This window comes from Papio anubis, chromosome 6 (genome assembly GCF_008728515.1).
Source record: "Papio anubis isolate 15944 chromosome 6, Panubis1.0, whole genome shotgun sequence".
Lineage (NCBI taxonomy): Eukaryota > Metazoa > Chordata > Mammalia > Primates > Cercopithecidae > Papio > Papio anubis.
This window is the reverse complement of record NC_044981.1, coordinates 161,252,832-161,324,920: the sequence shown is the minus strand read 5'-3', so window position 1 is coordinate 161,324,920 and position 72,089 is coordinate 161,252,832. Positions and strand designations below refer to the sequence as shown.

The following is a 72,089-nucleotide window of genomic DNA, read 5'->3' as shown; positions in this document are numbered from 1 at the left end:
ATGTCACTGTAACAGATTTGATAAAAATCATTTGTTTATTAGGGATGTAAAGTCATTTTCCAGTATCGTAGCTTCTGATGATCTATGGCAAGGTAAACAATTAAAATAAGGAAAATGAAGATGAAGATAAACAAAGGCCAAAGAGATGGGACCTTAAGCATTTCACTACTGAACTGGGCCTGTAGCATTAGATTGATGAGTAGCGTCATGGAAAGAATAACAAAATAAGAGTGCTTTTCACACAAAACTACAGAAAATTGGTAACAATTCATTGGGTGCAAGAATTCAAACAGGGAGCCTCTTTGACACATCTTTACTACCATAGATAACATTAGAAATATATCATGATACCATCACACTCCTCTGAGAATGAGAGCTGTGATGAGAGAAACATATCTTGAGTATGATAACATACACACCAGCGTTTTCACACTATTAGGAAATCCTACAAAAATCAGATTTATCCTTTTATGCCATATTTTAAGTACATGCCACATGGAGGGAGAGGACAGTGTTAGACATTGATGGTATAGGGATAGAAAAGTTCTAATTCCTGTACCTGAAGCAAATCAGGCCAGACCACCAGATACTTTTCGGTCCTGAGGAGTAGACTGTCAAACACAATAATTAAAGCATATTATGGTAAGTATTATGATTTAACTTATAAATAATATGCTAAAGAAAAGAGAGAAGAGAAATGCCTTTTGCTGTTTGGGGAAAGAAGAATGTGAGGTGTATGCCCACACACACTGGACCAAATAGTTTTTTTATTAGGCGACAACATTTAAACATCAAGAAATATAAATGGTTGCTGGGCGCAGTGGCTCATGCCTGTTATGTGAGAACCTAGTCAGGGTTCTCTAGAGGGACAGGACTATTAGGATACATGGATATATGAAGGGGAATTTATTAAGCGGAATTGACTCATGCTATCATAAGGTGAAATTCCACAATAGGCCGTCTGCAAGCTGAGGAGCAAGGAAGCCAGTACGAGTCTCAAAACCTCAAAAGTAGGGAAGCTGACAGTGCAGCCTTCTGTCTGTGGCTGAAGGCCCAAGAGCCCAAGATGCCCTGACAAATCACTGGTGTAAGTCCAAGAGTCCAGAAGCTAAAGAACTTGGAGTCTGATGTTCCAGGTCAGGGAGCAGCCAACACGGGAGAAAGATGAAGGCCGGAAGACTCAGCCAGCCTGCTCATTCCACTTTCTTCTGTTTGCTTTTTCTAACCACACTGGCAGCCAAGGGGATGGTGCCCACCCAGATTAAGGGTGGGTCTGCCTTTCTCAGTCCGCTGACTCAAGTGTTAATCTCCTTTGACAACACCCTCACAGACATACCCAGAAACAATACTTTACATCCTTTCAACCGAATCAAGTTAACACTCAATATTAACCATCACAGGAGGCTTTCTGCAGAAGAAAATGTAAAAGTTGAGTCTTGACTGTCCACAAAGAGTTGGCAATTTGCAAGAAGTTGAGGGGAATTTGTTGAGAAGAATTCCTGGAAGAGAGAGTAGCTTATTGGTTATTAAGTTAGTGTGAGAGGTCTAATGTGTTTCAGGTACCACTTTTGAAATATTTTAGCCTCAGGACACTTTATGGTCTTAAAAGTTACTTAGAACACCAAGAAATTTCTGTTTTTGAGGATGAGATTTATTAATAAATACTGTATTCAAAATTTAAAAATAAATGTAAAATTTATATTTATTAATATATTTTAAAATAGCAATAATAACTGTTGACATCAGCTTATTTTATGAAAAAATGACTATTTTATTAAAAGAAAGTAGCAGTTAGAGAAGTGGCATTGTTTTCCATTTGAATTCTATTAATATCTGTCCTAATAGAAGACAGATGAATTCTCATCTTCTTCTGCATTTCTTCCATTGAAATATGTAGTTTTAGTTGAAATTTATAAGGAAAATTTGGTCTCACACAGATATATATCTGAAAGAGGGAGAAGTATATGTAGCTTGCCTAGAAAATTGTGGCTATTCTTCTTTAATATTACACCAAAACTCAGCAAATCATAGTTTCTCAAAGTTGAATTGCAAGGTAGAATATATAGCAATATCCGCAAGCTTTTCATTGATTGTTCTTATTTTGGTCTATCCTGTAACTTTCAATGGATCTTTACCTATGCATAATTTTGGTCATTTGGAAGATACTGGTTTAGTGAGGTCTATAGATCTTTAAAACATGGTATATTTTATTGTAGAATATTTTTTACAATCACATTTGTTAAATATCACCACAGGTCTTATCAAATCTCTGAAATATTAAGAAGTATTTAAGCTGATGTGGATTGGTAGTTCTTTTCCAAAATACTAAATTAAACTTGAAGGCTCAATTTTTATCATTGGCAGTAAATACTATCAGTTATTTTCCTTTGATAAGAACCTTTAAATTTATTAAACAAAATGGCAGTTAGTCAAATATTAATACCTGCAGTAAGCGACTGGGTCATCCTGTTAAGTATTCGTGAAAAAGCAGGTAGTTCAATTTGCCTCTCAAACTGTTCTGTAAGGGCTTTACCTTGTGACAAATGCTTTAGGCATACTTCTTATTTCGTTTTTTCAGTATTACAAGATGGGATGCAAGGATTGATATTTAATAAATTGATACATTTTGCCTCTCTATCAAAGACATTTAGCATTTTCTTGAATCGTGGGTTGTGGCCATGGAGAATTCATTGGTGTTACCGACTTGATTCTTGCTTCTAAGAGATGGGCAAATTCACTGCAACTGCTTCCGAGGGCAAATGGCACCATAGTGTTAATAAAGGTGATGATTTATCATTACTATAAAATTAGTCTTGATGCACAGCACCCTTGTGCATAGATGGAGTTTCTATGGGCAGCCTCCATGGTTCCACAGTTGAGTCCTTAGGATCTGTGAACATGCTGAGATTTCACTTCCTGGATTGTGTTATGTGGACAGTATAAAGAGTAGATGACCTGGATGTGGCCAATCTCATCACAGGAGCTGTGGACAGGAGACGAGAGCAGATCTCAGAGAGTTTGAAACGTGAGACCTTCACCCACTGTTGCTGACTTTGGAGATGGAGGAGGTCATAGCCAAAGAAGACAGGCAGCAACTAGAAGATGCTAGAACTAACTAGAAGTGGTAAACAGCCCTGGACCAACACACTGCACGGAAATGGGACTGTGGTCCTATGACTGCATGAAACTGAATTCTGCAAACAACATGAATGAGGCTACACATGGCTTTCCCCTGGAATATCCAGTAGGCAGACCTGCCAACACATTGATGGTGGCCTTGGGAGACCCGGGACAGGGACTCTTCACATTTTACCTGGACTCCTGACCCATGGAAACTGTGAGACCATAAATGTGTGCTGTGTTAAGCCGAAAAAGTTTGCAGTAATTTGTTTGACATGAATAGAAGATTTAGAAACAGAAATAAATACACCATAAAAGGGTCTCTGGGACTCTCAAGGGCCCATAGTCTATATTTTGAGAACTGCTGGCTTAAGACATCATTTGGTAGACAAGTAGGGAGGACTCATCTGGGACCTGTGCTACCTTTACATCTTACACTTTCTTACATTCTATTTTGGCACAGATATCTTTTGCATGCTGAATTCAGGCTTTTCTAGGCCAACTGAATCAAGTTTCAGCATTGTAAGATGAAAACTTGGGCACCCATGGCTACATTTGACCTATAGATGACAGTGTGGACCACACACACTGGACCAAATAGTTTTTTAAATTAGGTGACAACATTTAAACATCAAGATATATAAATGGTCGCTGGGCGCAGTGGCTCACGCCTGTTATCCCTGCACTTTGGGAAGCCAAGGCAGGAGGATTGCTTGAGCCCAGGAGTTTGGGACCAGCCTGGTCAACACAGGGAAACCTTTTTCTAAAAAAAAAAAAAAAAAAAAAAAAAAAAAAATTAGCTGGGCACAGTGGCATGTGCCTGTGGTCCAAGCTACTTGGGGGGCTGAGGTGGGAGGATTGTTTGAGCTTGGGAATTTGAGACTGAGTAAGCTGTGATCACTCCACCACACTCCAACCTGGGTTACAGAGCAAGACCCCATCTCAAAAGGAAAAAAAAAAAAAAAAGGAAATATAAATGGTACACATACACAATAAAAACTATTCATTGTAAGAATAAATGAAATTGTGTCTTTTGCAGCAACATGGATGGAACTGGAGGCCATTATCTTAAGTGAGACAAGTCAAATACAGAAAGACAAATATCACATTTTCTCACTCCTAAAAGGGAGCTAAAAAAGGTGTACACATGGACACAGAGAGTTGAATCATAGACAATGGAGACTCAGAAAAGTGAGGGGGTAAGAGGGGGTGGATGATGAGAAATTACTTAAATACTTAGTTATTCCACCGAACGCCCTGATTTACACATCACACAATCTATGCATGGAACAAAACTGTAATTGTATCCAATAAGTTTATGCAAATAAAACAATCCAGACTGCTTTAAAATCTAGGCTTTTCTAAAAACTCACAATGTACACCAAGGTGAGCCCTGATTCTGTCAGGATGACATTCAGTTGAAGCCCACCTAGTCGTCTAAGAATGTGCCTTCCAACGAATCTGAGGCTGCACACCTGCTCAGGTGCTCTGCGTTCATCTTCTCTTTCACCTGCGGCGTCTTTCACATCACCTTCCTGATGCCTGTATCCAGTAGCTCCCAGTTAGCCTGGGAGATGGACTGAGTCAGGGGCCAGGTGATTTCCCTTCGGGGAGTCCCTTCTCTCTTTCTTTTCCCGTCTATATCCCTGGGGCTATATTGCTCCTTGGCTATAACTATAGACTGTTTGCTAGAAGGCGGGACTCCTGCTTCACTTAGTGAAGCTTAGTTTGCCCAGAGAAGGGGCAAGAGAAACAGAAACAGAAGCAGTCCAGATGAGAGAGAAGGTGCTTGAACTTTGATCGCTGCAGATTTTCTTGGCATTTAAATGCTGATGAAGCAGGTATGCTTTGGGAAAGATGCTTGCAAGGTTCCTAACTGGAAATTTTTAAGTTTGTTTTCTTAACTTTTTCTTTGCTGATTGTTAGATCCCGGGGTCCAGGTCCAGTCCATGCTGTGGTCTGAAGGGAGTGGGTGGATGGGCAGAAAGAACACTGAGGAGGGGAGAGGGAGGCTGTATGCAGGTGAATATGGTTTTACTCAGCATCAGCTCTCATCAACAGCTTTCTCACCCTAGCTCTTTAATGTGTACCCTGTCTTGGCTGCTTGAGCCAGCGGCATCTACACACAGCTGTGTGGCCGGCTCTCCCCTGCCTTCAGGGTCAGCAGCTTAACTCTTTCTCTCTCTGGGCATGAGTGCAAGCCGTGCATTGCTGTGCCATGCTGACCCATGCCCTGGCTCCCCTCTGTCCGTCTGCAAGACAGACAGCTCTGATTCTCTTTCTCTGGGTGCCAGTATGCCTGCCATGTCAAGCCATGTTGAGCCGAGCCAAGCCCCGTGCATGTCATCAGCAGGGCAATTATACCCTCTACAGACAATAGTGGCTCCAAGCCAAGCATGAACTTACACAAGGAGGTTATATAACAAGTGGAGGCGTGCTCTGGCACACCAAACTCTCTGAGTCATGCAGGCCTGGATATTCACTTTGGCCTATTCCTTGACCAGAGCACACCCATGTACCTTACAGTAATAGAAACCCCCTTTCAATGTGCATGTCTATTGTGAGACTTTGGGATATTTCTAAGCATGAGGAATGTGATAACTGTGAGGGGCTCTTAGCTGCCCTTGTATCTGAGTGTCACTCGCAAACACAGGGAGCTTAGAGTGGTTTTAGCTTTCACCAGGCACACTACACTTGTGGTCAGGTAACACCCTGCTGCTCTTTTCAAGGGGCAACTTAGAAAGTCTTTTTTTGTTGTTCGTTTGTTTTATTCTGAGATAGAGTCTCGCTCTGTCACCCAGGCTGGAGTGCAGTGGCGTGACCTCGGCTCACTGCAACCTCCGCCTCCTGGGTTCACGCCATTCTCCTGCCTCAGCCTCCCGTGTAGCTGGGACTACAGGTGCCCACCACCACACCCAGCTAATTTTTTGTATTTTTAGTAGAGATAGGGTTTCACCTTGTTAGCTGGAATGGTCTCCATCTCCTGACCTCGTGATCCGCCTGCCTTGGCCTCTCAACGTGCTGGGATTACAGGCATGAGCCACCGCGCCTGGCCGATATAAAGTCAGTTTTGAATAGACTTGTCAAACCAGATAATTTTTTAAAGCTTTTTGGATTACATTATAAACAGAAAGGCACACAAATCGTAACTAAACAGTTAATGATTATCCCTAAATCAACACACTCATGAACCTCAATTCAGTTCCTTGCAATTTTTACCTAACGAGGTGTCTGATGTGATAGCCATCCTTAAAATCTTTTCTTCTGAATATACTCTTATTGATTTGAGTTTGTAATTATATCCATCATGCTGGGGACAAAAAAAAAAAAAGGATCTGCAGTAGATCAGAAAACAATTGTTCTTTTTCTGTCCCCACTGAGCTTTGAAACCCACTCTGTGGGACGAGTTTTTCTCCTGTGTGTGAACGAAGTAGAACACAGATGCAATACATTTTCAGTTCCCTCTTTAGTGATAGACAGTTTTCCAATCATTTTTATCCATCCACAAATAGCCTCAGTTCCATCATTAAAATGTTTAATTCAAGTGAAAAAAGAAAACTTCCCAAATTCATTGGCGATGAACTCCGTTGGTTTAAGCTTGCTAGAAGACAGGGATCCTGTTGTTACGGAAGGGATTTTGTGCTCTAATTTTCCCCACCCCATTTAAGAACTTTGTTTTCTGATTCCTGTAGAGTTAGGAGTGTAGAAGAGAAAGAAGTAGAGAATGGGCAGGAAACTGATCCTCTCCTAAAAACTCCCTGGACATGGTTATCCCCCGAAGGTGCCTCTGTCTAGGTCTGACACGTAATCTACTGACTCATCCTCTTTACTCATTTGTGAGTCTTGCAGGGACCCTGCTGCCCACAGATGAGGAGCTTTTGCCTTCAGCGTTCTTGACCCCAACCATTTGTGCCTTAGCCTTTTGTGGTCCATGCATCAGTTGAGGTCATCTTTCCATTCCAAATATTTTACCCGGAGAAGATCTAGGGGAAATCCAAGTTCTCTCTCACATCCACTACCTAATGACACTGTCAGATAGATGAGGTTCCAGGGGATGCATATTGATCTCTGCAAAGGGGTCCTGGCAACCTCTGTTCATAAATGTTTACAGGAGGCACTCCTTGCTGAGGGGCACTGCAGAGGAAACAGAGGGGATGTTTTCTTTAAATAAATCATCCTTCTAATTGCTTATTCCTACCCTCGTGTATCCTTAATGTAGTGAGGGCTAAGAATGTACAAAACGGGTTTCTGGGACCCCTTTGGAAGTTTAACTTGGTGAATATCACACCTAATTTTGGAATACGGACAGAGTAGGTGCCTATTAACATGCAGTTTCACTGGAGGTGAGTCAGAGAAGCATCCTATTATTGTTTTGTGATACAGTCTATGAAAATCTTTTGGAAATCTTGCTGTCCATATAAATGTGCTGTCCTCTTCAGCTTGTTTTTGACGCAGGAGAGGTCCTGCTCCTTGTGAAGTGGGGCTACCCCATAGGTCGTGTGCCCAGAGCAGCAGCTCAAAGACAGTTCTGCAGTCATATTTACATCCACTTTCAATCACGTGCAATTTAATCTGCCCTTTAATGGGCAGATTAGACAGAAATCTATAGAAAAGGGTGGCAACTTCTGGTCATCAAGTCATTGCCATGAAAAGAGGTGGTAAAATCTGGATGTCGCCACGGCGATGGTAAACTGACGTGGCACACGGATGGGAGTGTCTTGTGGAAAGCCGCTTTTTCTCTGTCCCTGTTTTAGCTAGTCCTCAATTTGGTTTGATGTCTGAGCGCCACCTCTGGAGTCAAGACCCACCTCCTGTGCCGAGTCCTGCCTTCTACCTCAGTTTCGCCCATAGATTTGTGTGCATGTCTCTGATGTCATTAACAGTTTAATTAGCAGTTGGAAGAAACTGGCATGATTGGGGTAAACTGCACATAGTAGGTAAAGATGACTGCTTCTGAGTTGGCAGAATGTGATCTATCAACATTGCTCATGTATGAGCGAAACTACAGTGCTAGCTAACCTCACTATTCCATCGACATCTATGTTATGTTCAAAATTATGTATTATGATTTTTTCCAAATATTTTGTATAAATCCACAGAAATTAATTGTATTTTTAAAAGAAGTTAATTCAAAAGAACATACAAGAAACCCAACAAAAAATTGACAGTAAAAGGAAGACTATTTTAAACTTGAGATTTCTTGGCATGAGCTTCTGAGATGCTAGAAATTGATAAACTAAGTTTGAAGATCATTAGAAAATTATCAGTGTGAGTAAAAGGCAAATTAAAAACTGGGGAGAATATTTATGACATGAGAGGAAAATGATTACTGCTTTTATGATTTCAATATCTTCATGAAATCAGTGAGCAAAAGACAATGACTCCATTAAAACTGAACAAATATATAAAGAGCAATTCATAAATTACCACGATAAAGTCCAAAATTGTCAATAATCTAAGCAAGGCAAATATAAAAAATTAGAAGCCATTTTTCATCTTTCAAACTGGCAATGGTAAACACTAATACACAGAGTTGGCAAAAATTCAAGATATTCTCATGTAAAGCTGATAGAAGAGAAAAAAGGGTTATAGATCTCCATATGGAAAAAGTAAATAAAAATACTTAAAATATGCATATGCTTTGACCCATTAATCTCATACATAGAAATTTAAATCAAGGGAATATTAAGGGATGGGTGCCAAGATTAGCTACAAGAAGGTAGAGCATTGTGTCAATAGTGAAAACTTTGAAAACAAAATCAAACATAAAACACTAGGTCAGTGGCTGAATAAATTTGTATTTCTTTATAGTGGCATACCTTCTAACCACTAAGTTACATAGAGCAAATTAAATGAAAAATAACTATTCTTTCAGAATTTGTATTTACTGAACCTCTGCTTTGTGTGTGGGACTCTTCTAGCTACTGAGGATAAAGTAGTGAGCAAGACAGTTAAAATCCCTATTCTCACGGAGCTTACCTACTAGTGAATGCAAGATAATTTCCAAAAAGTGCTTTGATAAAAATAATGCAGATTAATGTGATAGAATAAACCAGAGTATGAAATAGTATATATAGCATGAACCCATTTTTTATTTTTAATTTCTGTGGGTACCTAGTATGTATGTATGGGGTACAGGAGAAGTTTTGATACAGGCATGCCATATGTAGCCATCACATCATGGAAGATGGGGTCTCCATCCCTTCAAGCATTTATCGTTTGTGTTACAAACAATCCAATTACACTCTCTTAGTTATTTTAAAATATGCAATTAAATTATTATTAATTCTAGTCACCCTTTGTGCTATCAAATACTAGGCCTTATTCATTCATTCTTTTTTTTTTTTTTTTAAGATGGAGTCTCGCTCTGTCATTCAGGCTGGAGAGTGGTGGCGCAATTTCAGCTCACTGAAACCTCTACCCACGGGGTTCAAGTGATTCTCTCACCTCAGCTTCCCGAGTAGCTGGGATTGCAGGCATTTGTCACTATGCCCAGCTAATTTTTGTATTTTTAGTAGAGACAAGGTTTCACTACGTTGGCCAGGCTGGTCTCAAACTCCTGACCTCAGGTGATCCAGCTGCCTCGTCCTCTCAAAGTGCTGGGACTACGGGCATGAGCCACCGCTCACGGCTTATTCATTCTATTTTTTCATACACTTTAAATAGCCTCACCTCCCTCTCACCCTCGACTACGACTCTTCCTAGCCTCTCGTAACCATCCTTCGACTCTATCTCCATGGGTTTGTTTTAATGCTTAGATCCCACAAATAAATGTGAACAATCAATGTTTGTTTTTCTGTGCCTGGCTTATTTCACTTAACATAAAGAGCACAGGTCCTCCAGTTCCACCCATGTTGTTGCAAATGCCTGAATCTTGTTTTTTTGTGTTTTTTTTGGCTGAATAGTACTTTATTATGTATACAGACCACCTTTTCTTTATCCATTCATCTGTTGTTGGACACTTAGATTGGTTTCAAATCTTGGCTATTGTGAACAGAGCTGTAACAAACATAGGAGTGGCAGTTATCTCTTCAATATATTGATTTCCTTTCTTTTGGGTATATACCCAGCAGTGGGATTGTTAGATCATATGGTAGATCTCTTTTTAGTTTTTTGAGGAATCTCCAAACTCTTTTCTGTAGTTGTTTTACTAATTTACATTCCCACCAACAGTGTATGAGGATTCACTTCTCTTCATAGCCTCATCAGCATTTGTTATTGCCTGTCTTTTGGATACAAGCCATTTTAACTGCGGTGAGATGATATTTCACCGTAGTTTTGATTTGCGTTTGTGTGATGATCAACGATATGTGCACATTTTCATATGCCTACTAGCCTCACAGAATCCCTTTGAAGTATTCTTTCCTCCTCCATTTTTTGAAACAGTTTGAGTAGTATTGATATTATTTCTTTAACTGTTTAGGAGAATTCAGCAGTGAAGCCATTAGGTCCCAGGCTTTTCTTTACTGGGAAAATTTTTATTTCAGCTTCAATTTCTTTACTTGTTATTGGTCTGTTCAGGCTTTGGATTTCTTCCTGGTTCGATCTTGGCAGGTTGTATGTGTCTAGGAATGTATCCATTTCTTCTAGATTTTCCGATATATTAGTATATAGTTGCTCATAGTGGCTGCTATCTTTTGAATATCTGCAGTATCAGTTGTAATGTCTTCTTTTTCATCTCTGATTTTGTGCATTTGAATCTTCTCTCTTTTTCTCTTAGTCTAGCTAAAGGCTTGTCAATTTTGTTTAACTTTCCAAAAAAATTTAAAAAAGCAACTTTTTGTTTCACTGATCTTTTGTATTATTTTCTTTATTTCAATTTCATTTATTTCTGCTTTGTTCTTTATTATTTCTTTTTCTACCAATTTTGGGTTTGGTTTGCTTTTGCTTTTCCAGTTCTTGAAGATGCATTGTGAGGCTGTTTGTTTAAAGTTTTTCTTCATTTTTGATGTAGGCACTTACAGCTTTAAACTTACCCCTTATTTTGTTTTTGTTGTATCCCATAGGTTTTGGTCTATGTTTCCATTATTATTTGTTTCAACAACCTTTTCAATGTTCTTCTTAATTTATTCATTGATCCAATGGTCATTCAGGGAGCCTATTATTTAATTTCCATGTGTTTGTGTAGTTTTCAAAATTCCTGTTATTAATTTCAAGTTTTATTCCATTGTCATCAGAGAAGACGCTTGATATTATTTCAATTTTTAAAAATATTTTAAGACTTGTTTTGTGATCTAATATATGATCTATTCTTGAGAATGAACCATGTGCTGAGAAAAAGAAAGTGTATTCTGCAGCCATTGAGTGAAATATTCTGTAAATGTTTATTAGACTCATGTGGTTTATAGTACAGATTAAGTCTGATGTTTCTTTGTTGATTTTCTGTTTGGAAGATTGGTGCAGTGCTAAAAGCAGTGTGTTGAAATGTACAACTATTATTGTATTGGGATCTCTCTCTTGTTTTAGCTCTAATAATATTTGCTTTATATATCTGGGTGCTCCAGTGTTGGATGCATATGTTTAAAATTATTGTATTCTCCTGCCGAATTGATCCCTTTATCATTATATAGTACCTTCTTTGTCACATCTTATATTCATAATTTTTTTCTTGAAAGCCACTTTGTCTGATGTTAGTAAAACTCCTGGTCTTTTTGGGTTTCCATTGGCAAGGAATATCTTTTTCCATCCCTTTATTTTCAGTCTATGTGTGTCTTTATAGGTGGAGTGTGTTTCTTACAGGCAACAGATCAACGGTCTTTTTCTTTTTTTTTTTTTTTAATTCATTCAGCCACTCTATGCCTTTTCATTGGAGACGTTAGTCTATTTACATTCAGTGTTGTTATTGATAAGTAAGGACATGCTCCTTCCATTTTGTTGTTTTTGGTTGTTTTGTGGTCTTCATTTCCTTTCCTTTCCTTCCTCTCCTCCATTAGTGAAGGTGATTTTTCTCTGGTGATAAGATTTAATTTCTTGCTTTTTATTTTTTGTGTATCCATTGTATGTTTCTTATTTGGAGGTTACCCCTGAGACTTGCAAATACTATCTTATAACCCATTATTTTAAGCTGATAACAACTTAATACTGTTTGCCTAACACATAAGCAAAAAGAAAACTAGTAAAGACTCATCACCATAACTTCGTTTCCCTTCTTTTTTAACATTTTTGTCACTATTTATATCTTATTGTACTGTGTATGTCTTGAAAAGTGTTGTCGTTATTATTTTTGTTTGGTTCATGGTTTAGTCTTTCTACTTAGGATGAGAGTAGTTTACACACTACAGTTACAGTGTTATAATGATCTGTGCTGTTCTGTTTACTATTAGCAGTGAGTTTTCTACCTTCTGGCGATTACTTATTGACCATGAACAATCCTTTTCTTTCTGATTGAAGTACTCCTTTTAGCATTTCTTGAGGTATGAAAGCCCCAGCTTTTCTTTATCTGGGACAGTCTTTATTTCTCCTTCATGTTAAAGAATAATTTAACCAGATACACTATCCTAGAGTAAAAGTGTGTGTGGTTTTTTCCTTCAACACTTTAATTATGTCATGCCACTCTCTCCTGGCCTGTAAAGTTTCCACTGAAAATTCTGCTGCTACCAGATGTATTGCAGCTGCACTGTATTTTATTTGTTTCTTTTCTTTTGCTGCATTTAGGATCCTTTCTTTCTCCTTGGTCTATGGGAGTCTGATTATTAAATACCTTGAGGTAATCTTCTCGGGTTAAATCCGCTTGGTGTTCTATAACCTTCTTGTACTTGGATATTACTATTATTCTCTAGGTTTGGGAAGTTCTCTGTTATTACCCCTTTGAATACACTTTCTACCCTCATCTCTTTAGCTCTTCTTTAGGGTCAATATCTCTTAGATTTGCCCTTTTAAGGCTACTCTCTATATCTTGTAGGCAGGCTTTATTGTTTTTTATTCTTTTTTCTTTTGTCTCCTCTGACTGTATATTTTCAAATAGCCTATCTTCAAGCTCAGTAATTCTTCTGCTTGATTAATTCTGCGACTAAAAGACTCTGATGCATTCTTCAGTATGCCAGTTGCAATTTTCAACTCCATAATTTCTCCTGTATTTTAAATTGTTTCAATCTCTTTGTTAAATGTATCTGATAGAATTCTGAATTCCTTCTCTATGTTATCTTGAATTTCATTGGGTTGCCTCAACACAGTTATTTTGAATTATCTGTCTGAAAGGTAACATATCTCTGTTTCCCCAGGATTGGTACCTGGTGCCTTATTTAGTTCATTTGGTGTGGTTATGTTTCCCTGGATGGCGTTGATGCTAATAGATATTCTTTAGTGTCTGGGCATTGAAGAATTAGGGATTTCTTTTAGTCTTTGCAGTCTGGGCTTACTTGTCCTTCTTGGGAAAACTTTCCAGAAATTCTAAGGGACTTGACTGTTGTGATCTAAGCTGTATCTGCTTTAGGGGGAAACCCAAATCCAGAAGTGCTGTGGTTCCAGCAGACTTGTAGAGGTACTTCCTTGATGGTCTTGGACAAGATCCAAAATAATTTTCTGGATTACCAGACAGAAACTTTTGTTCTCTTCCTTTACTTTCTCCCAAACAAGCAGAATCTCTCTCTTTACTCTGAACCATCTGGACCTAGGGGTGGAGTGACATAAGCACCTGTGTGGCCATCACCCCTAGGACTGAGTTGAGTCAGACCTGAAACCAGCACAGCACTGGGTCTTGCCCAAAGCCAGCTCTAATGACTGCCTAACTACTGCCTATGGTTGCTGAAAACCCTGGTGCTCTAAAATCAGCAGATGACAAATCTAATCAGGCCTATGTCCTTCCGTTTGGTACAGCAAGTTATCCCAGGCCGTAGGGGCATACAGAGGTGCCAACCGGGAGCCAGGAGCTAGAGCCAAATACCTTTGAAGTCTACCTCGTGTTCTATTGTACTGCAGCTGAGCTGGCAGTCAAACCACAAAGCACAATCCTTCCCACTCGTTCCTCCCCTTGCCAAAGGCAGAAGAGCCTCACCCTATGGCCACCACCACCTCAGGCCCATTAGAAGTACAGCCAATCAGGTGGGTGCGGTGGCTCAGCCTGTAATCCCAGCACTTTGGGAGGCCGAGGTGGGCAGATCACGAGGTCAGGAGATCGAGACCATCCTGGCTAACACGGTGAAACCCCGTCTCTGCTAAAAATACAAAAAAATTAGCCAGATGTGGTGGCAGGTGCCTATAGTCCCAGCTACTCAGGAGGCTGAGGCAAGAGAATTGCTTGAACCTGGGAGGCAGAGGTTGCAGTGAGCTGAGATCATGCCACTGCACTCCAGCCTGGAGACAAAGCGAGACTCCATCTAAAAAAAAAAAAAAGTACAGCCAAACCACTGTCGATGTTCCCTTTAGGCCCATGGGTTCTTCAGTTAGCTTGTATTGAATGCTGCCTGGCCTGGGGCTCCCCCTGGCTCCTCTCTAGGCCAGAGTGGGTCCAGAAATGCCATCCAAGAGTCAAGTTCTGGAACTGGGGACCTTAAAAGCCTGCTTGCTGCCCTACCCACCTGTGACCAAGACGGTACTTAAGGTACAAGACAAAGTCCCCTTTAATTTTTCCTCTGCTTTTCTTAAGTAGAAGGAGTCTCGCTCTGTAGCCACCACAGTTGTGAATGTCCTCAGTTTCACCTGAGGTCAGCGAGTTTCAGCATCTCACCTAAGGCCCTCAACATAATACTTGGGTGTCACTGCTGTTATTCACGGTCCAAGGGCTCATCGGTTAGCAGGTGATGGATCCTTCCTGAGCTGAGTCCTTTCCTTCAGGACAGTGAGTTCCTTCCTTTGGTTCTCTTCTGGCCCAGGGTATGTCTACAAATGTTCGAGAGCTAGGGCCTGGAACAGGGGCCTCACAACTCTGACTTGTACTTTATCATGCTGTGGCTCAGCTGGTACCCGCAATGCAAGACAAACTCATACCCACTCTTTGTATCCTCTCGTGAAGAAGGAAAGAAGGGTCTGTTTTGGAGCTGTGAATTGTGCAGCCTGGGGTTAGGGGAGGGGTGATGCCAGCACTCCCTTAGCCACCCCAGTTGGTATCTCAGTAGGTCATGCACTCTCCCAGTCCATTGTCTCAGCCCAGTTCAGCCCTAGGACTTGCTTAGGTGTTGCAGTCCTTGTGGTCTAGATTGCTTTTCAAGTTTATTTGAGGCCCCATTGCATCTTAGCCCATGGTGGTGAGGCTTATAGATTTTTGCATCATCATTCTCTCATTAATTAATTTTTGTGGAAATCCCCCCTGTCATGCTATTCCCAATGAATTAGTCTCTCTTTCTCTCTCTCTTTCTTCATTTTTGTACAATATATATAGTACTTCATATATATATATAAATAGATTATATTTGTATATGTGTTCATTTTGTTTATTCTTTTTCTAATCCAAATAATTTTGCAAAATACCTCTTTGTGTTCTAGTACTTTAATTTCTATGGGCTAAATTGAAGAGTGAGGTTTTATTGTTAGAATATATGTATGTATATTATTTTTTATAATTTGATAGATGTTGTCAGATTATTTTCTAAACAAAAGTAGTATCATTTCTCACTTTCAACAGAAATATTTGAAAGTATTCTTTACCACACACACCCTATTGGAAATAGTTTTGTAGCTTATATATTTTCAGCCTGACTGGTATTAAGTTATATATTATTGTATATTTATTTATGTTTGTCTGAATACTAGTGAATTTGATCTTTTCATACGTTTCATGGCCTTTACATTTGCACTTCTACTGATCATTATGTTCCAGTTGCTCTTGTATTATTTGTTTCCTTCTTGCAAATCTGTAGCTGTCATTTTATATTATAGCTAATAACACATTATCATCTTTATAATAAATTTTTCCAGCTCACATGTTTTTCTACTGGCATTTTTCACAGTAACTTTTGCTATATAAAAGTTTAAATTTTTCTGTAATTCAATATGCCAATTTTCCTTTTAAAAATGCCTGGGCTTCAAGCCTTGGTTAAAAAGAGAATCTCTCCGACCCTTATTTTTAGTCCCCTAGGTTTTCTGTAAGCCTTAACTTTTCTGTAGGCATTTAATTTTTTAACGTTCAGCACCTTTAATTTATCTAAAATATGTTTTAGAATATGGTTTAAGATATATGTGAGTGAATGTAGAGTCCCTATATTTGTCTTCTGTATAGACAGTCAGCTGTGGCAATACCATTCATTAAACAATCTATTGATTTTTGATTGAATTATGCTAATGCCTGTGTCTACATACTGACATCCGCATGTGTTTCACTGATTGATTTCTCTAATTTCATGTTTCAGTAGCAGTCAACTAGCTTATTGTGTTTTACAAACACCCCAAAATGTCCTTGTTTTAAACCAACAAATGTTGATTTGCTGCTCATTCTGCACGTGTGATGCACCTAATTTGAGATCCATGGTGAAGCAGTCTCTATTTACATGCATCCTTCCACTATCACACATTAAAGAGAAGGGACACATGGTGAAGCACTCACTTGTGTTTCTGCCTAGAGACACACTCAGTATTTATGTTCATATTTAATTGACTAAAGCAAGTCACATGGTCATATCACTTTAAGAAGAATGGGAAAATATCAGAAGAAGTAGAATAATTATTAACAACCATAACGTTTACTCTTCTACACAAATACCATACTGATTTGATTAGTATTTTAATAATGTGAATTGGTCTGTTTTATCAGTTTGAAAATTCCTTTGTCTTTTTCTCTTTAAACATTGCATCTATCACCTTTTCTATCTTTAGTCTTTTACTGGTGGAATAGACTATGTCTGACTTTCTAATTTTTTCTTCATTTTTAAAATTATTTTCCATTTCAGCCTCTTTGCCCTCTATACTACAAAGAGGACAAAATAAGTTATTTTGATGTATTTTTCTATCCAATAATTTATTTTCCTGTTATGTCTATTTATATATATTTATATATATTTATATATATATTTATATATATTTATATATATTTATATATATATATATATATATATATTTATATATTTTTATATATTTATTTATATATTTATATATATAAATATATATAAAGGTTTTACTTCATTTGTAGCATTTTTCATTTGCAGAAGTTCTGATTAGTGTTTTTGCAGGTTTGCTAAGACATTTTTAATAGGTCCCTATTTTCTGAAGTTCTTTTATTTACATTTATTCAATCAGAGTAAGATAATTGCTGGTATGGTTTGGCTCTGTGTCCCCACCCAAATCTCATCTCAAATTGTAATCATCATGTGTCAAGGTGGGAGGTGATTAGGTCATAGAGTGGACTTGTCCATATTGCTGTCATGATAGTGAGTGAATTCTCATGAGATCTGATGATTTTAAAAATGTTTGGCAGTCCCCACATTGCCCGTTTTTTCTCCCACCACTGGGTAAGACTTGCCTTGCTTCCCCTTTGCCTTCCACCATGATTGTAAGTTTCCTGAGGCCTCTCCAACCATACAGAACTGTGAGTCAATTAAAAGGGAAGCAGACCATAAAAGTTTGAAAAAATTTGCAGCCTAACCATATGGCGGGGGGGGGGGGGGGGGGGGGGGCGGAAAAGACATTTTCTGGGGGAGGAATTCAAGCCCAAAGAACTTTGCATAAATAACAAGGAGTCAAATGTTAATAGTTAAGACAATGAGTCGAATGTCTCCAGGGCATGTCAAAGTCCTTAGTGACAGCACCTTCCATCACAGACCTGGTGGCCTAGGAGAGAAAAATGGTTTTGTGGGCTGGGCCAAGGACCCTACTACTCTGTGCAGCTTCATGACATGGTGACCTGCGTCCCAGCTGCTCCAGCTCCTGCTGTGTCTAAAAGGGGCTGTGATGGTTAATATTAACTGTCAACTTCATCGGATTGAGGGATGCAAAGTATTGTTCCTCGGTGTGTCTGTGAGGGTGTTGGCAAAGGAAATTAACATTTGGGTCAGTGGACTGGGAGAGGCAGACCCACCCTCAATGTAGATGGGCATCATCCAATCAACTGTCAGCATAACTAGAATAAAACAGGCAGAAGGTGAGAGAGGTCAACTTCTTGAGTTTTCTGGCTTTCAATTATCTCCTGTGCTGGATACTTCCTGCCTCGAACATCAGACTCCAACTTTTCAGCTTTTGGACTCTTGGACTTACACCAATGGTTTGCTAGGGGTCCTTAGGCCTTTGGCCACAGACTGAAGGCTACACTGTCAGTTTCCCTACTTTTGAGGTTTTGAGACTTGGACTGGCTTCCTTGCTCCTCAGCTTGCAGACAGCCTATTGTGGGACTTCACCTTGTGATCCTGTGAGTCAATTCTCTTTAATAAACTCCCTTTCATATATATATATCTATCCTATTAGTGGTGGAAACATACCCTCCCCACCCATGCTGCCATCAGCCTTTTCACCTTAGTCTGATAAGATAAACCATGCACTGCCTGAGGCAACAGTGATGGCCTCCTCTGAGGCAGTTGTCAGGTGATTCTGCTCAGGACTCACCCTCAACACACCTATTTGCTTATAGACTAGACTCGAATCCTGGCAGGTTCCTAAAGGTGAGGTTCAGAGTGTGACTCATGAGGAGGTGTGCTACACTCCAAAAGAACTTCTTGAGTTTTCTAATTTATATAAACAGAAATCTCGAGAACAGGCATAGGAATGGATATTAAGGGTGTGGGATAACGATGGAAGGAACATAAAGTTGGATCAGACTGGAGATTAGGCATAGGAATGGATATTAAGGGTGTGGGATAATGATGTAAGGAACATAAAGTTGGATCAGACTGGAGAACAGGCATAGAAATGGATATTAAGGGTGCGGGATAATGATAGAAGGAACATAAAGTTGGATCAAACTGAATTTATTGATATGGGCCCACTTAGCAGGGACTCTGCATTTAATGTTGCAGCTTGGGGAGTTAAAAAAAAGTTCTCATAGTTTATTAGCTTGGTTAGCTGAAATATGAATAAAAAAAAGGCCCACTGTGAGTGAGCTAGGAATGTCTAATCTCCCTTGGTTTAATGTAGAGGAAAGGACCCAAAGGTTAGGGAGACTGGGATGGTGATGTAAATTAGTCACTTTAGACCTACTCATCCCAACTGGGAGGTTCCAGAAGACATACCCGTTATCATACCCTTGTGAAATTGATTTGTGATGGGATCGCTTGAGTTTTTGAAGAGCTCTGTGATTGCTTTTCTCTGTATGGCAGATCTTACAGTGGGAACCACAGTTACTCAATTAGAAAATTTAAATGCAATGGGAATAATTGGATCCCGAGCTGGCAGGGGCCAACTGGTGGCACTGAATCATCAAAGGCAATGTGGGCGTACTTACTGTAATGAACAGCAGAGATAAAGCAGCAATCAGAATAGTCTGACTCATGCAGAGCTCTGGCATCGGTTAATCAATCATGGTGTACCTAGAGGTGAAATAGATAGGAAGCCTACTGCATTCTTACTTAATTCATATAAGCAGAAAACTTCCAGGTCAAGTAACAAAAGATTAATTTAAATTATAAAAGTAGAGAATCATGATCCTTCAATCAATTTCCAAACTTGAACCAGTTTACAGACCCAGAACCACTTGAATAAAGGCGAAGCTGGGTCTCCTTGAGGAAGGACCCCACTACACATACCGACAATTTATACTGTTTGTCTTTCTCCCATCCTTCACCAAGGAGACTTCTGGCCTTTTACTACGGTAACTGTGCACTGTGGAAAGGGGTATGAAGAAAACTTTCAGGGACTACTGGACACTGGCTCTGAGCTGATGTTGATTCCAGGGGAACCAAAACATGACTGTGGTTCTCCAGTTCAGTTAGTGTACGGGCTTAGGGAGTAAAGTAATTAATGGAGTTTTAGCACAGGTTCAACTTTCACTGGGTCCAGTGAGTCCCCAGTTTCATCCTGTGGTCATTTCTCCAGGGCCAGAATGCATAATTGGCGTAGACATACTTAGCAGCTGGCAGAATCCCCACATTGACTCCCTTACTGGTAGGACGAGGGCTACTATGGCAGGAAAGGCCAAATAGAAGCCATTAGAGCTGCCTCTACCTAGAAAAATAGTAAATCAAACAAAATCACATCTCTGAAGGTGTTGCAAAGATTAGTACCACCACCAAGGACTTGACAGATGCAGAAGTGGTGATTCCCACCATATCCCCATTCAATTCTTCTATTTTGCCTGCAAAGAGGACAGATGGATCTTGGGAAATGACAGTGGATTATCATAAGTTTAACTAAATGGTGACTCCAATTGCAGCTACTGTATCGGATGTAGTTTTATTGCTTGAACAAATTTACATATCTCCTGGTACCTAGTATGCAGCCATTAATTTGGCAAATGCCTTTTTCTCATTCCTGTCTATAATGCCCACCAGAGGCAAGGCCACAATATACCTTTACTGTCCTACCTCCGGGGTATACCAACTCTCTGGCTCTGTGTTATAATCTTGTTTGCAGGGATCTTGATCGCTTTTCACTTCCAAAATGTATCACATTGGTCCATTATAATGATGACATTATGCCAATTTGACCCAGTGAGCTAGATGTAGCAAATGCACTGGACTCACTGGTGAGATATTTGCATGCCAAGGAATGGGAAATAAATCCAAATAAACTTTAGAGACATTCTACCTCAGTGAAATTTCTAGGGGTCCAGTGGTGTGGGGCCTGTTGAGATATTCCTTCTAAGGGGAAGGATAAGTTGTTGCATTTGGCCCCTCCTACAACTAAGAAAGTCATACAACACCTAGTGGGCCCATTTGGATTTTGAAGGCAACACATTCCTCATTTGGATGTGTGACTCTGGCCTATTTGTTGAAAGACCTGAAAGGCTGTCAGTTTTGTATGGGTCCAGAACAGGAGAAGGCTCTGTGCAGGCTGCTCTGTCACTTGGGCCATATGACCCAGCAAATCTGATGGTACATCCCTCAGGCAGACAGGGATGCTGTTTGGAGACCTTGGCAGGTGCTTATAGGTGATTCACAGCTGAAACCTCTAGGATTTTGGAGCAAGGCCCTGCCATCTTCTGTATATAACTACTCTCCTTTAGAGAGACCACCCTTGACCTGTTACTGAGCTGTGGTAGAAACTGAACGCTTGACTATGGGTCATCAAGTCGCTATGTGACCTGAACTGCTTATCATAAACTGGTTGCTTTCTGAACCATGTAGCCACAAAGTTGAGCATGCATAGCAGCATTCCATCATCAGAAGTGATCTGGGCTCAAGCAGGTCCTGAAGGCACAAGCAAGTTACATGAGGAAGTGGCTCAAATATCCATGGTTGCCACTCATTCCACCCTGCCTTCTCTCTTCTCTCCCCAGCCTGCACTGCTGGCCTCATGGGGAGTTCCCTATGATCAGTTGACAGAGGAATAGAAGGTTTACAGAAGGAATAGAAGGCCTGGTTTACAGATGGTTCTGCATAATATGCCGGTACCACCCAAAAGTGGACAGCTGTAGCACTACAGCCCCTCTCTAGGACATCTCTGAAGGACAGTGGTGAAGGGAAATCTCAGTGGGCACAACTTCGGGCAGTGCACCTGGTTGTGCACTTTGCTTGAAAAGAGAAATGGCCAGATGTGCGATTATACCCTGATCCATGAGCTGTAGTCAATGTTTTGGCTGGATCGTCAGGGACTTGTAAGAAGCATAATTGGAAAATTGGTGACAAAGAAATTTGGGGAAGAGGTAGGTGGATGGACCTTTCTGAGTGGTTAAAAAACTGAAGATAATTGTATCTCATCTGGATACTCATCAATGGGTGACCTGAGCAGTGGAGGATCAAGTGGTGACTCACTCTGTGGACACCACTCAGCTTCTTTCCCCAGCCACTCCTGTCATCGCCCAGTGGGCACATGAACAAAATGGTCATGGTGGCAGGGATAGAGGCTATGTATGGGCTTAAGAACATGGAGTTTCACTTACCAAGGCAGACCTGGCTATGGCCTCTGCTGAGTGCTTCATTTGCCAGCAGCAGAGACCAACAGTGAGCCCTTGATATGGTACCATTTCTTGGGGTGCTCACTCAGCTACTTGGTGGTTGGTTGATTATTTGACCTCCTCCATCATGGAAAGGGCAGCAGTTTGTCTTCACTGAAATAGACATTTACTCTGGATATGGGTTTCCTTATCCTGCATGTAATGCTTCCGTCAAGACTACCATTCATGGACTCACAGAATGCCTTATCTATCATCATGGTATTCCACACAGCATTGCCTCTGACCAGGACACTCACTTCATGGCTAAAGAAGTGCAGCAGTGGGCTCATGCTAATGGAATTCAATGGTCTTATCATGTTCCCCATCTTCCTGAAGCAGCTAGATTGATAGACTGGTGAAATGGTCTTTTAAAGTCACAATTACAATGCCAACTAGGTAACAATACTTTGCATGGCTGGAGCAAAGGTCTCCAGGAGATTGTGTATGCTCTGAATCAGCATCCTATGTATGGTGCTCTTTCTCCCATAGCCAGGATTCATGGGTCCAGGAATCAAGGAGTGGAAGTGGAAGTGCCACTACTTACCATCACCCCTCATGACCTACTAGCAAAATTTTTGCTTCCTGTTTCCACGACTTTATGTTCTGTTTGCCTACAGGTCTTAGTTCCAGAGAGAGGAATGCTGCCACCAGGAGATACAACAATGATTCCATTAAACCAAAAGTTACAATTGCCACCTGGCCACTTTGGGCTCCTCCTACCCCCAAGGGTAGGAGGAATAACTAAAAACTGACCACATGAGCAGTTGCAGAAGTTAAGACTGTAATTGTCATGAATACAATTTTTATTTTGTTAAAAATAGTTTGTGCATGTATACACTTGTACTAAGAAAATATCTTACAGTGTTGGTTGGGGTGATTGACCCAGACTATCAAGATGAAATTGATCTACTATTCCACACTGGAGTAAAGAAGAGTGTGTATAAAATACAGGAGATTCCATAGGGCATCTCTTAGTATTACCATGCCCTGTGATTAAGGTCAATGGGAAACTAAAATGGCCCAACCCAGGCAGGACTACAAATGGCCCAGACTCTTCTGGGTTTGGGTCACTCCACCAGGAGAAAAAAAGCATGACCCCTGAGGTGTTTGCAGAAGGCAAAGGGAATACAGAATGGGTAGAAGAAGAAGGTAGTCATCAAAACCAGACATGACAATGTGACCAGTTGCAGAAATGAGGACTGTAATTGTCATGAATATATTTTTTATTTTGTTAAGAATAGGTTTATGCATGTATACACTTGTATTTAAAAAATTTAATTTTATTTCCTTTCTTTTCCTTTTCATGTGACATAAGATTTGCTGACTTCATATTAGCATTTAAGTGTTGCTAACTTTATGTAATAACATTTAGGTTAAGGATTAATGCGCTTCCAGTTGTATATGGGATAGCTGTATTTTCTTAGCCATAATTATGACCTCATTATTGTCTTTATTTGGAGATTATGTATAATTTCAGGAGATGTGTATGGGTTCAAATTGACAAGGGGTGGAACTTTGATGGTTAATATTAAGTGTCAGTTTGACTAAAGGATGCAAAGTAGTGTTCCTATGTGTATCTGTGAGGGTGTTGTCAAAGAAGATTAACATTTGAGTCAGTGGACTGGGAGAGACAGAGCTATCCCCAATGTGGGTGGGCACCATCTAATCAACTGCCAGTGCAACTAGAATAAAGCAGGCAGAATAAGGTGGGAGAAGTCGACTTGCTAAGTATTCCAGCTTTCATCTTTCTCCCATGCTGGATGGTTCCTGCCCTTGAACATCAGACTCCAAGTTCTTCAGCTTTTGGACTCTTGGACTTACACCAGTGGTTTGCTAGGGGCTCTCGGGCCTTTGGCCACAAACTGAAGGCTGCACTGCTGGCTTCCTTACTTTTGAGGTTTTAGGACTCAGACTGGCTTCATTGCTCCTCAGCTTGCAGAGGCCTATTTTGGGCCTTCACCTTGTAATCATGTGAGTCAATATTCCTTAATAAATTCCCCTTCATATATACATCTGTCCTATTAATTCTGTCCCTCTAGAGAACTCTAATAAAGGAGCCAAGGTATAGCTCAAGTTATGGCTTCAGAGGCTGCAAGTCCCAAGTTTTGGTGGTTTCCAGATATTGTTAGAGTTGTGGGCATGCAGAAAAAAAGAGTTGAAGTTTGGGAGCCTCCACCTAGATTTCAGAGGATATGTGGAAATGTCTGGATGTCCAGGCAGAAGTTTGCTACAGGAGTGGAGCCCTCATGGAGAACCCCTGCTAGGGTATTGCGAAAGACAAATATGGAGTTGGAACCACTATACAGATTTCCCATTGGGACACTGCCTAGTGGAGCTGTGAGAAGAGGGCCACTGTCTTCCATACCCCGGAAATGTAGACACATTGACAGCTTGCCTCTGGAAATGCTGCAGGCACTAAACACCATCCCACAAATGTAGCCACATGGGCTGTATGCTGCAGAGCCACAGGGGCAGAGCTGCTCAAGGCTCTGGGAGTCTACCCTTTGCATCAGCATGCCCTGGGTGTGAAACACAGAGTCAAAGGAGATTTAGGAGTTTTAAGGTTTAACAACTTCCCATCTGGGTTTGGGACTTGTGTGGGGCCTTTAGCCACTTTGTTTTGGCCAATTTTTCTCAGTTGAAATGGAAACATTTACCCAGTGCTTGTACCTTCATCATTTTTTTAAAGTAACTAACTTGCTTTTGATTTTACAGGCTCATAGGCAGAAGGGACTTGCCTTGTCTCCACTGAGACTTTGGACTTGGATTTTGGCTTAACGCTGGAATAAGTTCAGGCTTTGGGGGACTGTTGGGAAGGTATAATTGATTTTGCAGTCTGAGAAGGACATGAGATTTTGGAGGGACCAGTGGCAGAATAATGCAGTTTGGCTTTATGTCCTCATCCAAATTTTATCTCCAAATGTAATTGTCATGGATTAAGGGAGGGAGCTGGTGCGACATGACTGGATCATGGGGGCAGTATCCCCCATGCTGTTCTTGTGACAGGAAATTCTCACAAGATCTGATGGTTTTAAAAGTGTTTGGCAGTTCTCCCCTCCGCTACTCTGTTCCCTGCTGCCATATAAGATGTGCCTTGCTTCCCCTTCACCTTCCACCATGATTGTAAGTTTCCAGAGACCTCTCCAGCCATGTGGAACTGTGAGTCAATTAAACCTCTTTTGTGTATAAATTGCCCAGTGTAAGGTAGTATCTTTATAGCAGAGTAAGAACAGACTAATACAGTTGCTTTATCATATATGTCTGATAAATATCATATCAAAAGAGTTTTACATCTGTTTTTTAAATTGTTTTCCTCTGATTACTATCAGCCATGGTGTCTTGATTCCTTGACATCTAATTACTTAGCTGCTAATTTTATTTGTGGAGATTGTTTAAGGCACAGGACAAAGTGTCATCGGTTGGAAAACATTTGAATTTGTCTCTGCCTTAAATTGACATCTTAAATCTTAAATTGGCATCTTAAATTGGAACCATTTTAAATTCAATGTATGGCCACAGATGTTTTGAGCCTCTTATATTAAATAAATAAGTGTTCACAATTCACAAACATAGTCTTGTGGTTGTAAATCTATCCATATATACATATATATACACACACACACACATATATTTGCATTTGTATGAATGTAGAACAAACATACATACATGTATTTGTTCTCCTCTTGTTTGCTCTGAATAAGGCAACTTCCTTTGTAGTCACCTGGGAAAGGGACTAATGGGAAGAAGTTGTTTTAAAGTGGGATTATCCATTATGAGGGGAACCCAGTTCCATAGGGTCCCACCTTTATTTAGATATCTCCTGTTGGAATTCCCACTATGATGGGCTTTTTTTTCCCTTCTCTCCCTGGTACCTTGCAAGGTCAGTCAAAACTGAAGATCAACTTTTGATCATGGTAAGTAGAGTGGTTGGGCAAATCACCCCACAGGTAACAATTAGAAATGTGTTGATCTAGAAATGTGTTCTCTCACACACACTCTCATACACACACACACACACATGCATGCACACACACACACCTCACTGAGGGTTAATTACAACAGGAAGGCTTCAATTGACCTGACTCTTTTGTTGAAATAAGTGTTGTCCCTGCACAGTACTGGTGCCTAGTGAAGGCACTAAATGTTCTGACTAATAGTGTGCTTCATCATCCTGGGGACAAGGAGGGTTGGAGGTAGTTTGTGTAATGGGATCAAGGATTTGCACTGATCCAGGTAAGGTCTCCAGAGGGCTCTGCCAGTGAGGCAGGTTGGATAGCAAGACTATGCCCACGTGATGAGCAGGGTGTTCTGGACTGAACTGTGTTTTCCTCACATTCATTTGTTGAAGTTCTATTTCCTAGTACCTCAGAATGTGACTGTATATGGAGATAGGGCCTTTATGAGTTAGATAAGTTAAAATGAGGTTAGTAGGATAGTGTCCAACTCAATATGACCTGCATTCTTATAAAAATCTCTTCTTATAAGAAGAGGAGATTAGGACACAGATGTTCGATAAGGAAAGACCGTGTGAAGACACAAGAAGGTGGTCATCTGCAAGTTAAGAGAAATGTCTCAAAAAGAACTGGCCCTGCTGACATCTTGGTCTTGAATTTCCAGCCTCAAGTACTGTGGGAAGATGAATTTCTGTTATTTAAGCCACTCAATCTTTGGCATTTTTTTTTTACTGAAGCCTTAGAAACTAGTAATATATAGGCTTAAAATGCTCTAGCTGAGATTTGGAGGTATCCAGGTGCAGGTCAGTGATTCTGGATTTGAATAAGAGAGTGCATCCATCTACAAGGTCTTTCAGGGGATGACTCTTGGGGCCCACTCTGGGTGCTATGGGTCTTGCTTTGTGGGGCAGCCTCTGGCTGCTGTGCATGTCCTTGCTTTAGTGCAGTTGCTATGTTCTATCCTTCTCCTAAAGTAAGCTTGTTTCATAGGCATTGTCCTACGGGGTCCTGTAAGTCTACTTTAGTAATCCAAACCCTGTCTGACTGAAGTCATTAGTGCCCTATCTATCATCTATCTATCTACATCATCTATCAATCATCTATCTATCTATCTGTTATCTATCAATCACCTATCATCTCATCTATATATCTCATTTAAAAATATATGATTTTTTAAAGCACAAAGTGTTTTTGTTTAGTTTAGCTTAGTTCATAATGTATGTAGATGTAATATACATGACAATAAGCACTAAGGATGGGAATGTTAAATAAAAATACATTTCTTTGAAATTTCCTATATTTTACCTGAAGTAATTAAATAATACCTCCAAGATGACTCTAAGTTAAAAATGCATATTGTAATAATTAGAGAAACTACTGAAATGATTTTAAAAATAGCTAAAAATTCAATACACTAAATAAAATGGAATAATCAAAAAAACGTTTAAAAGAATGACTAAAGGAGAAACAAAAAATAAAATGGAAAGGAAACATGGCAAAATAGTACACCTAAAAAATCATATTAATAATGATGTTATATGTAATAAACTGAATAATCCAATCATATGACGGGAATTATCAGGATAGATCTGGGATAAGTCAATTGTTATTCTGCCCACAAGAGAAGGGTTTACAACACACAAACATACGTGGGGTGAAAATATAATATTAGAAATAATATTTCCTTAAAACAATAAACATCAGAAAGGAGGAGAGATTATATTAATAAGATTCAAACTAGACTTCAAGGCAAATAATTTTACTAGAGTAAAAGAGAGAGAGAGGTCTTACAATGATAAAACTGCCAAAACATAAAGAAGTTATAAATACTGTGTTTTGTGCCTAATGAGAGAACTTTAAAACAGGAAGCCAAAACTGTCAAGATTTAAGGGAGAAACAGACAAATCCACAGCACATTTTGGAGGTATTAATAGACATGGTTGGTGATATTCATGCATGTTTCTTTGTAACTAATTGGACAATTTGAGAAAAAAAAAATTCATGATATAGTAGATCCTAAGGACATTATTAGCCACCTTAACCTAACTGACATTTCTAGAACTGCTCATCCAACAATTGCAGAATACATTATTTTCAAGTGTCATATTAACCATCATATTCCCCCAATATTTCCTCTTCTCTGACGTTCACAAATCCTTATCTTTTCAGCCTTGTATTTTTGTTTCTTCATTTGGCTAGAGCTTTCTCTCAGTGTTCAATGAGGAATATCTTCACTGAATTTTTACATATTCTAAGGTTAGACTTTTTTCTTTTTCATGATGATAGTTGTATTGTGTTCCTACACTCTGAAGCTCCTATTGTAAACATTTTATTTTCCTGGCACTACCCTACACTATCTTCCAGGTTCCTTTTATGTCCTTCAGATGTCTCTTTTTTATGCTGTATGCCTCTAAATAGTTTCTTAACTTGATTTTGCAGACCTCAGTTTCAGCGGTGACCAAGCCATTCCCCGGTGCATTTACTGAATATATAGTATGAAAATCTTATTTTTTTTTTTTTTAAATCCCTAGAAAGATGTGTGTGTGGGTGTTACACTCAAACTCCTTCACTTTGTGCATGTTCTCTTTCTCTCCTGCCTCTCCCTCTCTGTCTCTTAGATTTGTGGCCCTTACCTGTGTCTTCTCAGGGGTCAGTGTCCCATTTTTTCCTCCCTGGCCTCCCTTTCTCTAGCTGTTTGGCTACCCAACCCAACCTAGATGGTAAGTTGGTTGTGTTGTATATTTGTTTTTTGACTCCATTCCGTGCTCCTTCCCCCAAAACAATTGCATAGAAGCTGAGAAAATGCCCCCTATTTCCTGCTGAGCATTGGGAGAAGCTTTAGCTCTCTGGCTAAAATTTCTGGCACATGGAAGACTCAGCTCCTCTCATTAGCTGATGAGGCTCTTGACTTTTAATATAACAGAATAGAATAGAATATTAAATTTCTATTCTATTTTAATAGAATAGTTTCATAGCAACTGCACTAAAACAATAGAGCTGATAGAATCTGTCATGATCACATCATAGAGGAAGTGACTTAAAGCCACATCTTTAGGTTCCTTTCGAGTCTTTTCTCTGGCTATGATATTATTTTCCAGTGTTTCTCTAGGGGGATGAATGACCGTAACACATATCTCATACTCTCTGCTAGGACCTCCAGGGATCCCAGCCATCATGGTCCTAGTGGAGCTTTTTTTCTACCCGACATGCTCCAGTGTCATGTGACTCTTACATGCCCAGCCCCCTTGGACACAATGGCATCTTGAAACTGAAGTTAAAATAGATTTGTGAAAAATTTGACACAATGAGGGGTGACCCTCAGCACATACGTTACACGAAATTCTTTAGAATATTGTGACGCTTCAAAGTCTACATGTAAAAGGTAAACTTTTCGTATTATTTCGACCAGAAGTTGGAAGATAAGAATGAAAGAAAAATGAAAGTGTTTTAGAAGTCAGCAAAGTCTCATTTCAAATGATGGTGGAGCTGTGAGACATGGGGAATTGCAGGAGTGACCACAAGAGATGAGGCAGGGCATTGCATTCTGAAATACAGTGGCAGTTTGCTGAAGAAAAAATTCCAGCACAACTTTGATAAGGTGTCAGGAATAGAGCCAGGACCATTAAATCCTGAGCTTAATAAGAGTCATAAGTAACAAAGATATTGAAGGAAAATCAAATATATTTTTTTGGTTTAGGATTGAGGAAATAGATTTAAATACTACATAAAAATCATCTAGCATTTAGTATAAATAACTCTAAATGATTGGCAGTTAATCATACTATTCACATAAAATAGAAATAAATACGTACATATATTCCATGTAAGGTGTTGAAATGATCTGAAACAATTTACCTCTCTCAATAAATATTTTAATTAAACTTCTCATCTCAAATATAATAAAAGGTAATCTATTAACAAGAAATTACTTTCTCTTTTATTCAAATTTTAGTTTGTATCGCTGGCTGTTAAAAACTTCTATAGAAAGGTTCTTCTATAGAAACCTTCTACAGAAATAGCATGCATATAGACTCAGGACAGAAGGAATAAAAGGATACAATATTGCTTTTCTTGTAAGAAAAATTTCTAGGGAAATGCCAAGTTGACATCAATGTAGAAAGAATATAGCAGGTGTAATGCATGTCCATTTAAATAAAAGGTATTGATCTCTACTTATTGTCAACTGAAAAGCCCAAGGATTGTTGACATTCTCTCTATTGGCTTTTTTTTTTTCAAAATCTGTTCTAGAAGATAGCAATTTGTTATGACAACCTATTCTATTCATCATGACTAGAAAGGATCAGGCATTTGTCAATACGCATTCTGAGCAGTGTACTCTTTGTGCAAGGGGCATACTGTGGATGAAAATTAGTCTGCAAAATCAGCTACTTGATACAGTAAGTATAATACCACATTTAGACCTCTTTTATTGGAATCTCAAAATGCAATAATAAATTTTGTCATTCACTGTATGCATGTTTATCCAATTCCTTCATCACATTGTATGCTGGGTTGTACTTTGGGAAGCATGAAATGTAAATGGCAATAAAATGCATGCACATAAATTCAGACAACCTTACTTTAATTATAGAAAGTTGCTGAATTTTCTCTAGATACAAGTTGCATGAGTCAAAATAGTCTACGTTACTCTGTAATAATAAACACTCTCAGTGAAGTAGCCTCAGAAATAGTGAGTTCTCACACAAAGATAGTCCATTTTGTAGCTTGTGAATTCTCAGGACAGCTGTCTCCATGTGTTAGCTGGATATTCTAGGCCACTTCCATTGAGTGCTACTGATCGGCACCTCCATATCAGTAAGTGCTTCCATGGTCACTGCATCTTGGGAAGGGTCAGCTGAAGAGGTGAGCACCGGCTCATAGGTGCTTGCACCTGGGAATGGCTTATGTCACTTCTTGCTTAGGAAATAGGATCTCAGGTGCCAGGACAAGTCACATACACTTACCTTCGAGGAGATGAAGGAGTACAAGAATCCCATATGCCCCACTATAGAAGAGAGCTGGATATTGATGAGCAGTAGTTATCTACTTTCTTTTATGCTCTTCTGAATTTTTCTGTCTCTCAAGGTCACCAATAACCATGCCCTATCACCTTCAAAACTGTAACAAAATAATAGTTAACTTTTACTGAGGTTTTCCTAAGAGTGTAACACTGTGCTAAACATGTTTGTTATATTATTTTACTCAGTCATTAAGCAAATCTATGAGGCCCATGTATCATCATCTCCATTATGCAGATGATAGCCCTTTCATATCATTTAGGGTGCATGCAATTAGGCTTCAAATCCACATCTTTTTCTGATTTCAAGGCTTAATGTCCATGCCATGTCTCCAATTGTAATTTGCTTCCATTTTCCAATTCTTTGCTGCCTGAGCTGTTTTATTTTAAAACCTAGTGTAATAAAGTGCTTAGGAAATGATATTTGAAAGTAAAGAATGGGAAAGAAAGGATTAGTAGCTGATCTATAACCCATTTTTTTTCTATCATATGAACACCAAGAGTGAGAATACAAAGAAAAAAATTACGAATAGGTCTTTTTAAAAACATGCTAACATAAATTATTGATAGCATTTGCTAGTATAGGGAAGAGTCGTTATTGAAAGAATGCTTTTAGCAGGTTATATCTGGTCAACTTAGATTTTTTATAGTGAACCAAACTGAAATGTATGAATTTATGGAGCATGATCCACTAAAAATATCAATGACAGTTATGTATTTTCAAAGGTAAAAAATGGAGATATTTTACGATCAAAGTAGCTCCCTTTGTAACATAATATCCTATGTAACATCATCTAGAGATCTCACGTATTTAATTTGGGTTAGGGAACATTCTGACCCAGTGAGATATGGGTGCCAGGTGGTCTCAGTCTTCATGCTTCCTTGTGTCTCAAAGTCATTTATGCCTATCCCTTGGTTTACAGGAAGGTCTGATACAGGTTAAAATCTCCAGTTCTTTTGTGTCTGATTTAACCATCTCATACTTAATGTATCTTAACGTCTAATCAATTTTATGACCTCTCATATTATTAACACTTAAGAAATAGGGTTATTTTCCTGTTTTGGAACTATCTAAAGGTAAAAAGCAAGACTTTTTGGATTTCTAAACTGGGCAAACCGGAAATCTCTGGGCTGCACCCTGGGCAGACCTGGATGCCTGTTGAAGGATCTAGGGAGTTGGGAAAACTGAACAATTGAAGTAGTGGAGAATAGAATATTTTGAGTCAGGGAACTTGCTTATGCTCTAGGTCAAGGCAAAACCTCTTTTAAAACATTACTTATATTTACAATGAGTAGATACGTAAAACTTACCTCACAGAGTTCAGCTCCTTGAAACCTGCACAATTCTCTGTGTTTTGCTGTCTGTCTGTCCTGTGTTTTGCTGGTAATGTCTTAACATATGTGGCGTGATATTGATTCCATTCATGTGATGGTCAAAATTGAACAAACAAGTTGCAAAGAACAAGCAGAGCACTATTCCCACAGCCAGGGCAAGGCAAGCCTCCCTGGTGACCTTTCCTGGGCCACAATGTTGGTGCAGGGTGACCGTGTTGGTGCAGGGTTTTATCCGGCAGCTGTGGAACTTGCACGTGCCATTTTGCGTTGACCAACATCTGTGCACTGGCCCTGCGCACTTGGCCATTTACTGCCCCTGGAACACTCTGGAGACCATGCTCTGGGCTTCAAGGTCACATCCCACACTCTCTCCTGGTCTCTTACACATGTTCTTTTCAGCTCTTCTTCATTCCCTGTTCTCTCTAAAGCCCTGACATACAAAAGATACGAAAGTTTTATGGTTCTTAGCAACACTTTGAAAAGTCTGTTTACCAATCCCTGTGGATAAAGAGACACAGTTCTTAGAACTGAGATGCCCGATTTCCTGTCTTTGTAAGGAAGGGCGCTTCTTTCTCTACCCATCCCAAAGGCCGTGTGCTAGAAAAAAGAGAATAAATCCAAATTTAATTATTGGCTTTTATTTCTATTACTGATGTCTTTGAGAGATACCATTTCCACACTTTAAAAAATGAATCTTGTATTTCTCGAAATGATTGTGAACTCCGAGCAGAGGCACTGTTTTGCATGACGTCGTTTTCCATAAAGAGCTGCATCTGGGCCCTGAATGTAGTAAGTTGTCTTTATGAATTCCTACAAAGGCACAGAGAAAACTTCCTTTGGTTGAATAACACATGCACCACACTTCATAATAACCTTGAATATATCACAAAGCCTGCCCAGAAGGAAGATCTATATGGTCAAATAGTTTGGGGAGGATGCATAGTTATAGTTTAGTTACTGTTATAATACATAATAGCACATTAAAGCTTTGAGAAGGATTGAGTGAAAACACATTTTTCTGTGTTTACTTACTGTATCCTACAATTCTTTCAATATGGACCACTTTTTGTTACATCAGTGATGAGTGAGTTCTTTCTTAAAGGGGCAGAAAATAAATGTTTTAGGTTTCTCTGTCAAACAAACATATACCAAAAGTGGAGGGGATTGTGTAGGTACTAAAATAACCATTTAAAATACAACCCTTTGAAAAGATGAAAAGTATTATGTGCTTGTGGGCCATAGAAAAAGACGGAGTCAGTCGAGTTGGGCTGACAGGACATAGTTCACTATTCTTTGGAGTAGAAAATACTCACTGGCATATTGGAGTAGTTTTTGGAGCATGCACCATGGAATAGTTGCTAAGTACACCTTCAGTCATGAAACGTTAGGATTTAAGTCAAAAATTGCTCAAGTGTTTGGAAAATTCTTGCACAAAAAGTAGATTTTAATTTTTAAGATTGTTCATTCTCCTGATACTTGAGGAAAGACATTCTCTTTCTTAAAATTACATACTGTTCATCCAATTATAAAAGGATTGCATACAAAAGAATAAAAGGAGAAAACAATCCCACATATCAGAGATAAACAACCTTAATGTGGTATATATTTTTAAGCTTTTAAATTCATATTTTAAATGCCAATGCAGAATCTTTTGGCAGTACACGATCCATGTACTTGCAGGTTTCAATGATTGGAATAAACTCTGAAGAATGATTTATGTATAGGTTAGAGAGGGGCTGTAAGTTAGCTCGAGTATAGTGGGGCTGCAGTAAGAGATGCCAGCGACTGATTTTCCATTTTGATGAATTTTTTTCACCAGTTTTAATTTTTTTTCTCTAAATTTCTGTTAACCAAATGAGATGTGAACTGGAGCAACCATTAAGCAGACAGCAGTGATCAAGGTGAAATCTCTTTTTATACAGTATAATAGGCCTGACGAAATTCACTCCTTGCACTACATCTCTGAACTGACATGTGCTATCAGCTCAAGGTCGCCTCCAGTCAAGAAATTGACTACCCGTTTAGGACACATGCCTTAATTATTAGGGAGCAGCTTCTTCTACCTGATTTGCAAAACATTTTCTTTATAATGAGCTAAAACCGAATGCAACAAATACTGGAATTCACTGGCATAGCTGCATGTTGCCAAACTCTTCTACATTTCAAGGCATTTTGCATTTTGTCAAATGCATTCTGCCTCCTCATGGCCTCTCAGCCACTAGTTCACAGTGAGATTCTGCACATTGCCACAAGTGTCTTCTGAAGATTTTTACTGAGATGTGATGCAACTTGCAAGCATATATTGTGTTTTTAAGGTTCAAAATGTATGTGCACGTCACTAATTATTAATGATTATTGTAATGATTAATTACAATAAGGACTGCTTCTTGGCTGTTTGATGGAACAGGGTCGACTGGTGAGTTTTACATCCGTGGGTCTAAAAATGGACTCTTGAAAAGCTCTCTAAATAAATTTCCCTGCATGTTCAAAAACGAGGGAATAGTGCCAAGGAAAGAGAGACCAAATCCTGCCAAGAACCTAAAACAGTCAAGGCTGCCAACAATATATTAAGCACAAATAACAAAGAAATATGGTGTGGATGGCTCTGTCCTGCCAGCTTTATGCGGTCCCCAAATTTTTTCCAATTCTAATGTTGGCCAAGGCGGAAAAACACATCGAGCAGATTGAAAAGACCTGATTCTCCAGGCCACATTTCAGGAAAGCAAAGTGAAGGTTAAGCATCTGTGACAGAAAAGAGTTCAGAAAATGAATTCTAGTGAAAAGAAAGGGAAGATGGAGAGAAAAAAAGAATAGTCAGGGAAATGCTGAGGCAGCAAACGTGAGACCCTTGATTACTCACTGTTGGTTACCTCATTTCCTAGCATGGACAGTTTACATCGAGCTTCTCATTTAGAGGGTGGGGTATATATATGGAAGGGTTAGTTTTTGAATTTGAAGAAACAGGGAGCTGGCTATGCCCCACGGAAACTGCCTCCGAGTGATGCCTGTGATGTGCTGGTGACAGGCCCTGTGAGGGGCTCCATTACCAGGCCACTCAGACATTGCTCGAGTGCTTGCCGATGGGTAGATTTTAACCAGGCCACATTTTCCAGACGCTCTAGTTCATTTTCAGCTTTCATGTGGAGTTCACACTGAAAGATAATGACACTGCATTTCTGTCACAAAAAGTGACTGAGCAGCTGGGAGAAAAAATAAAAAGAGCCTTATTTACTTTTTAAAAGATGGGCTGATGACTTAAGATCACAGCCATTTGTAATTTCTCCATGTGTCCTTTGAATAGTGACAATGGCATGGAAACATTAACTTCCATTTAGATGGCCAGTAATGGGCCAGCGGGTTGAGACCACCTTGGGGGGACCAGATGCATGCCATGCGTGTCATATGGTGAGATTCTTAGGACTTACATCCTGGTTTCTGTGTCTAGACTCCATGTAGTTAATAATTTGATGACCGGGTGAAGATTGGCAGGGAAGACTTAACACTACACAGGGAGAAATCTAAATTGTTAGCTTAGGTAGAAGTTGGTTAAACTCTGTGTACCATCCATTATTTACCTGTGTAATTTGTAACTATTTTATAAATTGTTTTTCTTTCAATGTCCTTGAACTAATGTTTGATGCATTTTTCTGTGGCTGTTCTTATGTCAAGGTTCTTGGATGCCTGATGGAAATAAGGATTTGAGAACATGAGAATAAACAGGAATATGCAGGAAATCATTGAGGACACAGGAGACGAAGTCAACCTGTGGCTGAGGGAGAGGGAGGGACATGAGAAGCTTTGGGAAAGATGTCAGTGCAAATGTCAGGCGAGTGCCACCCAACTTAGAGCTGTGGATGGAAGTTTGGCATTAGGGTGTCAGCCTGTGATTTCCTGATCTCCAACTCCACTCCTCTTAAGTCACCTGGCCTAAGGCACTGAACCATGTCATCAGAACCTCAGAGTCCAGCATCTTAACCATAGCCTTGTAACCCCACTGTTAGGTGAGTTTCAAGTCCTCAATCCCCATAAACTTCTTCAGACGACTGCTCCCTCAAATGACTTTGTTTCCTCCCAGGTCATCAGTTTCCTTAGTCAATTTCCAAGTCCTATCAGTTGTAGACAATACTGTAGGTCATCCAAGTGACTATTTCACTTAAACTTGCATTTCCTCCTCTGTTTGCGATAACTCTCATACACAACTCTAGCTTAACATCCACATTGCCCTCTCTGTTCTTATCTCTAGGACAGCAGAACACTAAACATTAAGTTCTTCAATGCTAAAAAAAAAATCCTGTAATCATGAAAATCAGCCCAGTACACATTCATGCTCACTACACGTGGTTCTCAGCTGCTGTGGGGCCTCTCTCTTCCCTTCAGTATCCGCAGACTTGCAACGTTCTTCTCAGCCTTCCTTCGCACCACTAAATTATCTCATTAAGTCAGGACCATCTGTTGGGAACTCCTTTAACTTCCCAGGGCCCAGGAAAAATACACCACATTTATCCATGCCTCCCTCTTTCTCCATGCGCCTCTTCAAGAAGAGAGCCTCTTCTCCCAGTGTCTCTCTCCCTGATTCCATATCACCCTCTCTCCTTTGGGATGCTTCTCCAAAGAGTGTGGTCTCTCAGGTGTCATTACCATCTTATGACTGAGTCATTCCACTTGACTTGTGAACCTCTTTGTTGCCTATTCCAGGCACTCCGAGTCTCCCCTGCATTCCATCTCCCTTCAGCACACAACCCTGTTCATGATGCTTTTTGTAAAGCCGTCTGCTTCCCCATCCTCCTTAGATCTTCTGCTACTAATCTGGCCAGTTTTTCTCTGTCTACTGCTTATCCTTCCCTTGACCTATTACTTTCTTCCTTCTCCTGAAGAAATCTGATCTGCAGCTCCTCTTCTCTTTTCATCAGTGTCTCACTCTTGATGCTGCTGCTCCTGCAGCTACTGCCAAGCCTCACTTGATAGACAGTACCCACTCCATATGGGGCAAAAATAAAAATCACCAAAAATAGACAGTTACAAACAAATGTCCCTGCCCATAAGATTTATGTAATAGTACTTTATCTGTGTGTTATATTGCTAAGGACATGGTGACTATGACAGATGTAACATAATAGATGCAATTGACATGTACAGCATTTCTTACAGCTAAACTACATCTAAGTTTTTATATTTGAAAAATAATATATGAGATACATCAATAATTGGTTTCATTGTTAAAAATATACACACAAAGCATCTTAAAATAATGGAAATGTAACAACCTGATAACTATAATAAATATAAACAAAAATTGTAATATAAGGTTGCTCTTAATTTTTGAAATTTAAAGGATACCTTAAGATTTTAGTTAAATAACATCACAAATATATGCAAGATAATTTCAAATACTGCTCTTTTTTCCTTTTGAACATGTTATAACAAAAGACTATACAATATTATTTACTTGAGAATATAAAGGTTACTTGCAAATTAATTACTCAATGAGATGTCAAGAATACTTGAACAGGTAATTGTAGAAAAAGAAATAAGGCTAGCCATGGATATAGAAAGATTTTCTATCACAGAGAAAATCAAGAATGTGCCACCTTAAAACTATGAGATTATTAGTATGTTAGCATGGGAGCATGCTTTAGCAGCAATGGGTATAGGAGCATATATGGTACGGTGATGTACCAAATAGATCTGGCCCTGCTGATTCTTTTAAAAATATTTTCTAAGAAAAATATAAATAATATGTACAAAAATGCTTACACCAAAGATGCTTACCACAGAATTATTTTAAATAGTGGAAAAACATGAGAACAATATATACATGCAATCATGATATCTTTTGAAAGACTAGGAAGTTACTGCAAATGTCATAAAAGAATACGACATCTAATCCTATTCATAATACACCCATGTGAAAAACAAAAGTGTTTCCAAGCTCTCTGCAGTGGGCTTTTATTATTTATAAAATTTAAAAAACTACCAAATATTCCTTTGACCTTAGAACTTCATCAAAATCCAGTATGTTCTCAATATACCATTTTTACTAATGAATTAGTTATTGCATGTAAAGTGCCTGCCTAGCATAATTTAGATGATGAAATGTAGCATATATAATAATAGTCATCATAATACTTAAAGTAAAACCTTAGTCAACATTTTTTCTTATACATTTGGTGTACTTCATGCAAATGTTTGAAAAAAGAATGAGTATCTTTGTAAAGGAGACTTGTATACTATCAAAACTATTTAATGTTGGATATTTTTCTCAATCAAAATTATAAATGCAGCCACTCATAGTATTACAGACATATAATGCTTTCATCTTCTCTTGTATTGGCTGCTATCAGAATACTCCACAATTCACTGAAAAAAGTCCTACAACAATGTTCAACTTATTCATTTTGACCTTAAGTTGTTGCTTTTGTAGTGCTGTATAGAAAGACTAAGTTAGGCAGAAGCAGTGTCTTCATGAATCATATACGTTGTGTTTTGCATATTTAACTATTTACAAAATGTATATACATAATCAATAAAAGTAACATCTTAAGAAGAATAAGAAGAATAAATTAATAAGAATAAACCATAAATAATCAGTAGGAATAAACTATAAATATTTTAACGAATGTATACATTAATAAATGTTCAAATGAGTGAAATTAAACATATGGCACACTATAAAATAGAGAGGATTATAGAAAAATAGGAAAATGATAAATATTTAATATACATATACATATAATCACAAATAATGAATAAATAATACATCTTAAGTTTTATTTTCGTCATGTAAGGATGTAAAATAGATACATAAATAATGCAGTGAAATCGTATTTGATATAATACATCAGGTGATGATAACGTGCTAATATAAATTAAACTTTGTAAGAGTATAGCCAAAATACTCATATATCTTTAACATGATTGACAGTTTCCCAAATGAAGAAACCAAGAATATACTTATATACCTATTAAGTTTTGGGCTCTGTGTTTTACATGCACACACACACACACACACACACACACACTTCTCATGAAATCTCTTAGGTTTTTGTTATTTGGTCCAGAAAACTAGGCTTGGATTAATGAACTGAAGGAAAAGCATACACCACGTTGAAAAGTTAATGTGAAAATCTAGTTATAACATTGTATATTTATGCATTATTTCAAAATTGTGCTGAGAATACAGACGGCACTCAATACATATTTGTTGAGAGTATGAATAAATGAATGCTAATTATAGTTTGCTCTTATTTGCCTTATTGGAGTTGTTGGAAATCCATTTATTTACTTCAGGTCCTGGGGAGCCTGAGGAATAAAGGTACTAAGGGTATGACTGAATGTTACATGTTTCATTTCTCATTTCTTTGTTTGGCCCAGGGAAACTGAATGACTAAATATAAATATCCCAATTTACATGTTATTTGGTTGCTAAAGATAAAATAATGACTCTTCCTTATGAATCTTGATTGGATTATTAATACAGTACTGATACCTCCCTCCAAAGCAACAACAACAAAAAAATCACTCAGAGATGACAAGGTCTTCCAGAAATAATTTTAAATATTTAAATAACATTAGTTATAAAATTGTATAAAAATCTAAGTGTGAGATTAAATGAGAAACAGATAACATATCAATGATACTTTCATTCTTAATTTTCAGGGAAAAAATCCAATATTAGGAAAATGCGGAACTCAGTGCTTACCAACTAAGCTCAACTTACTTTTTGAGAAGTTTATAACATTTTCTCAAATTGACTAAAAGATAATATTAGGAATATAAGATGACGACAAATATCCAGAAAATATGGCATGAAAAATATTATAAGTTTTCTTTCTTCTTACTTAGACCTAAGATCTAAAGCACTGGCCGTAAACCATTTGAAAGACCTTAGGTTCTTAAAGCTGTTACTTCACAGACATATAACCAAGTGTTGGTTCTGTGCACTTGGTTTGTTTATTTAAGTCACCCATATAGAATACTGAATGGAAACATACCGGTCTATAATAGATTAAGTTGATTGTTTTTGCTGGCAGATGTGAGAGAGCATCATTGCTCATTATGTGGTTGGCTTAATTGGTTTTCTCCTGGAATACATGGATGGCATTCTTTTAATCTGTTCCACACAGAGGACTTACAATCAAAGCCGCTGAATTATTGTTTAATTGGTGGTATATTTTAGATCATGGTTCCATTCTGGGATTGGTTTATGATAAAACACTTGTTTGTCCTTTACACAGGGATTAATGTGGGGGCAGAAAAAGGTCATTTCTGTTGTTTTCAAGCATTAGCCACTTGTTATTAGTAAAATGCTGAAATGAGACTTCACTGATTTTAAAAACCAAATACTGTAATAGGACACAGAATTTAATGAGAATATTCTGTCTTTGGAGAATGATTTTTGTTGTCATGTATTATACAGTAGAAAGGTCAAATGATGGATGTGACTATTACAAATAGCAGTGATTTATGATGGGGTATCTGTAAAATAGACAGGTTTTGCGTGGAGAAAAAAAATCAAAATCTCTGTTTCAAAGTAGCATTAATATTTTTGTTCTGTAACTAGAAAATTAATAAACAATGTTTGCAAAGGCCTTTCAGTGGCGATTTTTGTGATTACGGTTTAAATCTAGGCTAGAGAGGAACACTTTAAAATTGTGTTTTAAAATCACATTTGGAAAACAGCCTTTCTTTAGTTTTCATTAAAAGATGGATGAAGACAATAAAACAAAATAAGGACTCAGAAGAATCCTAAACATAGACCAACAGATAACCTATACTCAGAACCTAGGAGGGCAGACTTTCCTCTAACTTGAATAAAACTGGGCTACCTTGTAACCTGTCTCAAAACAACATCACATTCAAAAGAAAACCAGTATGAGACAAACAAAAGAATCAAACAGCAACTTAAATGTTAACTGCAGCTTTACCAAGGCCATCTCAATAAAATAGCAACTTATGACTCACAGGAAAATGACCTACAATCACCTTTATTCACCTGAATGTCCCTGAATCTTCAGAGAAATAGTTCATGTCTCTCCTATATTTCTCTCATCCTCAGAAAACCTGCAGTTCACACAGCCCATGCAAACCTGGGCTCTCGTTCTATGGACTATCTGACTGTTATTAGATTTAAATATAAATTAATTTTGTCTCTCTTGGTCGTTTAAATGTCACCCTATATTCAATAGTCCACATTCAAACAAGGACTAGGAACTAAACAAATACACATAATTAGGATTTCTAAAAGGCAGGAGAAGGTACATTGGTGTTCTTGTTTCATTTCAGTGAGCATAATTGATTGAGAATCTTCCCAACCAGTGCCCTACCCAAGTGTAATCTCACGAAACAGATAAACCTTGTTCACCTGCAAGAAGGAGAAAACAGAAACAAATAAAATATAATATGGTCTAAAATCTGATCAGTGAAGACTTCTTTTCCGCTTTTACAATTTTAGTCATGCAAAATGAAGCATTTATTTGTAGTATTCTACCCACGCCCAATAGATTATTTGCCATTGCCAAACGCAATATAGTCTTAAGGTGTTAATCTTGTGTACCTTTCTTATAGGTAGTCCTACTTGCTAGTCATTTATTACAGCAATGCCGCTATTTCAAACACATCTAGAAGAATAACATTAGTGTATTGATCATGATAATGTTTGGAGAGCTTTGTAACTTAGGTTTTCATTGATGATCTAATTATATGTTGAGATACTTTGCTAAAAATTGTCTTTCAAGACATAGTCTTTTACCAGCCCCTTAGATAGCTTTTTTTTTTTTTGCAGTGGTGTGATCTTGGCTCACTGCAACCTATGCCTCCCAGGTTCAAGCAATTCTCCTGTCTCAGCCTCCCAAGTAGCTGGGACTACAGGTGCACGCCACCACGTCTGCCATGCCCGGCTAATTTTTGTGTTTTTACTATAGACGGGGTTTCAACCTGTTGGCCAGGCTGGTCTTGTACTCCTGACCTCTTGGCCTCCCAAAGTGCTTGGATTATAGGCTTTATTCCATATAATCTTCTTTTCAATTTTTCCTATTGTTCCATATATGCATATAGGTAGGAATATATGTATGTATACAATTTTTGAATTCTTAATTTTTGACATTGTTAACCATACATAAAAATAAAGCATATGTATAATTAACCCATATGTATCCAATAATTTAAATCCAAAAATTATCCACATATTTCTGTTCTTTTATGTATTACCCCAATTGTTTTTCCTAGAATATGTTAAAAGAAATCCCATATAGTTTATAATTTCGTCCTTAAAAGAAGCCCTAAATTGTTATTACATCTAACAAACTGAAATTCTCCTTTATCATAACCTATAAAAAAGTTCATGTACAATTTTATCCAATTTCTTAAAAATATAATTGTATAGTCAATTCATATGAATCAGGATTCAAATAAGTTTATTCATTGCATTCAGATGATAGGTCTCTTAAGTCTCTTTTATCCATGTCAGTTCATTCTATTATTCCACTAGACCATTTATTCATTAAAAAGTGTGGCTTTGGAGCACACAACTTATTTTTTTGTTAAAACTGGTAAAGAATAGATAATAATCAGTTTAAACATTTTAGAAGAATATTTCATAATTGGTGGGAATGTTTTTTTTTTTTTTTTTTGACCAAGTCTCGCTCTGTTGCCTAGGCTGGAGTGCAGTGGCATGATCTTGGCTCACTGCAACCTCTGCCTCCTGGGTTCAAGGAATTCTCCAGCCTCAGTCTCCCAAGTAACTGAGATTACAGGTGCCCGCCATTACACAAAGTTAATTTTTGTATTTTTTAGTAGAGATGGGGTTTTACCATGTTGGCCAGGCTGGTCTTGAACTCCTGATCTCAGGTGATCTGCCCACCTTGGCCTGCCAGAGTACTGAGATTATAGGTGTGAGCCACCGTGCCTGGCCCCAAATTGGTGTTTTTTACTTTCTACTTCCTTGTAAATGCTTGATTTTTCTAACTTTTGTGATCTGACTATTGCTCATAAGTATAGCAGCCACACTATTGCTGCATAACAAAATTATTATGCATTTACTTAATTAATAATATTGCAAGGCAAGTATAGGCTGGAAGTTCTAATAGACACTTGGCTAGGGTCTCGTTGGTCTTAAATGGCTTTCTTTATATGTGTAGTAGTTAGCTTGGTGCAGGTTTTGGCAAAATTTTTCTTCAAGGAGAAGTACACGTTTTGTTTGGAGAGTCGTGCAACATATGCCACAATTATTTGACACTTCCATTAAGCTAAAAAACATACATAGAGGAAAACATAAATAAATGAACAGGGCTGTATCCCAATAAGAATTTATTTATGAAAACAGCTGAATGGTCAATGGCTTGTAGTTTGCCAACCTCTGATATAATGGAAAATGACAGTGGGAATACATGGTGCTCTTCAGAAAAAAACAGATGAAAAACTAAGGTAATCTAATAAAATATAGTAACAGACATTTAAAAATGCCGGATGATCTTATTATACAATTTTCTATATTTGAAAAAAGAATCATTGGCTTGAAGATAGTGCAGTGGAAATGACACAATTTAAAAAAGAAGGTAAAGGTAAAATCATTTAAAAATTAAAGAAATAAAAAGAACAGGCTGGGCATGGTGGCTCACACCTGTAATCCCAGCACTTCGGGTGGCCGGGGTAGGCAGATCACCTGAGGTCAGGAGTTCCAGACCAGCCTGACCAACATGGTGAAACTCTGTCTCTACTAAAAATACAAGATTAGCGGGGTGAGGTAGCACATGCCTGTAATCTCAGCTATTCAGTAGGCTGAGGCAGGAGAACCACTTGAACCTGGGAGGCAGAGGTTGCAGTGAGCTGAGATCATGCCATTGTACTATAGCCTGGGCAACAAGAGCAAAACTCTGTCAAAAACAACAACAACAACAACAACAACAACGAAAAAGAGTACAGAAGATGTGCAAAATAACACAGTAACACAAAGGGTCTAACTTTTGTATAATTGAGATCCCAGATAAAGATAAGAAAGAATGAGGCAGAAAAAATATTTGAAAAAATAATGGCTGTTTCTTTTTTATCAAAATGAAAGATATGAAACCACACATCCAAGAATGTCACATAATATCAGCCAGAAACAAAGATACAGGTAGAAAATATTAAATATAGCCAGTGAGAAGACACATTACTTACAGTTGTCAGAGATCAATATTACAGCAGACTTTTTATTAGATACTATGTATACCAGAAGACAATAAGTACCATTTTTTTAAATGCTGAAAGAAAAAAAATCTCAAACTAGAATTCTGTATTCAGCAAAAAACATGTCTTAGAAATCAAAAGGACATTAAAGCTTTTCAAAAAGTCAAAAACAGAATAAGCTCATATTAATCAATTTCCACTAGTAAAATTGGTAAAGGAAGCTCTTCAGGCAGAAAGAATAAGACGTCATATAGACACAAGTGTTGCAGTAAGAATGTTGTAAAATTGAAATGATTATACAATTCATTTTTCTGCTTTTTAAATCAATCTAAAAGATAACTGTGTATGGAATAAATAATACCAACATATTGTTTGTTTCTATATGTAAAATAAAATGTATGAAAGCAATAGCATAAAACTTGGGCAGGGGAATTGGGATGATACTGTTGTAAGTTTCATACATTATATATGAAGCACTGTGATATTATTTGAAGAAAGATTGTGATTACTTACAGATTAGTAATATAAATGCTAGTATACTCAGTAAAATTTTAAAGAGCAGAGTAAGAAATAAAACATAAATGAAGTTAAAATACAGTAATTTAAAAAATCATATAATATGAAAGAAGGTATAAAAGAGGAAAAAATGAACAAATAATAAAAGGAAAATAGAAAATACATAGCAGTATGATAGATTTTAATCCAAAAATATGAATAATCACATTAAATGGAAATGATTTGAACCTACCAGTTAAAATAATTCAGATTTTATTAAAAGCAAGACCAGTGATATATATTTTATAAGAACTCTACCATAAATAAATAAACATCAACTTAAATATAGATCAAAAGTAAATCAGTGGAGAAAGATATTCCATACAAACACCAAAGAATGCTGGATTGGTTAAATTAACATTTAAAGAGTAGATTTCTAAAAAACGAATATTATCAGATATAAAAGATATTTAACAATAATAAACATTCAAATATTAAAAAATATATATATATATTTCCATTGGCATACATATAGATAATAATGTTTGTGTAGGAAAAGATACACTTCATTTTTTAAAAATTATTCTTACATTATTGTAAAAGAAATCTCTTACTATGTATTAGAATTTCCTTCATTTGGTAGTTGTTTGCTCCTTGTCATTTTCCTGTTGAGAATGTATGCTTTCATTCTTTCCTATTATTTGTGTCAATATTTATGTGTACTGCTGAGTTAAAAATAAAACGTTTGAACTTCTTGATTTATTCTATTTTTTATTGTCTAATTAAATAATTTGTATTTCAAGTTTCTGTATCCAGTGAAAATATCATTTAAAAGATAAACATGAAATAAATATTTCCATCTGGACTATACTGTATAAAAATGAAGTTCTTTGGGATGAAGAATAATGACACAACATAGATAATCATATTTTCAGTAAAAATGAGCAAAACCAAAAGTAAATAAATTGATACACATATATTTATTTGTATGTATGTTTTTAGTCACAATTTTATTTAAGGTATCTAATTGTCTAAAACAAAAATTATAAATCTAAGATAGCTCATATAAAAGAAAAATATCACAACAATAGCACCAACTATAATGTGGGAATGAATTAAACCATTGTCAGTTCATTGCATTTGTAAAGCAGGAAATTGAAGCTTTAAGTGTGAGGTGAGAAATAAAAAGCAACTTTCAGATGTGAACTGAGAAGTGTGAAGTAGGACATGGAAAACGCCAATGTGTGATGTGCTACTGACTTTGTTAAATGATAAGTTTTTCATATAATATGCCTAACTTTCATATTGTATGCCTAAATCAATCATTTAGAAAAGGGGTAAAATGAGAGGTGGCCAACAGTACTTTCAGTAAATAAAATGCAGTGCAACAATAATATTTAATCAACCCAGAGGATGCAAAAAAGGAGTAAGAGAGAAAAAAAGTCATAGAAAAAAATGAAAAATGAATGACACAGTTTACACTTAAACATAACCATATCAATAATTATATTAAATGTCAATTGATTAAATATACCAATTAAACACAGAGAGTGCTAGATGGGATAAAATCATTTACTATATTCTGGCTAAAAAAGACCTATTTAAAATTTATAGACACATGTGTACTAAAATTAAAAGTATGAAAAATACACCATAGAAAGAGTAAGCATAAAAATGGTATGGTACATTAATATCAGACAGAAGCAATTGGAAGAACTATTGTACATAAAATACAATGGGAGACATTTTTAAACAATAAAACTGGAAATTTAACTGGAAGCACATTCATAGTTGGAAATGTAAAGCCCTTCTTTAAAGAATGGATAAAATAAACAAAACCCAGCATGGATAGAAAAGGATCAAGCGTATGGATATGCAGATACTCCTTGGCTTACAGTGGTGTTACCTCACAATAAACCCATTGTAAGTTGAAAATATTGTAAATCAAAGATGTGTTTTATACACCTCACCTATGGAACATCGTAACTTAGTTTTGCCTACCTTAAACACGCTCAGAACACTTACATCAGCCTACAGTTGGGAAAATTATATAACACAAAGCTTTTTTATAATAAAGTGTTGAAGATTTCATGAAATTTATTGAATACTGTAGCTAAAGGTGGAAACGGAAGGATTATATGAGTACTCAAAGTACATTTGCTACTGAATACTGACCATTATAAGTCAGGGAGTCAGGGACCACCTGTAATTTTTATTTACTCTGAACTGCTACAGAAATAATGTGGATGTGTCCATACCTTCTTAAGACTTTAGCATAATCGTTGCTATAAAACATGACAAGCACAACGAAAAATAAAATTTCTGACTAATTTCTCTCAAAAATTAACAAATATTAGAAACTTAAATTCCATAATACACGTAAAGGATGGTACATGACAACCAAGTAGGGCTTATCATAAAACTCTGAAGTTGGAAAACAATCGGTTATCAATCAATGTTTCCTTTAACCACATTAAGAATCAAAGTCATAACAACCATATCATCTAGATAATTTCAGAAAACATTAAAAATTTAATGCCCATTCTTTATTAAAAAATACTATTAAACTAATAATGAGAGTCCTTTTTATTTAACTAATTAATTAATTAATAATTTTGAGGCAGGGTTTCACTCCGTAGCGAGGGCTGGAGTACAGTGGCGTGATCATGGCTCACTTCATGAATCCTCCTCCCTCAGCCTCACAATTAGGTGAGACTACAGGCATGTGTCACCACACCTGGCTAATTTTTAAATTTTTTTTGTAGAGATGAGATCTTACGATATTGCCTAGGCTGGTCTCAAACTCCTGGGCTCAAGCAATCCTCTCACCTTGGCCTCCAAAGGGAGAGCACATTTTTAATTGAAAAAGAAAAACTATTAATAAAGCCATGATTTTCAATGCTGGGATATTGAAAACATCCCTCCACCACCTCTTAGATCAAGAAAAATCAAGAGATGCTTGTTATTCTTATTCAATGAAGTTCTGAATTATCTAGCCTCTGTTACAAGGCTAAAAAAGAATTGCACGTGAATTTTAAAGGTGAAATCAAGCCTGTCATTGTTTGCAGACGTGATGGTATATCTGGAACATCCAAAGAATCAACAAACTGTTTAAAATTAATATTTAGAATTAACAAGCTTCCTGGACACATGGTCATTAAAAAAAGTAATTGTATTTTATGTTCTAGCAACAAACAATTGGAAAATTTATATTTCTAAAAGCTGCCACTTACTATTGTAATATCAATACAATATTGCAATGTTAATAATATCAAACACTAGAAATAAATCTAATGAAAGATGAACAATATTTCCCAATTGTATGTTCACAGACTGAAACATTCAATATTGTGAAGATGTCAATATTCCCAAAATTTTTCTATAAATTCACATCAATCTCAACCTAAATTCAAAATCCAAGAACTTTGTTTTAGAAATTGATACAATGATACTAAAATTACAGAAATACAAAAGCACAAGATTAGTGAAGGTGGTCTGGAAGAATAAATCTGGGGAATTTATATTCACAAAATCAAGACCTAACAAAAAACTATATTAATTAATACAGTTCAGTGGAAAAATTGGTGGTTGGTGCTATGTAATTATATTCTCTCCTGGAAAATAAAGTGTACATGGAATCCTAAGACAAAACACAAAATCAAATTTCAGATGGAATTCATATTTAAATTGATATTAAAATGAAAACTATTTTAGCAGGAAACAAGAGAACATCAGGTTGACCTTGGAGTTGGGCTGATTTCATAAAGAAATAAGAAAAAAGCAGTAACTACAAAAGAGGAAATAAATATACTGAAATATATTACAAATTATTTAAAGTGATTGACATATTGCAAAAGCAAGCCCCATCATGGGAGTAGATCTAAATACACACAGTCAACAAGATGCTGATCTCTGGCATACATAAAGAACTCTAACAAGCAAGTAAGTCTAAGGTGGACAACCAAATTTAAAAAATGAGCAAAACTTGAAAAAACATCTCACAAAACAGAATACTCAAATTGCCAATAAACGTATTAATTTGCTCATCTGTAAGTCATCAGGGAAATGAAAATTATAACCATAATGGGATACAGTTCCACTTGTACCATATTAGGTAAAATGGAAAATACACTAAAACAATTACCAAGTGTGTCAAGAAGATGATGCAATTGGAACTGTCCTATAATGCTAATGGGAGGGTCAACTGGGAAAACTCCTCTAGAAAATTGTTGGGAAGTAGCTCTTCATGTGGAACATGAGTAAATGCATGACCCAGCAATTCCATCAAGAGGTATATACTCAACAGAAATGTTCACCTGATGCACAAGAATACTCATAGCAAGATTGACTGTAACAGCTATGAAAGATATTTGGTCATATGCAGTAATGCCTTACAAGATCCATACTGACTCATTAGCAGTATTTTAAAAACATCCACCATAAATAGAAATATGAAAAAAGGGTGGGATTATTTATATAAATAAAATCTGGAATACAAATAGTAAGTGGAGGATTATCATGATGGGAGATTTATTCTTAAGATATTATATAATCATTAAAATCATACTCACAAATATTACTTAATATTAAAGATTAATGGTTTTTAAAATGTGACCTGAGAACCCCTGAAGTAAGTGCAATGGACTTGCAGAGGTTTTGTGAGATCAAGAATAAAATGTTTTTTTCACTCCTCTTACTCTCTCACAAGTGTACAAAGTTTGCTATGGTTTGAGAGTCTATATTTGCAACTGTTTTTTTTTGAGAGATGGAGTCTCTCTCTGTGTTCCAGGCTAGAGTGAAGTGGCATGATTTTGGCTCACTGCAGTCTCAACCTCCTGGCCTTTACCAATCCTCCCACCTCAGCCTCCCAAAGTGCTGGGTTGTGAGCCACTCCTGCAGGAACTAACCTTTAAGAAACTGCTAACTATTGACTTCGGGTTATTTATACACATCACAGTTATCTAGAAAGGCAAATATAATACTCCTTCCTTTTCCAAAAATGTATCTGTGTGATGCCAGTTATTTTTAGTACATATATTAACAAAAGCAATATATTGCACTACATTGAATGCAGAAGCAGACATGGAAATTCAGCTGTCTTCTTTTAAGCCAGATACTAAAGAAATTCATTAAAAACTTTAAAAGAATGACCCCCTTCTCAATAATATTTTGCTTTGACAAGCATAGGTATCAGAAGGTATATTATTTTTGTTAACATGTAATAGATTTATTATTATTCAATGACTAAATACATATTTTAAGTTTTTCTCATTTAAATCCTGATATGGCAAAGTCATTGATATATCTTACGTAAACCAAAGTTCTTGGTGGACTCAATAAATTTTAATACTGTGGTTACAGAGATTAGAATGATTAAGGGCTACTAACATAGGTAGCAACATTACAAAAAAAAATATGTAAAAACACAGACTATAAATTGAAGGCCTGGATTTTGCCAATGTATGGCAGGTGACCTGGGGATAGGTTGCTCCTCGATGACTCTTACCTTTGACATATGAAAAGAAACATATCTATCTTGTGTGTTTTTGTTTTAATAAAATAAAATAGAATTTGACTCTGGCATATTAAAATGCTCATTTTGTATATCTACTAATAATTAGTATACATTAGGTTAGAAAATATTTAAAATTAATTTTGCTTTGTACATAAAAACAACTTTTGTTCAAATGAGAATAGTTAGACTGGATGTGGTGGCTCATGCCTATAATCCCAGTATTTTAGGAGGCAAAGGAGGGAAGATCACCTGAGGTCAGTAGTCTGAGACCAGCCTGGGTAACAAAGCGAGACTCCATCTCTACAAAAAATTTTAAAATTAGCTGGGCATACTGGCATATCCCAGTAGTTCCAGCTACATGGGAGGCTGAGGTGGGAGGATCACTTGAGCCCAGGAGGTTGGGGCTGCGGTGAGCCATGATCATGCCACTGTACTCCAGTCTGGGCACCAGAGTGAGAACCTGTCTCAAAAAAAAAAAAAAAGGATTAATTGAGGGGATGGGTCGATCACATTTGCCACAACTGAGCAATTACATTCTTGATATCTAATCTTAAAATAACCACTAAGAATATGCTAATCCATTTCATTTTTAGTAAAATAAATGAATATGCTATTTCCATATATTTAATGAAAATGGTAATTTATTTCATTTTTAATTGTATTGATCATCTTGATTGGGACGTCTGGAAATCCTTACTTAGAAGGAAATCCCATAGTCTCATCAGGGCTACTCTGCTGGTAAAATAAATAATCCTTGTTGTTTATCTTCACCGCAAACTCCAGGTCAAGTGACTGCATTGAACCTTCAACATCACATTGCTAACATAAGTACTGCCAACCTACTGCAGTTATGGGAGAAATAAGGAGTCTCATACAGAATGTCGATAAAACGAGAAAAGTTAAATGCTTTGAGCAATAAATGCAACAATGCCGAAACTGAATGTCATGTTTTTTGCTCTGATTTGAGGAGAGATCTTCCGTATAATGATCTGAAGAATATGGAGAATCCTTCTCACGCTCAAGGAGGCAATGTGAGCCTCTTGCTTGTTGCAGTTGTTCTTATTTTAAAATTTCTTCCATACTAGAGAGCTGTACCTGTTGAATGCTTAATGTTCCTTTCTTCCAGATCTATGATTCTTCTGCCGTATGTTCCCCAAATTGAAAAGAGATTTCATTTTTTTAAACAAAAATTCTTTTGACATCTTAGCTTTCATAACCTAATCTACTCAGCCAACCTTCTTTTTCAATTATCCTATGGGTGCTAAGATGTCACGTAAAAATTTTCATTTAATTTTGAAACTGCCATTGAACATACTTTATAATGAAAGTAAAAGCATTATTAAAATTGAGCTGCAGTTGTATTTGCTTTGATACACTCTGCGTAATATTTCTTGAAACAGGCTGACTCAATTGCATATTCAAAGACAGAATTTGTCCAGTTAGCAACCTGGAAGAATGACAGGTCTAAAACAAAGTAATCCTGCTTTAAAAACAAGGAGAGAAACAGAGAAAGAGACACTATGAATGTGTTGTGGGAAGGGAATCCCACTAAGCAATCCAAATATATTCTTTCCAAGTTCGTTTGTGGAGTAGAAAGTGGTTTTATCCAGATGTGTTTAATGTATTTGGTAAGAAAAGTGATGAACTTTGATTTATGACTTTTTATTAATAATTTGGTGTCTTATGTTAGTATTGTATGTACTCACAGGTTATGAAAAGTTACTTTCTTTCTTTGAATTTCACAGCAATTGTGAGGATCTCTCAACAGGAGCGATTTGTACAGGAAGAGACCGGCAGAAAATTCAGTTAAGTTGCTCTAATTGATCTACATGGTAAGGAACCAGGTATGTTTTTGTCTGAGGATTGTTTCTTTCTCTTGTATCAAAACTTCTTCCTGTCTCCATAGGGAGAAAGAAAAAAGGAAAATAAGATATTATCCACAAATTTTCCTGGAGATACAGTAACATACATTTCCTAGAATGTAGTGGACACATTATTCGTATCTACTGAAATATGCACCCTATTGGTATTGGCATAAAGAGATGTAGAATTGGTTTTATGGTTTCCCAATAAGATATTCTGTTAGATTATGAATTGTACTGGAAAATCCTGGTATTTATGTAAGTTGGGCAAAATTAGATATGTAATAGCTTTACGCTTTTAGCAATGATTTAATTTACAAACCCTCAAATAACAAACATTTTTAAAAAACAGACAGATGTGAATGTAGACATATAGATTTTTAACTGAAACAGTGTTGTGCACACTTGTACATGGGTCCGCATACGCAGTATGTGCAGTTCTTATTCTACTTTTATACTGTCATTGCAATAATGGTTCCTAACTTCTATTACTTTTATTAACTTACACCATACTCTGCCTCATAAGGGTTTATCAGAGCTTAACAGAAATACACATGAAACAACAAAATGTAAAATTTAAATCAGATGGATGAGGAGGGCAAGAAAGCAAAGCTAAGAAACTGTGGGGGTAAGAAAAGTGAGAAAAAGATAATGAGAAAAAAACTAAGATAAAGTCACACAACATTTATAATGTAAAATTCCAGTGACGTCTCTCTCTCCCCACTTACCTCACAAGGCTCTCTAGGGGAGGGCCAGACGTTTGGTTTCTGACTTTTAGAGACTACTACCAAGTCAAATGAAGGTCACATGACTAATCAGTGGGGTCCCTTGGCTAAAACCTAACTGGTAGCCAGAAGAAACTTAGTCACTCCTAGACGTCGGCCAAGTCCAGTGTAGCATGTGCTTTGGACATTGTTGCTCTGCCCATGAGGATGTCCATGCTCTTCCAGTGGAGTTTCTACCACTCCCTTATCCCTGGCAGGCTTGGCGCATCAATCCTGTACTAAAGATATCTTCCCTGACCACCATCACACCTTCAAAAGTCATTTCAGGCATCTACTCCGATACACATATCTCTTCTTTAAGTTTATGTCAGTCCATGTGTCCATCAGAGGAGAACAAGAGAAAAATGAATAAACAATAGAAACAGTATTAGCAGCAACGACGAAACAAGCATCTGGGCAGTGCTTTCTGTTTCTGAGCTCGCAGTCATTAATTTTTCTGTCACTCTTTTTATATCAAGCAGCTGAGAGAATGTTGGGATTTAGAGTTTATTTTCCATCTGTTATCGTGGCTCAGCCCGTCATGTGCAAGAGCTTAACTGGAGCTGCTCGAGATACCTGGGTCTCACAGTTGTCTAACGGGAGGAGAGGAGAAGAGGGGGATCCCAATAAGAATGAGTTGCCCACTCTTTTACTCTCCTGTAGTCACCCAGTACCACGACTAAGTGAAATACTCTATTTTACCAATAAGGGATATTTCTTTCTTTCCACATGAACGATGTTACTCAACAACCATCACCAAAAACAAAACAAAACAAAACCAACCAACCAAACAAACAAACAAAAATACCCACACCATTTTAATTTTACTAACCTGGAATTACCTGAGATAACCATGGTAACAAGTACTGAAGTAACATAAATTGCTTATATAACCATAGAAACGGTACTACAAAATGGGAATTACCTGTAATTTATCTCAGTTTCTTACCATGACAATAATATAATGTGCGTTTTTCACAAAACACATATTTTAGCTACAGTAGCAATCAAGAAGTTATTCAAAACTCATTTAAGCCTTTCCAAGAGGTATCAGTTGTTATTTAGTTGCTATGGTTCTTTCTTATTAGTAATTTTCTAGGTAAATGGCACATAAAATGAATTAAAATATAAGACTTAATGCAAACTACAAGCAACAAATTAAAATGAGAACAAACGTTTTGTGAAGGAAAACCAGATGCTTCTGGAAGATACTTACACAAAGAATGTTCTGATCAGCCAAAGATGGAACAATTGTCTATGTCAACTCTGTTTAGTTTCAGGTTTCTTTTTCTTTGAACAATATTTGATATTTCTATTTTTCTATATGTATTTATAAATATACAATGGTGCCATGTCTGTTTTGTTTTTTTATTTATTTTTATTTTTTTATTTTTTATTTTTTATCAGAGTTGAAAGAAACTTTATTTTTTGTCTCTGATGTATGTCTTCTTCTTTTTTTTTTTTTTTTAATTATACTTTAACTTCTAGGGTACATGTGCATAACGTGCAGGTTTGTTACATATGTATACTTGTGCCATGTTGGTGTGCTGCACCCATCAACTCGTCGGCACCCATCAACTCATCATTTACATCGAAGGATTATAAATCATGCTGCTATAAAGACACATGCACACGTATGTTTATTGTGGCACTATTCACAATAGCAAAGACTTGGAATCAACCCGAATGTCCATCAGTGACAGACTGGATTAAGAAAATGTGGCACATATATGCCATGGAATACCATGCAGCCATAAAAAAGGATGAGTTTGTGTCCTTTGTAGGGACATGGATGCAGCTGGAAACCATCATTCTCAGCAAACTATGCCAAGAACAGAAAACCAAACACCGCATGTTCTCACTCATAGGTGGGAACTGAACGATGAGATCACTTGGACTCGGGAAGGGGAACATCACACACGGGGGCCTATTATGGGGAGGGGGGAGGGGGGAGGGATTGCCATGTCTGTTTTATATACCCCACCAAGTCAAAACTGGCCCATCAGATCCCTACCTACATATACCGGCAGGGTGCAGGAGGCGGGAGTCAGGCCTCGGTTTCTTCCTACTCAGTTCCCACCACACACAGGCCAGGGGATCCAGGCAAGCTGCTCAATTTCTCTAACTCCATTGAGTCAGAGAGTCCCACGTTGGGCCCGTGAAATAACTGAAACCGCCTGAGGCCTCAGGCTGAAAGACATACTCAGAGGGGCGGGGATATAAGTTCCCCGGTCACTTCACGGACTTCACCAATATCCTCCTATTTACTTCGACCTTGTAGCCTCTCTGGTGATCTAGAATCGAGTTCTAGCGTACATTAAGCCCCACAACCTTGCATTTGATTTCATTAATAACGAAATTCGTTCACCTAATGCTCATGGATAGTATTTTAAACAGTTTTATTAAGATATAATTCACATACCATAAAATTAACTTATCAAAAGTGTAGAATTTCATGTTTTTAGTATACCCACTGAGTTGTGCCGCTCAATTCTATATTTTTTAATTATATACATTTTTAATTATATACATTTTTAATAAATTTAATTATATACATTTTAATTCTATACATTTTTACAGCCCCCAAAGAAACCCCTTATCCATCAGTACTCAGTTCCTATTCTCACTCTCCCACCCACATCTACTAATCTACTTTCTGAATTTATATGTACCTATTCATCCTTATTCTACTGCTGAAGCAAATGTGGTAAAATATCTGCATTTGGGAAATTCAAATAAATGACAGATGGAAGTTCTTCAAAAAATTGTTGCAACTTTACTACAAGTTTTACATTGTTTCAACAATGTAATAGGTGCAAAAGCCTATTTTGCACCCTCTCATGGTCTTTTCTTATTTTATGTGTTTTAATTTCCAGTCATCTCTTATTCAACAGTGGTTATTTTGAAATATGTATATTATATATTTACATAATTATGTTCTTATACACAGGACATGCAGTCCTTAATAGGTGCTGTAGATCAAATATGGTCACAATTTTCTGCATAACCCCCTTTAAGAGATACAGTCTACATCACTGACCATTAGATCTGTTCCCTGTGATTTGCTTTCACCAACAGAACCTGGCAGAAGTGACACTGGGGAAGTGTCAGAGCCTGGGTCTCAGGACCTTGCAGCTTCTGCCTTCAGTTTCTTAGATTGTCCTGCTGCCAAATACAGAAGCCTGGGCCAGCCTAGTGAATAAATGGAGAAGGGTGCAGGGAGAGAAAGGGGTAAGAGAGTGGTGGGAGAGAAAAGGGGTAAGAGAGTGGTGAGAGAAAAGAGAAGAAGGTTCCAGCACCCCACCAGCTCCCACCACGAGTATGTGAGGATGCATCAGAATTCCATCCAGGTCTGAATCGCTGACTGATGCCGTCATATACGTGAGCCAAGCAAGATCAGCAGAAACATTATGGTTGTTTTGAGCCACTAAAATTTAGGGTGCTTTTTGTTCTGTTTTGTTTTTACAAAGCAGTAGGTTTGGAAACTCAACCATTCTTTACTTTTATTATTAGTTGTCTGCTTATGTACGGATACACTGATCCCTCAGCTAGTCTCTTGTCTATTCTGTCTTCTGTGAACGTTTTTACCCTTCCCAATCCTGGTGCACTACTGACAACATTGTATTTGGTCTTCTTTTTCAAGCCCTCTTCTGGACATCTCTCAAATGAAGAAAGCATGTCTTAGACTGCTTTTGAGACAAACAAAAAACGTCAGGGAAAAGCAATTTTATCTTCAATGAATGCTGATATATCAAAACTGCAGGACAGTAGGCCAGCAGGGCCAATGGGACCATGACTCCAGCTGAGTGGTTTCCCACTGTTCAGTTGCTGCTCAGGGAAAAATGTTTCTGGCAACACATTACATATTTATTACATATTTAGCTTTGAAATCTAAAATATGTAAATGCATATTTACATATAATAACTACATATTACATATGTAAATTCTTACATATTTAGCTTTGAAATCCACTGACCCTCAGCATCAAAACAGGTCCTGGCCCATCGTAAGTAGTCCACAAATATTTGTTAACAAAATCAATAAATGACCTCACAGTACTAACTACCTCTTTGAATGGCAAGATATTAATCCACAGGGTTGAGCCCTTGAAATCTGAAATAGTCTTTGTCTCACTAAAGCGCCTGGATTTTGAGAGCTGGCCCCTTTTGGCTGGTTTTCTGATTTGAATTACTACACACACACACACACACACACACACACACACACACAAACGTCAAATGGTCAAAATTAAGAAGACTTTTGGGATTCAGGAATTCCCCACTATCTTTACTACTTCTTGGGTTCATTTCTTTACCAAAACATGAGGTGTTTAATTCGGTCTTTTAACAGCATGTCCAATTATGCCACATTATGGCAAACCTGTAAATGCACAGAGCAACATAACAGTTTTAAACTTTTGTTTCTACATGGTTGAAAATTTTATCTATAGCAAAAATAATAACAAATGCAACAGAAGGATGGAGTTAGTGTTGCACACTGTTTATGGAATATCTGCAGAGACAGTAGATAGAGAGCAATTATAAAAATAATTGGAGCAGAGGCACTGGTTCTCCACTCAACCATTCTTTACTATTATTATGGTATCTGTATGCATAGTACCTCTGCCTGCTAACAGACCACAACCAATCCATTCTGTGTAATAAAACAGAATTGTCTGGAGCTTTATTTTATGAACCAATAATTTGAGTCTTACATTTCCCTTTTTCTGCTTATCAGGCTAAGTATTACAGATATTTTTCCATTGATTAAGGAGGGAAAAAAAAAAACCAAACAGAAAATAAATCCTTCTAACTGGCTCTTTCTAGTGGTCCCCCTGCTGCTGTTCCGCAGCGGTGGGTTGGACTTGCCAGCTGCCACACTGAAACCTCTGACCACCTGTGGGGATCATGAAGCCTTTTGAGTCACTGCAATTTTTCAGGAATAATTCTACATGAAGATGGAGACCAAGGGAGGCTTTATGCTGCATATATTTAATACTTAGTCTTTCCTTTCTGTTATAAACAACGGTAAGAAACAGCTTCTACTAGAAGTAAAGAAGAAGAATTCTTTTTTAAGTAGTCATTAGATCAGTGCCCACAATACACACCCTAAATACTGAGGACTTTTCTTTTTCATAATTATAAGGCTAAAACCGAAATACAATCAATATAAGTATTAAGTACATTATTTTTTAAAATCTAATTTCCATGCTTAGAATGGCACCAAGGAAATAAAGGGCCCTTAACAAATATTTATTTATTAAATACATGCAGATAATTCAGTAACTATTTTAAAGAGTAAGCATTTAAGAGAAAATGCTGAGTAACTATGATGGTCCCACAAATGACTGGCTAATCAATCACAGCTGTATTGAGTCATTAACTGACACGTTTTAGATAATTTCCAAAGGCACCAAAACCCAATGTCTTAGGCCCAAGAGTTTTGTTTGTTTCTTTGAAATCAAGCCTTCTTGTTTGCCAGTCTTTACATCATGAGTTTGCATTTCTTGTGAGTTTTTGTTTGCTACAATATTTCTGTGAGTGTTTAGTTTGTATCATGACTACATTTACTGCACACAGCTGAAATACAACACTCAATGGAAGCCTTGACAGCAGAATGGAGGGGTGCATGCTGGCTGTTTTCTTAGTCTGTTGGCCGCCATAACAAACTACCACAGACTGGATGGCTTACACAGAAACTTATTCCTCACAGTTCTAGAGGTTGGGAAGCCCACAATCCAAGTTCCAGCTGATCCGTGTCCAGCCAGGGTTCTCTTTTGGGCTTGTAGATGTCCACCTGCTTGCTGCATCCTCACACGGTAATTCTTTGGAGCACTTGCAGTAAGAGAGAGCGAACTCTCTGATGTCTCATCTTATAAGGAAACTAATTCTACCTGATAACGACCCCACTCTTATGGACTCATTTAATCTTAATTACTTCCTTAGATGCCCCAGCTGTAAAGACAGCCACACTGGAGGATAGGGCTTCAGCATATGAATTTGGGAGGACACAAATATTCAGTCCATAACATTCTACCTCTGACCTCCTGAAATTCATGTTCTTCTTGTGTGCAAATATCATCCTGACAGCCCTGAATGTTTTAACTTATTCCAGCATCAACCCTGAAGTCTACATTCCAAAGTCTCATCAAACTCATCTAAATCAGACATGAGTGAGACTCAAGGTATGATTCATGATGAGGTAGAACGCCTCTTGAATTAATCCTTCTTCACACTGCTGATAAAGACATACCCAAGAGTGGGTGATTTATAAAGAAAAAGAGGTTTGATGGACTCAAGTTCTGTGTGGCTGGGGAGGCCTCACAATCATGGTGAAAGGTGAAAAACATGTTTTACATGATGGCAGACAATGGAGAAAATGAGAACCAAGCAAAAGGGCTTTCCTCTTATAAAACTATCAGATCTCATGAGACTTACTCACTACCATGAAAACAATATGGAGAAAACTACCCCCATGTTTCAGTGATCTCCCACGGGGTCCCACCCACAACATGTGGGAATTATCAGAGCTATAATTCAAGATGAGATTTGGGTGGGGACACAGCCAAACCGTATCACCTCTCTACCTGTGAACATGTGAAAACAGACAAGTGTGTGCTTCCAAAATATAATGACAAGACAGGTACAGAATGGACATTCCTATTCCAAAGGAAGAAACAGCAAAGAAGAAAGAAGTGATGGATTCTATGCAAACCAAAAACAGCAGGCAAATTCTGATAGATCTGAAGACAAGAATACACTTTGGATCAATGCTTCTTCTTCCAGGCCCATTGAGATGGCAGCATCACTCCCATAGTTCTGCAGGGAAGACCTGCTCCTTCAGCTGTGGTGGCCCTGCCTTTGAGACTTGCCAGGTGGTTCTGCCTATAAGGACTTGGGTGACAACAGCCAAGCCCATTGAAACAGAGGTGGTAGCTCCATCTTTGAAACTGAGGAGGAGGCCCTGATAACCTCTGAATCCCCTTCAGGGACATTCTTTTCTTTTTCTTAAAGGATGAACCATGTTCACAGCTCAATAGCTTTATGGTCCCCTTCTGTAGATTCCAGAAGTCCAATAGCCTTCTTCCATTGTGTCACACTTTCTTAGGTTCCTTTACTTCAAACCGGCAGTGTCTCTGTGAGTATAATCCCATTTCTGTTTCTGGCTTCTGCTGAAGTGGTTGATTACATTTGTGGTTTACAGAAACATGAATCTTATCAAGTAGTTGTTCATCTATACCCATAGTGTTCTCTTTGGAACATGTTTTCTCCTTTTTTGCAATATGGATAGTCTAGGAATTTTGTAAATCGCCAAGTTCTGGTTCCTTTTTGCTGAATACTTTCTTCAATTTATCTCTCTCCTCTCGTGTCTTACTCCTAATGTAAGGAAAACTTAATATGCTTCAATATTTTTCTTAGAAATCTTCTCAGCTAAATATCCAATTTCATCACTCTCAAAGTTCACCTTCCACAAAATGTCAATACACAGTTTAGCTAAGGTGCTTGCCACTTTATAAAAAGGATCACCCTTACTTCAATTTCCAATAACCTGTTCCTCATTTCCACCTGAGACAACACTAGAATGACCATTCCCATCCATATTTCCACCAACAATCTGTTTATGATGATATATGCATTCTCAAGAAGATGAAGACTTTCTCTTCAGCTCTTCTGTTTTCTTGCTGTCCTCCCCAGAGTCACCTTTAATGTACACATTTCCACCAATAGTCCCTTCATGGTAATCTAGACTTTTTCTGGTATGTACCCCAAAACTCCTCTAGCTTTTACACATTACCTAGTTCTAAAGCTGCCTCCTCATTTTCAGGTATTTGTTACAAAAGCACCGAGCTTTTTAGTATTAAAATCTATCTGTTCAGGCTGCCACCACAAGATACCACAGACTGGGTTGCTTAAACAATAGAAATATGTTTCTCACAGTTCTGAAGAGTGAGTAGTCCAAGATCAATCTTCTGGCCAATGTGATTTCTGGTGAGGGCTCACTTCCTGGCTGGCAGACAGCTGCCTTCTCACTGTGTCCTCCCATGACTTTTCTTTGGTATGTGTATAAATATAAAGAGAGAAGCAGGGTTGGGGCGCGGGAGAGAGAGAGAGAGAGAGAGAGATGCCTGCACAAGCACAAGCTCTCTGACAAGGATACAAATTCTATCAGATCAGAATTCCACCCTTATAATCTCATTTAACCTTAGTTACTTCCTTAAAGGACCCATATCAAAATATAGCCACACTGGGCTTAAGGCTCTAACATATGAAATTTTGTGGGACACAAAAATTCAAGCTTTAACAATGGGAAAATTGAAGATAGGACATTAGAACTTACCCATCCTGAGCAACAGAGAGAAAATAGACTGAAAATAAGCAAGAGAACATCAGAGACTGATAGAATTTTAACAAAATATACATTTATGTCATCAAAATCCCAGCAGAGAAGAGAAAAGTAGTTGGAGCTAAAATAGTGTTTTAAAAAGTAATGGCTGGAAGCTTCTCAAATGTAGTGAAAGACATAAAACCACAGATTCAAGGGGCTGAGTGAAACAGTAAAAAGGTAAAACCAAAGAAATTCATACTAAGACTCATCATAGCCAAACATCTGGAAACAAAGGAAAAATAAAAAAATATTAAAATTAGTGAGAGAGCAATGACACCTTAATCATAGGGAAAGGACTAAAAAAATGACAGTGTATTTCTTACCAGGAACAATAAATGCCAAAAGAAAGTGGCACATTTTTTCACAGGCTGAAAGAAAACAACTGTCAACTCAACAATTTCATATCCAGTGAAAGTATCCTTCAGGGATGAAGAGGGAATCGAGACATTATCAGTTCAAAAAAAAAGAGATTATTTATTTTCAGAATACTTAACACGAAAGAATGGCTCCAGGAAAAAGAAAAAAAATTATGCTGTATTAAAATATAGAGATATATATTATACAATGATAAAAGGGTCAATCCACCAAGAAAGATATAAAAATCCTGAACATGTATTCTCCAGAAAACAGAGCTGCAGAATATTTAAAGTGAGAACTGATTGAACTGAAAGAAAACCAATAGACAACTTCACAATCAGATACCCACTTATGATAAAAACTCTCAAGAAATAGTCAAGAATGGACTTCCTCCACTTGGCAAAAAACATTTACAAAATACTTACACATATCATGATACTTAATTAGGGAACACTGAATGATTTTCTCCTAAGAGCTGTATCAAGGCCCAGATATCTGCTCTCACTACTCTCACTCAACATATACAGTAAGGTCCAGCCAGTGCAATTAAACAAGAAAAATAAATAAAGTGTATACAAATCTAAAGGAAAGAAATAAAACTACCCCCATTTGTAGACTGCATGATTACAGATGTAGAGTAATTCCCAAATACCCATAAAAAAATTACTAGAACTAATTTAGAGCTGACTAATGCCATAGAATACAAGATAAATGTACAAAATTCAACCATATTTTAATATACTAGCAACAAGCATGTGCACACTGAAGTTAAAAACACAATGCCATTTATGATCGTTACAAAAACTTGAAATGACCCAGATATCCCTCAATGGGTGAACAGTTAAACTTTGATATATCCATACTATGGAATACTACTCAGCAATAAAAAGGATAAACTATTAATTTATACAGCATGGATGAACCTCTTGAGAACTATGCTGAGTGAGAAAACAAATCCCAAGTGTTTATATGTTGTATAATTCCATTTATGTAACATTCTTCAAATGACAGAATTATATAAACAGAAAAGATTAGTGACTGCCAATGTTAAGGAGGGGATATGAGGGGCAGAAGAAGAAAAAAAGCAATATGAGAGATTTTATGATGATAAAAATTGTATCTGTCAGGGTTCTCTAGAGGGATAGAACTCATAGGATATATGTATATATATGAAAGAGAGTCTGTCAAGGAGAATTGACTCACATGATCATAAGGTGAAGTCCTATGATAGACAATCTCTGCAAACTGAGGAGGTAGGAAGCCAGCAGTGGCTCAGTCTGAGTCCCAAAACCTCAAAAGTAGGGAAGCCAACAGTGCAGCCTTGAGTCTGTGGCTGAAGGCTGGAGAGTCCCTGTTAAACCACTGGTGTAAGTCCAGGAGTCCAAATACTGAAGAACTTAGAGTCTGATGTTTGAGGGCAGGAAGCATCCAGCATGGGGGAAAGATGAAGGTCAGAAGACTCAGAAGGTCAGCTAATTCCACTTTCTTCTGCCTGCTTTTTCTAGCTGCTTTGGCAACCAATTGGATTGTGCCCACCCAGATTGAGGGTAGGTCTGCCTCTCCCAGTCTACTGACCCAAATGTTAATCTTCTCTGGCAACACCCTCACAGACACACCCAGAAACAATACTTCGCATCCTTCAATCTAATCAAGTTGACACTTAATATTAACTATCACAGAAATGTGCCATGTTGTGACTCTACTAGTGTCGATATCCTGGTTGTAATATCGTCCAATTATAACAAGATGTTACCATTGGAAGAAACTAGATAAATGGGTGTATGAGCTCTCTGTATTACTTGGTACAACTAAATATAAATCTATAATTATATCTAAATAAAAATCTAATTAAGAATAAACATATATCATCCTTGCACTTCTGAATGAGATGGAGTACACGGATATATCCTCCCACTACAAACAACCTCCAGCAGACAAAATATGTGAGACCATGATTAGCAAGGCAATAGGTATCAGACAAGTGGACTGTGATCCATAAAAGGAGAAAAATAAAGTGAATCCTATGACTGTCCCATTTCACTGAATTGAGAGGGTTTGTAAGCCATATGGATGGGAACAGTAGACAGGAAGGGCTTCTGAAGACTCCCTGAGTTGAGAAGACCGAGATGAGAGTCTTGGAAGGAGAAGGTATTTGAGTTCACAGGTTGGGGTAACACAGAAGAGGAAGCTGCACAGCATCCTTCCCAGGGTCCCCAGGGAGTATTCAGTGGAGTCCCTTATCACCACCCATATGCAAAGAAACTCCCCAGGGCCAGAGACACAGCCACCCTGAAGGATCAGTAGTAACAGTGCTGAGAATAGTCTCTTTCCATAGGTAGACGGGAAAAGCTCCATATTCACAAGCAGCCTGTAGACTGTGCCGAAGTATCTGGCCACAGGGTACGGAATAATTTGCATTAAACTGAGCAATGCCCTGAAAAAAAAAAGTAAATAAAAATTTAAAAAATTCAAGCTGTTTCCAAGTAACTGAAGTGCATTCCAGAATAAAGTTCAAGGATATTTATAGGTGTTAAAAAAAATCAAGCACACAAGTTAAAATTTACAAACCTGGGCATCCAGTAAAAAATTACCAGGCATGTAAAGAAACAGGAAAATGACTCATAATGAGGACTAAATTATTCCATCCGTCCATCCATCCATCCATCCATCCATCCATCCATCCATCCAACCATCCTTCAAAATTGACCCAGCCCTGACACAAATGTGAGAATTGGCAGAAAATTGCATTAAAACAGTTATTATAACTGGATTTCCATATTTCAAAAAGTCAAGTGAAGACAGGGAAGACATAAAAAAGACCCCAATCAAACTTCTAGGGATGAAAACTACAGTATAGGACCTGTAAAATTTCTTGGACAGAATAAAAGTGAATTAGACCTTGCAGAAAGAGAAATTAGTGAGTGTGAAGACTTGGAAATAGAAATGATCCAGAATGAAACACAGTACGAAAAATGAATTTTTTAAAATCAGCAAAGCAGGAGTGAGCTGTGGGACAACTTTGAACAACCCTAAAATGAGTAACTGGAGTCCCTGAAGAGTAAGGAGGCACTAGAAAAAACATTTGAAGAAATAATGGCTAGAATGTTTCCAAATTTAATGAAAATTACACTCGTACTTCCAAGAGTCTAAAATCCAGCTAAGCATTAGAAACATAAAGGAAACACCACCAAGGAATATCACAATCAAATCTCTCAAAAGCAGTGACAAAGAGAAAATCATGAAAGCAGAAAGATCAATTTGACATCATATCATCCATTGATGTATCTGTTCGCTATCTGACCCTGGCTCTAGCAAGTAAGTGTGTAAGTCACCTATTTCTGCATATCAAACTACTACCAAAGTCTTTAACCTTAGATAGCAAACATGTAACCCCTCAATGTTATTGTGGGGCGTGGGGCAGGGATCTGGGAGCAGCTTAGCCAGGTGCCCCTAGCTGGGGGTCTCCATCAGACTGTAATAAAGTTATTGGCCAAGGGCAGGCAGCTACATCGGGCTCACCCAGCGTGTCCTGCCCCAAGTCCACTCATTGGCTGTTGGTTCTTGATGGTCCTTGGGCGTATTGGTTTCTCCCACTGTGGGCCTGTCTCAAGCAGCTCACAATATGACAGGTCTTCTTGCAGAGCAAATGGGACAGAGCGAAGAGAGGGCACCCAAGAAAGAAGCGACAGTCTCCTAGTAACCTAATCTGGAAAATGACATTCCAGAATTCTTGTCAAATTCTGTTAGAAAACAGTCATTAGGTCCATTCCATGTGCACAAAAGGAGGAGGAGACTACACAAGGGCGTGAATGCCACCTGGCAGGAATTACTGGGACCATGGTAGTGGTGTGTATCATAGCAAGGTCCCTGGGCTCCAGCACCCTTGTTTACCATGGTATTCCCAGATCCTCCATGGTGGCCAGCATCAAGTAGACATTTAAGTATTGGTATGTGTGAAAATACAAATGAATTGTCTGCTAGCCTGGAAATGCATAGTACAATGATCTGAACCAAAACAACAACTTTGATGTTATGATCCAGTGCCATCTGCATTACTAATCAATAACCTGGGACAATTGGTGGTACACATTTCTACAGTACCCTTTATTTTCAGAAAGCAAGGGTTTAACTCCCCCTGAGGTATTGAGCAAATGTGCCAAATTCTAATTTCACTTTTTAAATTAAATAGATTTTTTTCATTAAATCATTAGATCATGGCTTGTGTTTTTATGAAGCAAGAAACAACAAGGAAATTCTTTTCATAGCCATAGAATGGGAGATTTAACTTTGATAATTCCTTCAGCATTTCATAAACTGCTTGTATTTATGTAGTAATGAAAAAATACAAATCCACACATATTTCACTGCAGGAGAAATAAATGAAGCCCAGTCTGGGGAGACTTATCTTTCATCATGAAATGTGCAACATTTGGCTGCAGTGAATTCGCCATTTGTCTCACTAATGTAAACCCTCAAGGGTGCTGAGGGCCCCCGCAGACAAATCCTCAGGGCTGTGTCTGTGCCCTCCAGGGACTTGGGCGTGAGTTAACCATAGAGATGAGAAGTTCCGAGGATTCTGATTCTAGATCATGTCTCTGTCAGGGAAGTCCTAACTTACACAATTCTCTTTACCCTAAAATGCCCCCATAAATACATACATCAGAAACACTGCACATTTTCAGCCATAGGACACCAAATAAGAGACAGTGACGTTCCGTTGTCTTGTGATTTATCTTCAGGTCTGTTGGAGGCATTGTGGACTCAGTCACCTTTCCTGGATCCGGAGGTTCCTGTGTTCTTAGTATGTTTTCTGTACCTGTCTCCGGGTTTCCTTGAATTAGGCGTTACTGCCTAAAACAACAGGAGAAAAAAAGTCAGTATCAGAATATTCAGATGTGCAAACAAACCCTCATGGGAGATCATTTTTATCATATATATGGCCATTGTTAATTACAATTATGGCCATTTTTGTTAACTCGGTCCACATGTTATTATTGCACACTATTCATCAGAGCAGGTCAGTCCTGCGTGGAGGTTATTAGTATTTGATAGTCTAGCTGAAAAGGCAGCAGAGGCACTAGCCTTTTCAGCTGTGCATGACTCATGCTAGTTTACTATTCTAGTCTTGTAGGCCTTTTAAAAACTCACATCCCCACTAGATAGCATAGTATTTTCAGATCAATTTAACCAGATTTATTTTCTGACCTCATCACTCAGCTGGTGCAGGGAGATGGTTACCAGCAGTATTAAATCCCACTTTATCTGTAATCTTATATTTTATAAGGAATTTTACATTTTTCATGTTTTCCTTACTTTTGAAAATGATGCAATTATTTAAAATATAATTATATGTAAAATATAGTAAGAGTAGGCTGGGCGCAGTGGCTCACACCTGTAATCCCAGCACTTTGGGAGGCCCAGTGGGAGGATCCCTTGAGGCCAGAAGTTTGAGAACAGCCTGGATAACACAGTGAGACCCTGTCTCTACAAAAACAATAAAAAAGAAAAAAGAAAAGAAAATTATCTGGGTGTGTTGGCATACCTGTAGTCTCAGCTATTCTGGAGGCTGAAGATCACTTGAGCCTAGGAGATTGAGGCTGCAGTGAGCCATGATGATACCACTGCACTCAGCCTGGATGAGAGAGCAAGACCTTGTTCCCCCCGCCCCCCCCAAAAAAAAGTAAGAGTAGAGCTATTTAAAAAAGTCATTTAAGGATGGTAAATACAATGACATATAAATGAGAAGCTGAGTTTACTTTCTTAGTTAATGTTGACATCCTAGAAATAAAAGGCTATCTTTAGAGCCCATAATAAAAAATACTAAAATTCCAATACATTTTATAGTTATGTTAAAAAATAAAAACAAGACAATAAAAACAGAAGTATAGGAGAATATACAGGTGGATTGTCCTTATCTAAAACGCTTGGTGTATTAGTCAGCATTCTCTAGAGAGACAGGACTAACAGCATAGATGTATATATGAAGGGGAGTTTATTAGGAGAATTGACTTACACGATCACAAGGTGAAGTCCCACAATGGGCCATCTACAAGTTGAGGAGCGAGGAAGCCAGTCTGAGTCCCCAAACCTCAAAATTAGGGAAGGTGACAGTGCAGTCTTCAGTCTGTGGTTAAAGGCCTGAAAGCCCCTGGCAAATAACTGGTGTAAGTCCAAGAGTCCAAAAGCTGAAGAACTTGGACTCTGATATTCCAGGGCAGGAAGCATTGAACATGGGAGAAAGGTGAAAGCCAGAAGACTCAGCAAATCAAGTCCTTCCAACTTCTGCCTGCTTTATTCTAGCCATGTCAGCAGCTGATTAGATGGTGCCTACCCAAATTGAGGGTGGGTCTGTCTCTCCCAGTCCACTGACTTAAATGTTAATCTCCTTTGGCAACACCCTCACAGACACACCCAGGATCTATACTTTGCATCCTTCGATCCAATCAAGTTGGCACTCAATATTAACTGTAACAGTTGGGATCAGAACGGTCTCAGATTTTGGATATATTTTAAATTTTGAGATATTTGCATATAAGTAAAGTATCTTAAGGAGGGGGCCCAAGTCTAAATATGAAATTCATTTATATTTTATATACACCTTATAAATGTAGCCTGAAAGTAATTTTATACAATATTTTAAATAATTCTGTGCATGAAATAAAGTATTGACTGTGATTTGACTGCATCAGATCACATGAGGGTGAAGTGTGGAATTTTCCAGATGTAATGTCATGTTGAAGCTCAAAAAGTTTTAAATTTTGGAGTATTTTGGATTTTGGACTCTCAGATTAAGAATGCTCAACCTACATATCTGATCGTGAAATCAAAGTCATTTTTCAAACCCAAATCAATACAAAATACAAAGAAAAAAATAAATATAAATTTGAATTTAAACATGTTAAAATAGTCACAAAGCTAACTTTAACAATTGTAAATGAAGGAAATAATTGCAACGAATATATAAGAAGAAGAAATAAACTACTGTAGAAAGAGCCCATGTAAGTAGATAAGAAAAAAAATGCTAAAATTCAGTAGGAATTTAATTAAAACCTGACTATTAGAAAAGAAGAATTACAGATGATTTAAAAAACTATTAAAATTGTTCCACTTAATAACCAAACAAAGCAAAATTAAAAGAAAAATGCGATTTTTCAGTTTAAGAGATTAGTAATTTTTTTTTCAATGGTAATACGCAATTCTGGAAAGAATGGAATAAAATGAGCTCTCTGACATACTTACTGAAAAATCAGCCATTTTGAGAGATGGCAATGTAACCCTTTCTTTCTCTCTCTTAAAATGTTTGTTACTTCTTGGAATGTATTTGTATTAGTCTATTTTCACACTGCTAGAAAGAACTGCCCAAGACTGGATAAGTTATAAAGGAAAGAAGATTAACACTAAAACTGACCCTTGTCATGTTCAGGACTGAAACTGCCTTTGTAAGACTAATGAAAGGCCACAGATTAGGATTATGGGAGAGGCCTGAACTCTGCTAAAACATAGGTGTCATTAAAGAATAGTCAGCTGTGGTTCCAGAGTTCACAAGATTTTTAACTTCCCTTCATTATTCCTATAGATAACATCACTATTGTCAAAATTTAAAATTGGTCTTTGAGATGGTTTTCAGATTTTTGCATTCTGGTGACCAACTGACTCCACCAAGGTCCATGAATCATGACTCAACTGGTCCCATAGCCCCCAGCCAGAGGCCGACTCAGCAACCAGGAACATTTTCCACACATCTATGATTTCATCCCTAACCAACCAGCAGCATCAATTCTCTAGCCCCCTTCCCACCACCCTTTGCTGACTCCTTTTTCGGACTCAGCCCACCTGCACCCAGGTGAAATAAACAGCCATGTTGCTCACACAAAATCTGGTTGGTTGTCTCTTCACACGGACAGGTGAGACATTTGGTGCTGAAGACCCGGGTCAGCGGGACTCCTTTGGAAGACCAGTCCCCTGTCCTCACCCTCACTCCGTGAAGAGATCCACTTAGGACCTCGGGTCCTCAGACCAACCAGCCCAAGGAATATCTCACCAATTTTAAATCGAGTAAGTGGCTTCTCTTTACTCTCTTCTCCAACCTCTCTCACTATCGCTCAACCTCTTTCTCCTTTCAATCTTCACGCCACCCTTCAATCTCACCTTTCTCTTAATTTCAATTCCTTTCATTTTCTGGTAGAGACAAAGGAGACACACTTTATCTGTGCACCCAAAACTCTAGCACCGGTCACAGACTCGGGAAGGCAGCCTTCCCTCGGTGTTTAATCATCATGGGGACGCCTCTCTGATTATTCACCCACGTTCCATTGGTGTCTGATCTCCGTGGGGATGCCTGCCTTGGTCATTCCCTTGGTGGCAAGTCAATTGCGGGGATGCCTGCTTTGACTGCTCCCCACCCCTGTTCTCCGTGTACCTACCCTTCTCTTTAAACTTGCCTCCTTCACTATGGGCAATCTTCCGCCCTCCATTCCTCCTTCTTCTCCCTTAGCCTGTGTTCTCCAGAACTTAAAACCTCTTCAACTCTTGCCTGACCTAAAATCTAAGTGTCTTACTTTCTTCTGCAACACCGCTTGGCCCCAATACAAACTTGACAGTAGTTCCAAGTGGCCCGAGAATGGCACTTTCAATTTGTCTGTCTAAAAGAGCTATACAATTTTTGTCAAAACATGGGCAAATGGTCTGAGGTGCCTGATGTCCAGGCATTCCTTTACACATTGGTCCCTCCCTAGTCTCTGCTCCCAATGAGACTCGTCCCAAATCTTTCTTCTTTCCCTCCCACCTGTCCCTTCAGTCCCAACCCCAAGCGTCTCTGAGTCTTTTGAATCTTCCTTTTCTATGGATCCATCTGACCTCTCCCCTTCTCCCCAGGCAGCTCCTCACCAGGCTGAGCTAGGTCCCAATTTTTCCTCAGCCTCTGCTCCCCCACCCTTTAATCCTTCTATCACCTCCCCTCCCCACACCTGCTCTGGCTTACAGTTTCATTCGGCGACTAGCCCTCCCCTACCTGTGCAACAATTTCCTCTTAGAGAGGTGGCTGGAGCTAAAGGCATAGTCAAGGCTAATGCTCCTTTTTTCTTTATTCTACCTCTCCCAAGTCAGCTAGCAGTTAGGCTCTTTTTCATCAAATATAAAAACCCAGCCCAGTTCATGGACCGTTTGGCAACAACCCTTAGACGCTTTACCACCCTGGACACAGAGGGGACACAAGGCTGTTTTATTCTCTATGCATTTTATTACCCAATCCCCTCCCGGCATTAGAAAAAGCTCCAAAATTAGATTCTGGCCCTCAAACCCCACAACAGGACTCAATTAACCTCGCATTCAAGGTGTACAATAATAAAGTAGAGGCAATGTATTTCTGAGTTGCAATTACTTGCCTCCACTGTAAGAGAAACCCCAGCCACATCTCCAGCGCACAAGAACTTCAAAATGCCTGAACTGCAGCTGCCAGGGGTTCCTTCAGGACTTCCTCCCCCAGGATCTTGCTTCAGGTGCTGGAAATCTGGCCATTGGGCCGAGGAATGCCCACAGCCCGGGATTCCTCCTAAGCCATGTCCCATGTATGTGGTACCCCACTGGAAATGGGACTGTCCAATTGGCCCAAGGCTTTGACTGATTTCTTCCCAGATGTTCTCAGCTTTATTGGCTGAAGATTGATGCTACTCAATCGCCTCGGAAGCCCCGTAAACATTCACAGACACCGAGCTTTGGGTAACTCTTACAGTGGAGGGTAAGTCCCACCCCTTCTTAATCAATATGGAGGCCACCCACTCCACATTACCTTCTTTTCAAGGGCCTTTTCCCTTGCCTCCATAACTGTTGTGGGTATTGACGGCCGGACTTCTAAACCTCTTAAAACTCCCCAACTCTGGTGCCAACTTGGACAACATTCTTTTATGCACTCCTTTTTAGTTATCCCCACCTGCCCAGCTCCCTTATTAGATTGAGACATTTTAACTAAGTTATCTGCTTACCTGGCTATTCATGGGCTACAGCCACACCTCATTGCCACCTTTTCCCCCAGTTCAAAGCCTCCTTCACATCCTCTCCTTGTATCTCCCCACCTTAACCCACAAGTATAGGACGCCTCTACTCCCTCCTTGGTGACCGATCATGCACCCCTTACCATCCCATTAAAACCGAATCACACTTACCCCAATCAACG

General features: G+C 38.0%; 1 long non-coding RNA gene across 1 annotated transcript; it reads right to left on the bottom strand.

The window, feature by feature from the left end:
• Positions 1 to 32,996: 32,996 nt before the first annotated feature.
• LOC103884136 lies at positions 32,997 to 65,594 on the bottom strand. The gene is made up of 3 exons (XR_646642.4): positions 65,438 to 65,594; positions 52,256 to 52,443; positions 32,997 to 33,184 (listed from the first exon to the last, which is right to left on the bottom strand). It is a non-coding gene; the product is annotated as an uncharacterized LOC103884136 (long non-coding RNA).
• Positions 65,595 to 72,089: the final 6,495 nt, after the last annotated feature.